This window comes from Trichechus manatus, unplaced genomic scaffold, assembly GCF_000243295.1.
Source record: "Trichechus manatus latirostris isolate Lorelei unplaced genomic scaffold, TriManLat1.0 scaffold00067, whole genome shotgun sequence".
Lineage (NCBI taxonomy): Eukaryota > Metazoa > Chordata > Mammalia > Sirenia > Trichechidae > Trichechus > Trichechus manatus.
This window is the reverse complement of record NW_004444003.1, coordinates 12,966,384-13,032,907: the sequence shown is the minus strand read 5'-3', so window position 1 is coordinate 13,032,907 and position 66,524 is coordinate 12,966,384. Positions and strand designations below refer to the sequence as shown.

Sequence of the window (66,524 nt, the reverse complement as noted above, 5' to 3'; positions counted from 1 at the left end):
TGCTTCTGTAAAGATTACAGCCTTGGAAACCCTATGGGGCAGTTCTACTCTGTCCTATAGGGTTGCTATGAGTCAGAGTTGACTTGACAGCAATAGGTTTAGTAGTTGCAGAGAAGGACCCATGGTGGCACAGTGGTTAAGTGCTCGGTTGCTAACTGAAAAGTTGGCAGTTCAAACCCACCCTCAACTCTGTGGGAGAAAGGCCTGGCAATCTGCTATCATAAAGATTACAACCTAGAAAACCCTATGGGACAGTTTTACATTGTCACGTGGGGTCATTATGAGTTGAAAATCTACTAGACAGCACCTAATAACAACAGCTGCAGATGACACAACCTTGCTTGCTGAAAATGAAGATGACTTGAAGTACTTATTGATGAAGTCAACCTTCAGTATGGATTACACCTCAATGTGAAAAAAGCAAAAACCCTCACAACTGGACCGATGAACGACATCATGATAAACAGGGAAGAAATTAAATCTGCCAGTGATTTCATTGTACTTGGATCAGCAATCAATGTCCATAGAAGCAGCAGGCAAGAAATCAAACAATGTATTACACTGGGAAAATCTGCTGCAAAAGATCTCTTTAAAGTTTTAAAAAGCAAAGATGCCACATTGATGACTAAGGTGCGTCTGACCTAAGCCATGGTCTTTTCAATCTCCTCATATGCATGTAAAACTTGGATAATGAAAAAGGAAGACAGAAGAAGAATTGATGCATTTCAACTGTGGTGTTGGCAAAGAATGTTGAACATAATGTGGACTGCCAAAAGAACAACAAATCAGTCTTGGATGAAGTACAGCCAGAATGCTCCTTAGAAGTGAGGATGGAGAGACTTCAGTACTTACTTTGAACGTGTCATTAGGAAAGACCAATCACTAGAAAAGACATCATGGTTGGTAAAGTGGAGGGTCAGCGAAGGCTAGGGAGGCCCTCAGTGAGATGGACTGACACAATAGCCAAAACAATGGACTCAAACATAGCAATGGTTGTGAAGACAGCACAGGACCAGGCAGCATTGTATTCTGTTGTACATTAGGTTGCCATGAGTTGGAGATGACGTGACAGCAATTAATAACAACTGTTTTAGCTACATTCTATGGGTTCTGATACGCCGTTTTCATTTTCATGCTTTTATAGGTATTGTGCTATTTTGTTTTTGTTTTCCTTTTTGATCCAAATACTACTTAGGCATTTAAAATTTTCCAAGAAGCAGGGGTGTGTCTTATGCTAAGTTCCCTAGAGAAGCAAAACCAGTAAATTGTACAAATACATATATATAGAGAGAGAGAGATTTATATCAAGGAAATGACTCACGCGGTTGAAGAGGCTATAACGTCCAAAGTCCAATCGGTCAGGAAAGAGGCTTCTCTTGATTCATGTAGCCACAGGTGCTGGTAAACTCAAGATCAGCAGGCTGGAGAGCAGGGCTGTTTGCTCATAGGCTGTGAAGATCAACGAATCACAAGACTGGCAGGCAAGCTGCTAGCTCAAGTCCCAAGAACCGGAGGTCAGACCAACAGGAGCCAGCTGCAGGATCCAGAACGAACAAAAGCCCCAGCGCCACGCCTAAATGTCCGCCCATACTTGATGCAGGCCGCACGTGCAAGGAAACTCCCCTTCAACTGATTGGCTACTCACAGCAGATCTCATCATGGAGGTGATTCACGTATTAAATCTCAACAGGGAAGTGATCACAACATTATACAACTGCCAAAACACTGAGAATCATGGCCCGACCAAGTTGACACAAAATCTTAACCATCATAGGCTGTTTTATTTTCTGTTTTGTCATTAATTTCCAGTTTTATTGAATTGTGATCAGATAAAATTATCTATAGAAAGCCCTGGTGGTGCAATGGTTAAATGATTTGACTGCTAACTGAAAGGTCAGCAATTTGAACCCACCAGCTGTTCTGCAGGAGAACAGACCTCACAATCTGTTCCTATAAAGATTTACAGCCTAGGAAACCCTACGGGGCAGTTCTACTCTGTCCTATAGTGTCACTATGAGTTGGGATCAACTCATCGGCACAGTACCACCACAACAACAATAGCAACAACAGTATTATCTATATGGTTCTATTTAATAGAATATATTAAGATTTTCTCTGTGACCTAAAATGTGGCCAACTGTTATGAATATTCCATGGACATTTGGAAGAAGATATAATCTCTGTTTCAGGGTACAGAGTTTGATATATTACATCTACTAATTCATTATATTTTCAAGTCTTCTCTCTCCTCGTTTACTTTTTGTGCTCTTAATCTGTCAAGGACTGCATCAATGGGTTTTGCCTATTCATTCTCTTTATATGTTTGCTATGAATAATGAGATTGTTATTTGATGCATAATTTTTCCTATTGTTTTTCTTCATTGTCAATTGTACCCTTTCTCAGTCTCATTTAATGCTTTTTATCCTGAAATCAACCTTGTGTAATAGAAAGTTGTGATCCCTGATTTCTTTGTTGGCATACTCCTGGTATGTCTATTCCATTCTCGTGTTTTTAAACTTTCAGTTAAAGTAGAAGTTTAGCACTCTTTCTTGCATACAATATAGTATAGAGTTACATTACGGTTTGTACTCCAATTTGAAGTTGTACTTTTTTAATAGGTAAACTTAGCTTATTTACATTTATTAATGTGAGATGTTTGTCTTACTTCTGTCATGTTGTTTTTTTTAATGCTTTCTGTTTTGTAACTTTTTCAAATATTTGCCCATGTGGTTTTGTTTGTTTTGTTGAGTACTTATGCTTATTGATACTTCGAAAGGTTTATATTTTTGTTCTAGGTTACCATTATAACTATAACATTAAGTAATGTCCCTAATCCTCTGCAAGGGCAGCGGAGAGCAGTTTCTCCCCCATCACCTGCATGACTCTTCTACTAAAATTGTACTGAAAGAATGAGCCCTAGGAGAAGCAGACCCCTTCCCCTAGTGCTTTAGCTGTTAAGTTCTCCTAGAGGTATATGATTAACTGTATAATTGCATGCTGGCAAGATCTAATCTTAGATTCCGGAAGGGGAGGTTATATTTTTTTCCTTTGACACCCTCAAAGCTGACCACAAGGCCACCATGCATCTTGAGCCCAGACTGCATAAAGGACCCTCTTTTTCTACTGTTTCCCTTTCCCTCAGCACACATACCCCTCTGGTTTCCTCTTCATCCCAACTATATAAGCCTCAGGGCCCTTTGCCCCTTTTTTCTCCTTGCCCATGACGTATCGAGCGGCTGTATGAACTTGGAAGCGATCTCTGCATGAAGGACCTTTTCTGGGGGGAACCGGTCTGAGATGAAATTTTACACTTTTCTTTGCGTTCCAATTACTACGTAAGTAATAAAGCTATGGAAATGCCACTGGGTAAATATCAATTATTTACTGACAGCTACAACCATGAACAAACTTACTTTTATTTTTCATCTCCAGCTCATCACACCCTCTATTTCTTAGATTGTCTATTGACTACCTACTATATCCCCCCCGCCTTTTCTTAATCATCAAATTTTAGTTGTTCATTTGTACTAAGATGTATACTTAGATCTCTATTATTTGATTTATCAGCTTGAAATATTTTTTTAATAATATTTTATTCTGTTTTCGGTGAAGGTTTACATAGCAGTTCAGGCTCCCATTCAACAACTTCTACACAACTTGTTCAGTGACTTTGGTTACATTCTTCACAATGAGTGAACATTCTCATTTTTCTATTCTAGTTGTTTCATTTCCACTAATCTGGTTTTCCTATTCCCTTACATTCTCATCTTTGTTTTAAAGTAACTGTTGACCATTTGGTCTCATATAGGTGATTTTTTAAAGGAACATAGTACTTTCAGGTGATGTTCATTATTTTTTGAGCCAATTTGTTATTTAGCTACAAGGTGACCTCTGGGGTTAGTTTCCATTCAAGTTTTGAAGAGTATTTTAGGACAGTAATATTGTGGAGTTCTCCAGTTTCAACCAGTCCAGCAGGTGTGGTTTTTTGTTTGTTTGTTTGTAAGGAATTTGAGGTTCTGTTCCACATTTTCCTCCCATTCTATCAGAGTTTATCTATCGTGGCCCTGATCAGAATGGTTGGTAGTAGCAGCCAGGTCTCAGGGTAGATGGGGCCACAGTTCTTGTAGACTATTTGTCCTGTAAACTAGTTTCTTCTTTGAGTCCTGGGTTTCCTTCTTTCTTTTTTGCTCCAGACAAGTAGAGACCAATCTTTGTGTCTTAGATGGCCACTCACAAGCTTTTATGACCCCAGACACTACTCACCAAACTAGAATGAAGAACATAACTTTATGAACTATATTATGCCAATTGACTGAGATGTCCCACAAGACTACAGTCCTAATCATTGAAACCCAGATATCCAATCTTGCGAGGTGTTTGGTTACGTCTAAGAAGTATCTGTAACTGTGCTGTCTATGTGTCTTATTATATATGTGAATATATGTACTTACAGTCACATAGATGCATATACATATACATATGCATACACCTATTGTCTTAGTTATCTAGTGCTGCTGTAACAGAAATACCACAAGTGGATGCCTTTAACAAAGAGAAATTTATTCTTTCACTGTCTAGTAGACTAGAAGTCCAAATTCAGGGCACCAGCTCCAGGGGAAGGCTTTCTCTCTCTGTCAGCTCTGGAGGAAGGTCCTTGTCATCAATCTTCCCTGGTTAAGGAGGTTCTCATTGTAGGGACCCTGCGTCCAAAGGATACGCTATTCTCCTGGCTCTTGTTTCTTGGTGGTATGAGGTCCCCATGTCTCTTTGCTCCCTTCTCTCTTTTATATATCAAAAGACATTGGCTTAAGAGACAATACAATCTTGTAGATTGAGTCCTGCCTCATTAACGTAACTGCCAATAATCCCATCTCATTAACATCATAGAGATAGGATTTACAACCCAGAGGAAAATCACATCAAATGACAAAATGGTGGACAATCACACAATACTGGGAATCATGGCATAGCCAAGTTGACAGAATTTTGGAGGAACACAGTTCAATCCATGATACCTACCCATACACACATGTATACATGCCTACATACAGGTACACCCCTACGTATATTTTTGGTTGTTTTTGCTGTTGTTTCAAAACTACATATGCCATAACAATTACCAACAGATCCTTTTTTCTTGTGTACTTTTTACTGATATCATTTACCTTCATCAAGCTGTGTACACTTCACCCTCATTCGGTGGTGTACCTTTCCCATCACCAAAAATTACAAGTGTCTATTATCTAGAGAGTGAATTCCACTCTTCCCCAACCCTCCATCTCTGGTAACCACTAATGAACATTACTCTCTGTGTATTTACTTGTTCATGTCATTTCATAGAAGTGAGAACATACAACATCTGTTTTTTTGTGGTTGACTCTTTTTGCTCAACATAACATACTCCAGGTTCATCCATGTTCCAAGATGTTTCGGGAGCTAATTTTTTTTTTTTATCACGAGTAGTATTCCATTGTATGTATGTACCACATTTTACTTATCCATAAATCCATCGATGGGCACTTAGATTGTTTCCATCTTTTTACTATTGTGAACAGCACTGTGATGAACATAGGTGTGTATACGTTTGTGTCACTTCTATTAGATTCCTAGGGTATATACCTGGAGTGGAATTGTTAGATAATATCAAAGCGCCAACTCTAGTTTTTTTAGGAACCACCAGATTGTTTTCCACAAGGGCTGCCCCATTTTGCATCCCCACCAGCAATGGATGAGGGCTCCAACTTCTCCACATCCCCTCCAATGCTTATTTTCTGTTGTTGTTGTTTTAATCTTGGCCATCCTAGTGGGAGTGAAATGGTATCTCTATCAGCTTGAAATATTGTTGACCTCCAATTTCAGATGTAAAAACCATCATATTTACACAAAGTCCTACTTTCACTTCCCCTCCTAACTTTTGTTATATCATTTTCAAGTTGTGCGGGTTTATAACATTTACATTCGTTGCTTTGATCCTAATCTCCATACCTATTGTTTTCTTAGACTTACAGTTCAATAAATTCAATGCTCACTGCCATTTCTTTTGCAGCATTCTTCCCATTCATCTCGCTTATAGTGATTTATTTTCAACTTTTTGTATATGAATGAACGGCTTTTAATGAATCAAAATAAAGAGCCAGGAGGAATTCTCTCTCCCTCTTCCCTACCAGAAAACATTTGGCTCCCATTAAGATCTTTGTAACCTTGGACCATTTCTACTTCTTACCATCCGGGGGTCACTGTCACCCTCTCCAAGCATTATGAAATTTCAAAGATTGCGCCACGCCGACACCTTTTGGTGGAAGAAAAAGACGCCGACGGAGGGGAGCGTGCAGTGCGGACCTCCTACCGTCAGGGGGCACTATCGCGAGGCGTCCGCAGCGCAGGCGTCCTCTCTCTCCCGGCAGCACACGCTCCCTGACCCCCGCGCCGCGGTGCCTCCTGCGGATTTGGCGTAGGGGTTGGCGCCAGCTGTGGTCTCCGGTCGTCGGTAGGTTTACGCAGAGTGCGTCCAAACCACCTCTCTCCGCGGCGCTTCCGGGCTAGGTACAGAGCTTGCGCGCCTCGGCTCCCGGCTCCGCGCTGCCGCCGCTCCGGCCCATGGGGAAAGTCGGCCGGGTGGGCCGGGTAAGTAACCCCCTTCGCCGCCACCCCGGCGGCCTGGCAGGGAAGCTGGGGCGGGAGCGCCTTCCCGGGACAGAGCTGAACGTAAGGCCCCAGCTTTAGGCCGCGCCGCGGTGGGAGCGGGAGGTTTTGACCCGGGCCAGCCCAGAGCTGCCGACGGTCTCATACGCCAACTCTTTCGGGTTCCTCTTTTCCTGCGCTTTCTCTTATCGCCCCTTTTTGCTTCGGTCTCCCTTTGCCTCTGGCTCCCGTCCCCAGGCGCTGCCCCCGGGAGTCTGGCTTCCGGCCTCCTCTCTCCCCCACATTTCTCATCCCCTCCCGCCGCCGCGCGCTCGGCTCTCCAGCCCCTCGCAGCGCCTCTGCCACTTTTCCTTTATCGAGCCCCTCTCATTTCTCTTCTCTTCTTCTCTTTCTTGTCTGTCTGTCTCTTTTGGACTAAAGAACGTTTCTCTCTTTCGTTGACCATGTTTTGAAAAAGTTTATCGGTCAGGACCTCCTAGCAGCCAGGACAGTGTGTCACCTGTGGCCCAGCTCACTTGCACCGCTCCAGGGCTCGGGGAATGGAATGGAGAGAAGCCATTTCCATCCATGGCCTCGAACTAGGAATTCCAGGTGTTGGCGTCTTTCAAAGATTGGAGCCTACCTGGGGAAATGAAGGAAGTCATGACTGATATTACATTGGCCCTTGTCCTTCTAAAGCAGTGTTTTAGCTCTGGTGTGTAATCACCAGACATTTTTACAGTAGCGTCTACTCTTGTTCAGACAATGTGTTGTGAACTGTGGGCGCAACGTGAGTAAGATTCTGTCCCTACTCAAGCGTTTGGTCTCTAGGGAAACTGGCATAGGTATGCTTGGGTTGGTAAGAGGGACTAAGATGTGGTCTGGAAAGGCTTCAAAGAGGTGATGCTTATGCTGAATCTTAGAGGGTAAATGATATTTTGTTAGATATACAAGGTGTGGGAAGAGTTCCCTGCAGAGAAAATAAGTGCAAAAGTAGCAGAGAAGTGAAGCACCATAATACATACTGGAAACTGCAGGTAAGGTTCAAGAGAAAGGTTTGAGGAGAATAATTGGAGGGGTGATCAGGTCAGATCATGGAGAGTCTTTGAGAAGAAAGTAAGGGAAAGCATTGAAGGTACTAATTGGGAAAACCAGGCATATGGATGGAAAATGGGATATTCTAGATAAGCGCAAGATTCTGCACGTACTCAAATAGATGGGTGGATGAGTGAGGACTTTTGTGACTCCCCGCAATAGGTGGAGATTTTAAAGGATGTAACTCAGTTTTTACATTTTTTACTGGATAAAGGCTGCAGGCATTTTGAGTAATAATAAGGATTTTTAGGGGATATAGGGCAATTAGTAACTTAAACTGAGACTGTTTTATTGTTAGAGTTTATTAAGCAGTAACTGTGCAACATGCTGAACAGTTCAGAAAGAGTAGCTTGTGCAACAGACAAAAATATAACAAGGTGGAAGTGTTAACAGTGAAGAGTTATTCTGATTGTGGAGTTCAGTGGTTACTAAAGATAGCCTTTATGGAAAAATAAAGAATTTTGAGAGAATTGTTACATACTCCCAGATGTAACTTTGTTAAGTGTATTTCTTTTTAGCTGGCTTGTTTTAAATTACTTTCCTAGTTTTCCCTGCATGTGAATTCTTCAGACCGCCTCTGGCAGGCAACAGGTGATCCAGAGCTAGTAATCCCTCAAGCCTTTCATGGTAGTAAATTGTGAAGAATGTTCTGTTTCGTACCTAAATTCCAGTGGACTTTGTAACACAGTCCAGCATATGGTGTTGTGATAATCGAGTCTATGAGAATGAATGGAAATGTTAAACTGTGACAAGGGTGTCCCTATGCTGAAAAATTCCTAGACGAGGGGAAGATTGATGGCAAGGACCTTCCACCAGAGCTGACAGAGAAGAGAAAGCCTTCCCCTGGAGTTGACACCTTGCATTGGGACTTGTAACCTACTAGACCGTGAGAGAATAAATTTCTCTTTGTTAAAACCATCTACTTGTGGTATTTCTGTAATAGCAGTGCTAGATAACTAAGACTGAATTTGGTACCGAGAGTGGGGTGCTGCTCTAACAGGTACTTAAAATGTGGAAGCAGTTTTGGAACTCTAAATGGATAGAGGACTCAGAAGGAAATGAGGAGAGCTGTTACGTTGGAGACAGTACAGACAGCAGAGGACTGGCAGCAGCAGAGGACGGGCAGCAGTAGAACCAGGAGACCAGCACCACATGGTGCTGGAGCCAACCCACAGAGCAAGAGAGCTGAGTGCCTTTGCACAGGAGGCTTCCTGGCACAGTAGGATGCCTCTGAGCACTTACTGGTGGAGTTGGGCTTGCTAACCTATGGAGCAAGAGAGCTGAGTGCCTTCCAGTGGAAGTTTACTGGTGGAGTGGGGTGCCTCCAGGGACTTATCGGTGGAGCTGCAGAGTTTTGGAACACTGCCCCAGCAGGGCAGACGTGGGTGGTGAGGTCTGAAAGGCCAAGAGGCCAAGGAACCAGGAAGCAGAAGCTGAAGAGACGAAGAACACAAGAAGCAGAGTTTCCTCAATCTCAAAGGGTATAGCCACGACCTCTGGGGTCTCAAAGGGTGGAGCCATAGCCTCTGGATTTTTAAGAGTGGAGTTGCCACTCAGATGGACTAGGAGAATGGTGCACCTAAAGCCAAGGGAGCAGAGTTGCCTTTCCAGTGGGCCTGGAAAGTGGAGCTGAAGCCCAGGGCCAAGGGGCCTCCACTCAGCATCCTGAGAGTATGGCTGATACCTAGAGGCTGGAGGGCAGGGCCATTGTGTAAATAGTCTCAGAGAACAGAGGATTATTTTCAAGCCTTGAGGGTTAATGTAATGTGTTCTGCTGACTCGGTTGGTGCCTGTTACGCCTTTCCCTCCAGTTTCTCCCCTTTGTAATGGAAATGTTTAGCTTGTGCCTGTTCCACCATTGTACTTTGGAAGCAGACGACTTGTATTCTAGATTTCACAGATGAAGAGGAATTTTTGAATTTTGGAGTTGGAGTTAAGACTTTTGCTATGATATCATAGGGTGAATGTGTTTTACATGTGGCAAGGGCATGAATTTTTGGGGGCCAAAAGGTGGAATGTCATGGATTGAATTGTGTCCCCAAAAGTATGTGTATCAGTTTGGCTGGACCATGATTCCCAGTATTATGTGATTGCCCACCATTTTGTCATCTGATGGGATTTTCTTATGTGTCATAAATGCTGTCACTATGATGTTAATGAGATGAATTAGCAGCAGTTACATTGATGAGGTCTACAAGATTAGATTGTGTCTTAAGCCAGTCACTTCTGGGATATATAAGAGAGAAGTGAGCAGAGACAGGGGGACCTCATACCACCAAGAAAGAAGAGCAGGAGTGTGCATCCTTTGGACCCGGGGCCCCTGCACTGAAAAGCTCCTAGACTAGGGGAAGATTGATGACAAGGACCTTCCACCAGAGCTGACAGAGAAGAAAAAGCCTTCCCCTGTAGCTGACACCCTGAATTTGGACCTCTAGCGTACTAGACTGTGAGAGAATAAATTTCTCTTTGTTAAAGCCATCTGCTTGTGGTATTTCTGTTACAGCAGCACTAGATAACCAAGACAGAGATGTAGGAAATTTCTTTTAAAATCCTTTATAAAGTCATTATAAATATTATATCTGAGGTATGCCTTTTATAGTTATGTTTTTTGGTAGACGTCAAAGTGCACCACCCCTCGTATTTCCCTTCTTCCTTTGTATATTTGCCATATTCTTTAGGCTTCATTATCATTATCATTTTATGATAATGAGTATCTGTTTAGTAATAAAAGGTTTCTTCTTACCAAGCCTGATTCTTGTAGGATTATAATAAATAAAAGCAGGCCACATACGCATGCATGGATAATGAGAGTGTGACTTTATTATGATTAATCCAGTTCTGTGAACTTGAAGTTCAGTGAGAAAGAGAAAAACAAAGAAAGCTCTTTTACACTTACTGTGATACAGAGATCTGATTTTATGATGCTCAAACTCAGACCTTGACTCATTTTTGGGTGTATGGTGGTGGTAGTTTTTCCTCCCATTAATTATGTTATGCAGTTTAAAAATTTACCATAGATAGCTGCCATTGAGACCACTGCAGCTCATGGCAGCCTTACATACAACAGAACGAAATGTTCCACAGGTCTGCGTCATCCTCATGATCACCAGTATGTTCATCCTTGCAGCTGTTGTGCTAGTCCATCTCACCGAAAGTGTCCCTCACCTTTGCTGGCCCTGTGCTTCACCAAACATGATGTTCTTCTCCAGCAGCTGATCCTTCCTGATGACATATCCAAAGCAAGCGAGTCAGACAGTGTTCTTTCATGGCCCATAAGGTTTTTATTGGCTGATTTTTGGAAGTAGATTGCAGGCCTTTCTTCCTGGTTTGTCTTAGTCTAAAAGCTCTGTTGAAACCTGTCCACGATGGGTGACCCTGCTGGTATTTGAAATGCCAGTGACATAGCTTCTAGCATCATAGCAACATGCAAGCCACCGTAATACAACAAACTGACCGATGGGTGGTGGAAAATATACCATACTTGTAGAATTCCACTCACTGTAAGTTATATCCTTAAAAAAGTATATCTGCAGATCTTACTGTTTCATAGTAATGTGATTTAAATAAGTGCATTAACATTTTCCATCCGTTTACTGATAAACGTTTGAAAATATTACGTGCTTAAAATGTTCCAAGCATGGTGCTAAGCTAGAGATGCAAAGATGAACACAAAATCAGGCCCTACTTTTAAGGGGCTTGTAGTATATTAGGAGACATTTGTAAACCACTGGGTATAATATGTAAAAGTTGCTATGACTCAGGTATGTTCAGGAGTACAAATTAGGCATAGTCACTAAAAACTTCGAAGATGCACTTGAAAGATGAGTAGGTGGGATGCTTCTGAGAAGATTTCTCTCTTCCATGTTCCTTTTCTGCCACTTGCTCATGTTTTAAAAAATACTTTGCCAGCTTAGGTGGAATTTGGAAAAGTCATCATTCTTCCTTCTGGCAGAATCATGTTTGTTTTCTTATTAAAAATGGAGCACATATGAAAGATGTGTTAAGTGAAGGATGGTATTACCATAAACTGTGAGTCAGAAGTGACTGGATGGCAGTAGGTTTGGTTTGGTTTTGGTTACCGTAAAAAAGTAAATTGTGAGGAAGTATTTCAAGTAAGTTATAAAAACTGCTTCGTATTTACATTTGATTCTGGCTTCTTATGGTATATCCAAATGTTTGAAAGTGCTATTTCTTATTACTTGGGGCCAGACTTATGAAATTTAAATGTTACGTCATCTAAGTAATATCTCAGCGTTAATTAGGATAAGTTTGGACCTCGGTGGAGTCTTGTTAATAGATCTGTTAAATTTCGGTGGTTGCCGTTGGCAGAGTGGATGAATAAATGGTGGTATATTCATAAATGCTTAAAACAGCTAAAATAAAAAATACACACTTTTAAATAGATACAATAAAACTATTTAAATAGAACCGTATAAAAGGAGGAAAGCAAGGACGAGATGAGAACCAGATTCAGATTGATGCTTGCCTTAGGTATAAATCCTGTGGAGGAGATGAAGGGAGCCATATAGTTAAGTTGTGGTTTCTTGTCAAGCTCTTAGCTTTCTGTATGACCTTTTCCTGAAAGACAGAACACAGATCTATGGGAAAATGCTTTCTGAGCACCTGGTAACTGATAGACTTTTGGAATGTTTTCATCATTGGAAACTACCTGTTCCAAGCATTTATTTACAGTTTATTTTGAGAAATGGGTCACGTTCATGGGTTTCAGAACATTGAGCTTTTTAGAAGATGGCCATTTGACTGTGTGGATCATAACAAATTATGGATAACATTGCGAAGAATGGGAATTCTAGAACACTTAATTGTGCTCATGAAGAACCTGTGCGTAGACCAAGAGGCAGTTGTTTAAACAGAACAGGGGGATACTGCTTGGTTTAAAATCAGGAGAGGTGTGTGTCAGGATTGTATCCTTTCACCATACATATTCAATCTGAATGCTGAGCAAATAATCTGAGAAACTGGACTATATGAAGAAGAATGTGGCACCAGGATTGGAGGAAGACTCATTAGCAGCTTGTAACGTGCAGATGACACAACCTCGCTTGCTGAAAGCAAAGAGGGCTTGAAGCACTGATGAAGATCAAAGACTACACCCTTCAGTATGGATTACACTTCAACATAAAGAAGAAACAAAAATCCTCACAACTGCACCAGTAATCACTATCGTGATAAATGGTGAAAAGTTTGACCTTGTTAAGGATTTCGTTTTACTTGGATCCACAGTCAACGCCTATGAAAGCGGCAGTCAGGAAGTCAAACGATGTATTGCATTGGGCAAATCTTTCAAAAGACCGCTTGAAAGTGTTAAGAAGCAAAGATGTCACTTTGAGGACTGACTTGCACCTGACTCAAGCTGTGATATTTTCAATTGCATCACACACGTACAAAAGCTGGACAGTGATTAAGGAAGACTGAAGAAGAATTGATGCCTTTAAATTATGGTGTTGGTGAAGAATATTGAGTAAACCATGGACTACCAGAAGAACGAACAAGTCCGTCTTGGAATAAATGCAGCCATAGTGCTCCTTGGAAGTAAGGATGGCAAGACTTCATCTCATGTACTTTGGACATGTTAGCAGGAGAGACCAGTCCCTGGAAAAGGACAGCATGCTTGGTAAAGTAGGTCAGCGAAAGAGAGGAAGACCCTCAACGAGATGGATTGACACAGTGGCTGCAACAATGGGCTCAAGCATAACAACGATTGTGAGGATGGTGGAGGATGGTGCAGGACCAGACAGCATTTCATTCTATTGTATGTAGAGTCGCTAGGAGTCCGAAGCGACTCGAGGGCACCTAACAACAACCGGGACTTACTAGCAGGGGCTCAGGAATTAGCCTGAGGGTTTGAAAAGGGGCTTCCTACTATAAGCTTGGGCAAATTACTCTATCTAAGCCCCATTTTCCTCATTTGTAAAGTTTGGGATTTAATGGTGCTGACTGCAGGCATTGCGTTTAACACATCTGCATAATAATACCAGTTAAGTATTATTGTTTTTGTTTTTGTTGTCATGTATTTGTCTCTTCTGTGGGGATGTATATTGATCATTTACGTGTAGATTGTTGATTATCTTTTTATTATCAATGTCATTAAAGTTTATAAATTTTCATTTGGTGGGATATGAGGAATTCAGGATATTTAATACCTGCCACCCCTCTTCCCCCCCTCAATAATCATAGTTTTCAAAGATAGAACATTTGTGAGATCATTTCGTCATTTTTTTTCTTAGGCATAGGTGTACATTTAAACTTTTTATAAGAGTGTAGCTAATTGCAGTATATCAACCTGGTAACTGGTATTTTGTAAGCCTTCTACTTTTTGCTATTGAGACAAAGTAGAATTTTTTAAATTTTGGGTATATGTGATTAATAATGCTCTGAATCTAGAACTTTCTTCTTACCTAATCGTATGCTGTAGAACAGAAGGATTCCACTCATGAATCACTTGACAACGTGATCTATAAGAACAGAAAAATTAATTCTAGAGGTTTATTTAAAAAAAAAAAAACAAACCATGGGTATAGCTTCGTGTATTAGAAAAAGCACTACGCTGATGATATCAGGAGTTTTGGCTTCTGTTTCTGAAGGGGCCTGGACTAGAATCTCTCATAATACGTTTTACCTCTAAAATTCCATGATACAAAGTTATTTTAGCATGGAAAGGTTTGAAGTCTTTACTGTATTTTGTATTTTTAATCCCCATTCCCTTTGTATTTCAGCATTAAACTGAAAAAAAGATGTCCCTGTATGATGACCTGGGGGTGGAGACCAGTGATTCAAAAACAGAAGGCTGGTCCAAAAACTTCAAACTTCTGCAGTCCCAGCTTCAGGTGAAGAAGGCAGCTCTCACTCAAGCGAAGGTAAACCCAGAGTGTGAGAGTAGAAGTCTACAGTATGAGTTTCTTGTCAGGACTAAAAGTAATTTGATTTTAGCCTGCCCTTCTGCCTTTTTATTGGGTGTATAGGGTTAAACATTTATAGGGAGAGAGGCTTTGGGTAGAGAGGAATGAAAAGTTTAAGGTCAATTTGCTCTTCCCAGCTACTGGGAATCAAAATCTTCTAGGAAACTTCTAGCAGTGATACTGATTTTCAGACTTCAGTATACTGAAAATTGCCTGAGAACTTGTTTAAAATGCAGACTGTGTAACCATATTCCTGATACTCTGGTACAGTTTGGTTCTGGGCTGAAGCCCCTGGAGTCTGCATTGTTTAAGTAGCATTCCTGTTGGTTTGTTGAGGTGGTTGGCAAGCAGCACTTTGAGAAGTGCAGTTCTATAGTAATAACTAAACTCCTGGCTGTGTATGTGTTGTTGAAGGGTCAGATCGATTGTGAATATATCAGGCACATGTAGTCTGGATAGTAATTGCTTTTGTCCTTATTGTGTACTTGTTGGTCACTGGCGATATACTTGAAATAATTCAACATGTAGAACATTAAAACTTAGTTGACTGGGTATTTAATGATATTAAAATATTATTATCAAATATTTTTAGAATTAAGAATGGTGTTACGGTTTGTTGTTTTAAGGGCCCTTTTGTTTTAGAGCATGCATGCTTAACAGAAGTGATATCCCTCCAAAGGGGGTGAAGAGTCCTCCTTAAGGGGTGAAAAAAAACTTACTCTTTTTATGTATAAAGAACAGATCTACAGTGTATCTGTGGTGTTAAAATTTCATAGGTGGGGTAGTTAGGAGACATTTGTTAAAAGTCTCCTTTGTGGGGGAGGTATAGTGAAAGAAGGTTGAGAAAAGTTGTTATAGAGATGCACATTGAAATATTTACTGATAAAATTATTTAATTTGAGGTTTACACCCACAGTCCAGGGTGGGAGGTGGAGATGTAGATGAAACAGAATTGACAATGAATTAATAATTGTTGAAGCTGGGTGAGAGATACTTCAGAATTCATCAAATTATTCTCTTTAATTTTCTTTATGTTTGAAAGTTTCCATAATAAATTTTTTACATTCTAATTTTTTTTTTCCTTTACTACATCATTATTTTTTCTTGTTCCAGTAGTTCAGTATTGTAGAAGTTTTTTTAGGATTAGGATTCCCCAAAGTAAAACAACACTGTCTGAAATTTGTATTTGTTTTGTCAATTCTGTTGATTAGGGTTTTTTTGTTTTGTTTCTGTTTTCTTTTTTAACACATCATTACCAGATGTAAATTTTTTTTTTTGATATTAGGATTTCTTTTTTAAAGAGACAGAATTATATCTTTTTAAAACAAAGTTTTATCCCAAATGAAAGGAAGATTAGCAAAACAAGGCTTGTTTTTCTTGTTCGTTTTGGTTTTTTAAAATTTTTATTTAATTATTTTACATCCTTTTCAATTTTTTTAATCTTTGCAGATTTTGTGTAACTTTTGCTGTGTACTTAAGTTGCATAAAAAAGTTTTATATTGCAATGCCAATACCGTATCATGTATTTTATTTGTGAAGGCCTAATCTTTTATTTTGTTAAATGACTGGATCCTGGGGGCAGTGATAATGCTTACTAACATAAACTCACTTGGTCTTTTGAATAGACATAATTAGTGGACAGTCATTGTCCAGTGAAAGATAACAAAATAGAAAAGCAGAAGTCATTAAAAACTATGTGGGATAATTCTTAATTTCCAGTTTAAAAATTGTCAGCTTTGTGGCTTACTTGTAGCTAATTTTTAAAAAATCTTAGATAATTTGTTCGTTCCTGCCTAGTGTACCCCTGAACCACTTTCTCTATCAGTCGGTGTTTATTTAGAAACTATAGGTTTAAAACCAGCTTATATGAAATACAAGTGAGAAGATAAATCCTTCTAAAATATAAATGTATTAGAAAGCTGAATGTAAATAATTTATGGATCATATATGGATTGTACTATTACATTAAAAGTAAAGAGTTAGTTGCTAACAGGCAAGGAATTATGTTTTTGTATGAAACCTAGTCTTTTAGATATCTTCTTCAATGTCAGCCTTAATTTATGCTTATCTTTTTACCTATCCAAAAACATTAATTTCAATTATTAGCAAATTCCTTGAGATTCAAACTGATATTTTAAATTGGTCAAAATAAAAAGTTACCCATGAAATCGCTTCTGATAATTTTTTAACATTTTTTTGAGAATGCTATGTAAGGTTAATATTGTTTTTTTGTGAGGAAAGTGAAGATGCATTGATTCTGTTGGGCCTTTAATTAAATTAATGAATTAACTAGTTAATCAGTTACTCAGAGTAATAGGTTGGCCTAACCAAATCTGTAAAGTATTTGGTAGAAAAAAATTCTACCTATAATTGAAAGGTGAAGCTGCGGTTTTATCTGTATCTCCATTTTAAAAATACATATTGATTACAAAAAAATAATAATAGAAAAATATGTGGTTTTGATAGTCCACTCCCAGTCCTGTCCTTTAAACTTGGTATTCACTTTGTGAATTATATATTTGATGTTTGAATTAAATTTTGTGTGCTTAAATTTATAAACATTGTTATAGTTAGAGAGATGAAGATCTATTCTTGAGCCTTTTGTAATGATAACAATCAAAATTTATAACCTTTTAAAGTCCAAAAAAATTATACCTTTATAATGGAAAGATCTAGTGATCACCACTGTAACCATGTGGTCAAACTTGGCATTGCTAGTAGACAACCTAATATGCCTCCTATTGTGATACAAAATGAAGTACACCATCTCATCTATTAAATGTTCTTGCAAAAAAGCTTCACATTGAATCTGATGAAGCCTTTACACCTAACTTCCACTTTTCGGGCATTACAAGGGATAGAGAAACTACACCACCAGGGATTAATGAGATAGATCTAGAATGTGCAGCATTTTATAAAACAACGTCAGAGGAAGAGAAAGGAGAAGGAGATCAAGTGACGATGATGGTGGTGATGATGGCTCGGTCAGGAAGAGGAACTGTTCTAAATCGAGAGACTAAAGAGATTTAAAAACCAAATGCAATATGGAAACTTTGGTAGGATCCTGGTTCAAAAACAATTTTTTTTACTATTTTAAAAACATTTTAGAGGACAGCATGGAAAATCTGAATATGAGATGGATAGGAGATGATACGGGGGAATTGTTGGTTTTATTAGGCATGATAATAATATTATGGTTATGTAGGGGAGTGTCCATAGTTTTTAGGAGATATGTGCTGAAGTATTTAAGGGTGAAGTGTCATGATATCACCGGCTTTTTTTCAGATGGTTCACCAAAAATACATATTTGTAGGATAAAGCAAATATGGTAGAATGTTAATGGCTAAATGGTATGTAAATGAATGATCATTTTTCTCTTTAAAATTATTTTCTATAGGTTCGTAATAAAATGGGGGAAGGTGGCTGGGTTTTATATCTGGTAGGAGAAAAAAAGCCTCTAATCCACATGTATCTTTTGTGCAGGATGTAAAACTATACCTATTCATTGTGAGCAAGCCACGCAAAGTATAATGTGCTATAGATTTTCATGACTGGTCAAAATCCATTGTATACAAATTTAAACAAAAGTAACCAATTTTACTGTAAACCTTTTACAAAAATGGAGGAAGTCTGTGTTTTAAAAGTCTAAAGAAAATACTATATACTTATACTAACAGTTATATTTAAAAGCTGTTTTAAGATTATGATTTTCTCAAGCCTTAAAGGTTTGTTTCAGAGACCAAAATAATCGTTGTTACAAATAGTTTGAATTTGAGTTTTAATTTGAAGCTTCAGTACATTTTTCTTGTGTTTTTTTTAATTTTAGAGCCAAAGGACAAAACAAAGTACAGTCCTTGCCCCAGTAATTGACCTAAAACGAGGCGGCTCTTCAGATGACCGGCAAATTGTGGACACACCACCTCATGTAGCAGCTGGGCTAAAGGTAAGCCCATATAACGTGAAACAACAGTGTACCCCTAACTTTACCTTGTTACTTTCCTCCACTTTGCATAATTTTTATTTTATGCATATGTAGTCTTGCCCTCTTAGTCTCTTTGAAATCTGGTCAGTATCATTTTCAATGTAATTTTTACTTTTATAAATTTTAAAACACCTATTTAAAATAAAATAAGCTCATTAAACAAAAAAAACCAGGAACTGGAGATACACAAAAACAAAAACAAATGACCTTCAGTCTTACCCTCCAGAAATTAAAAACTTTGTATTTTGGGATCTTTCCAGTCTATGCCTACTCTACCTTCTATTCTCTGTCTGGTTTTTCTCACTTAATATATTGTGACTGTCTATGTAAAAAAAATATAGTGCTGTGTGATCATTTTTAATGGCTTCATTTAATTCCGTTGTATGGATGTACTATATTTATTTGGATGTATGGGTGGTTTCCAATTTTTGCTATCATAAGCAATGTTAGTACTTATTGTTTTATTATTGATTAAAATAGAGAAAGGGGTAAAAAAAAAAAATCTACCACCCTAACCTTTATTACCACCCATCTGTAGTTTGTCATACTGTGGTGCCTTGTGCATTGCTATGATCCTGGAAGCTAAGCCACTTGTATTTCAAATACCAGCAGGTCATCCATGGTAGGTTTCAGCAGAGCCTCCAGACTAAGACAGACTAGGAAAAAAGGTCTGCAATCTACTTTCAAAAATTAGCCAGTGAAAACCCTATGGATCACAATAGAACATTGTTTGATTACCAATGATCATGACAGTGGTGCAGGACCAGGTAACCTTTTGTTCTGTTGTACATAGGGCTGTCGTGAGTCAGAGTCAACTTGGTGGTAACTAACAGCAATAAACCTTTATTATAATGATTTTAGGTATGCTTAAAAAACAAACGCACATGGCTAACTCTTTATAAACTGGGGTTAATGAGGATGAGGAGATTCTGGAAAACAGTCAAAATCATGGTTAAAACTAGGCAAAATGAGATACAGTGAAACCTGCGAGAGCTGGAAGTTGATGGGACTGCCTTGTTTTTCTGGGTCTCACAAACTTTCTGCCTTTGGTAGGGTACGGTCTTACCACTCTTGTGTAACTCTCTGTTAGTGGAAAATATTAGTGTTTTCCCTTGATGGCAGGTTTCTGCCTTACATAGGTTCTGGCTTTTGCAGGTTTTACTGTATTTTCTAAGCAAGGTACTCCTCTCCTCCCCCATCTGTTAGAAAGGACCATAATCAGGCTGAGACACGGTCCCATCTGTATGCCCCTCCCTTCTTTTTGTTTCTCTGTCCTCTCAGCTTTGTCTCTTATGGGTTGGAATCAGCTTGCTCTCTACCTTGCCTTCGTTATGAGGCAGGCCACAGCTTAGTTCGCCTGTTCTTAGTGATGCTCCTGCAGGCTAATAGTCTGTCAAGAGGAAAAGACACCCCCCAGTCAGGTGTTTTTTTGCTGATCTCTAGTCATTTAAAAATTTTCCTCTCAAATTCTAAGCCTAATTTTTTCTCACTACATTAATCAAAAGCTGGTTAATCATCTTCTGTAATTATGAATTGACTCTAGTACCTAAAATATTGTTGTTTTTTCTCCCTATTTAATTGATAAGCACTTTTCCTTCTTGGTACTGTAAAAGCAGCATGGGGAAAATGTCTGATCTCTCATTTCACAAGGGAGAAGGAGAATCAAAATCAACAGCCCAAGGCCGATTCTTGTGAGGTGGAGGTCAGATATGCCTCTTCTTTCCACCATCTTTGCCAATTCTGACACCAGCCGTCCCTCCTGTGGCATGCTGCTTCTCTGCTAGTTTCAATAATTCATTGCAACGGCCACACAGAACTCATAGACAGTACTCATGATTATGGGATTTATTAGGGAAATAACAGGTTACAGTTCAGGCTCAGGAATACTCAGGATACAGTTCTTCCATCACAACAGTGTCTTTTCAGCTGTGCTCACGGGCACACCTCTCCCTGGCCCTCGGTCTGTGCCCTGCTCAGGCAAGTGTTAACAAAGCTCTTTAGCCCCTGCCAGTAAGTCCCCAGAGGCACTGGAGGCACTCACCTTTCTCGCTTCATGGACCGGGAAGCCCTCTGTGATCTCCTGCCGCTCTCTCAGTCTCCTGGTTCCAGGAACTTCTCAGCACAGGGATCCTGTGTCCAAAGGACGGGCTCTCCGCTCCTGTTATTCATTGGTAGTGGTGGGAACCTCTCTTTCCTGCCTCTGGGATGGCTCACCTCAAACCCAGGCGGATGGTAAAAACTGACCAATCCCTTTGGTGGGCTATGATTACCCTGTCTGAACAGTCCCTCCCAGTCACCTGGGTGGGAGTCACAAGACCATGGCAAGAAAGGCCACAAAAAAGCGATCCATTGCACTGCAGTTACATACTTTGCATACGTAATTTTTTAATTTCAGAATATTCCCATCAAGTGAATGTGTCATAACTTAAGCATTCCCTAAGTGTAGAACCATCCAGATCAGCTTTTACATTGTCATTATCAGTAACATTCTAACATTCTAAAGAACATCTCTACAGAGAGCTTTTTATACATTAGCTCCTTAGGATGGATTTCCTGAGGTGGCATTAAGAGATCATTTTTATGGCCAACTTGTTTTAGTACCAACTCGTTTCCAGCAGAGTAGTATCAGTATGCAGATATGACCTATAATATATGACTGTTTTAGTTTTATCTCATCTTCCTCAGTATTTAAATTTTTTTTAACTCAAACTGCTTTGTTCTTAACAGCTTTTAGAAAAGCATGGTTTATTACTAAGATTAGCAGGTTTATACAGTAAAAGTTGTTTCAGATGTTGAAATGATGACTTAATCTTCATATTGACAATTTGTTCCTTCTGTTGCACGCTTTGTGATAATAGTATTATATAAATTAATTGGATGATTGTTAGTTTCTCACCAGTCTTAATAAGTGTAAAGAAGCCTTGTTACGTGCCTTTCTGTTTTTAAAATGTCTTTTACATGAGTACAAATTTATAACTACCCTTTGGGAGTCCTTGGTTAGATAGGTGTGTCTAAATTTTCCAGTGACAGAGCCTGGGAGGTGATTATAGTTATTTTTCTAATTGCCTTTATCCATTGGATCATAAGGTTTCCTGGCTTTTAGTCATAAGGAAATGAGTTTGTTTTATAATACCTAATGTCAAACTGAGCAGTGTAATGCAAAAATTGTTAGATTTAGATCCGTTGTTATTGAACATAAGCTGTCTTTATCATATCAGTTATATGTTCACATACAAAACACGTTTTACGAACAACTTTCTTGCCTTTAGTACTGTTTGGCAGTGTACCTCCTGAAAGTGGTATAGACTGGAGACTCGACACTAAATCCTAACCCGTACTTGTTCAGGTATCTGTGTAGACCAATTAAGTCATCTTATTTTTACAGATGATAAGGAAAAGTTACACTAAGAGAACAAACAGAAAAACACGGTGGTTTAGGAATGTTAGATCAAGTATTGGATCAGGGCTTACCAAAACTGTATTTAGATCAAGGCTGCCAATCTAGGGTAAAGCCCCATTTCTAATCACATATTTTCTAGTCAGCTGTACTCTCTCTCCATTTTGTTTTTGTAGATTCTTTGTTAAGGACTTCTTTTCTCTTAAAGAGTAACCCCGGTATCTAAACATATAGAAGAGAAAAATGCAAAACGTTGTCATCTGAACCTGATGTTAGTAGACCTTTAAAAATTAATGATGATGTGGAGGGAATTCTCTCTACTTGTGCCAGACTCAGTGCTGGAGATACAGCCTTCCTTGCAAGGGATATGTGAAACCTTATGATCCAATAAACAAAGGCAATTAGAAAAATAACTGCAATCACCTCCCAGGCTCTGTCACTGGAAAATTTAGACAACCCTATCTAACCAAGGACTCCCAAAGGTAGTTATAAATTTGTACTCATGTAAAAGACATTTTAAAAACAGAAAGGCACGTAACAAGGCTTCTTTTCACTTATTATTAAGACTGGTGAGAAACTAACAATCATCCAGTCAATTTATGTAATATTATTATCACAAAGTGTGCAACAGAAAGAACAAATTGTCAATATGAAGATTAAATCATCATTTCAAAATCTGAAACAACTTTTCCTGTATAAGCCTACTAATCTTAGTAATTTAAAAAGACCAAGAGGATGTTTTTGAAAATCCTTTACTATATTATTATCTCCATATAACCAAAATCTAAAGTAAATCCATTTAATGGTGACTACAAGAATGGTTGTGTTATTCATGGCTTGTTTTGGTTTTTAAATTTTCAGAGATATATAAAAATAAGTATTTAGTGCTTTACTATAAATAATCAAATATATTGCTTAACAGTGTTAGTGTCTTAAATTTAGGTGGTTGTGGCTATTGGCAATTCCAGGAAAATGCCATAGGGTATTACGGAAATAGTGTTAAACCAAGAGAGGTGGGATTCTTTGTCATGGTTCTCTTGTTACCTGCTGGGTGTGTGACTATGTCGAGTCACTGAACCTCCTTTGGCATTTCTTTCTTTATCTATAACCCAAAAGAGGTGGATAGATGATTTTCAAGGCCCCATCTAACCATCATATTCTTTGATCTTAATTCTATGAACGAAATTCTAAGATATGATGATGGTATTTACTTTGACATTTTTTTCTTTCTCAGGATCCTGTTCCCAGTGGATTTTCTGCAGGAGAAGTTTTGATTCCCTTGGCTGATGAATATGATCCTATGTTTCCTAATGATTATGAGAAAGTAGTAAAGCGCCAAAGAGAGGAACGACAAAGACAGCGGGAGCTGGAAAGACAAAAAGAAATAGAAGAAAGAGAAAAGTAAGATATTTGGACTTGGGGATATTTTGCCTTTGAAATATTCATTAGAGTAGTAATGAATGAACTTTAGTGCTGTCTGTAAGGCAAAGTTTAACAAATACTGAAATACTATACAGATACCAAGAAAGTAAAAGAAATATGTCAGTTAAGACAAAGGATTGTCTTTGAAATGTTTTTATGTCGTTATCACAGTGTTGTATTCTGGAGTTCTTTGTTCACTTGGCTTCATATGTTTCATCCATCTTTCCCACACTTGAGACTCTATCATAGCATATGGCAAAAAAATCAGGGGCTTATGGACATAGAGTAGTGCTTTCATTTTTAAAAATAAAATCATCATTTAACCTAAAAACCTCTTGATTTGTGGTAACTTGAAATAAATAATACACCCTTTACTATTCCGTGGAGCCCTGGTGGTGCAGTGGTTAAAGCTGTCAGTGCTAACCAAAAGGCCAGTGGTTCGAACCTACCAGCCACTCCACGGCAGAAGGATGTGGCAGTCTGCTTCTGTAAAGATTTATAGCCTTGGAAACCCTATGGGGGCAGTTCTTCTTTGTCCTGTAGGATTGCTGTGATGCTGAATCGACTCAATGATAGTGAGTTTTTGGTTTGAATCCGTGTAATTCGTCGTCAGTTATAAATATGCTTGTTTATCTGTGGTGGATACTGTACTTGTTTTCTGCTTATCTATGTTGAGCTGATACTGCTTAAACTTTTTCAAATAAGATTCTTGGTCTTGATACTGACATATGTATCTGGGGTTCTGAGTACTTGTGTATTGCACAAACATATGTGAAGTACCTACAACCACAGTCCTAGGAATTACTTCTAGAATGAGCCAGCGTTCCTGTGACATATCCAGCAGGTGTTGGGGTAGAAGAAGGGCAGAGAGCTACTGGCTTGATATTTGGATCGTGCTTCATTCTAACAGTCTTGACCCAAACATGGATTTTTATCCAAAGTTAGTTTTCATGATTGGTCTGAGCAATCAACAGAAGGAATCAGATTATTTTTAAGAATTTTTAGTTGTTATAGCCTAGCATGAAAACAAACTCCAGAGCAAATTTCATGTATAGACTCAGAATACCTAAGCTATAAATTCTGGGTGAGTTCTAGAAAAATAATTTAGAAACCTGATGTTGAATAATAGTTGTTTCTTTTTTTCCCTACACTGTAACTCTACTAGAATCACAACTATTTAAAATACTTAAAATCATGTTCTTAACTTTACTATTTTTGAGGCAGATGGAATTATTTAAAACTTTAGGCATCTTTTTATTTACATTTATGAAAAGTATGGATAGTTTGTATTTCTTTTAAAAACATTTGACATTAATTATTAGTTAATATGTATTAAATATTAATACAGTGTTTCTATTATTTATTGAATCATTTCATGAGTGAAGCATGTTCTAGAGAGTTGAGACTATTAACCTATTACCTTGATTTACTTTAAAATTAAAAGAGGTAAATGTCAAGGAAACATTTTTCTTGCTAGTTATACTCATTTACCTATTTATTCAATTTATCTTCCATATTTTTCTCACTTTTCATACTTTAACCTTTAACTGGTTGTCTCACTTTTCATACTTTAACTGGTTATCTCTCCCTCAACCCCAAATTAATAGTTTAGTCTGAAAGAGTTGTTGTTCGGTGCCATAGAGTCAATTTTAACTCATAGTGACTCCATGCGACAAACAATAACTGCCCCGTAGGGTTTCTAAACTGTAATCTTTATGGGAGCAGATCACCAGATTTTTCTCCCAAGGAACCACTGGGTGGGTTCAAACCACCGACCATTCAGTTAGCAGCCGAGTACTTACCTGTTGTGGCACCCAGGGCTCTTTGTCTGAAAGAGAGAATTTAAGTATTTTCTAGCCAAGAGAAAATTAAGGTAAAGTCCTCAGCTTCACTTCTCTAAATTGGTTCATCTCTGATGAACACTGATTTCTTTATCACAGGAGGCGTAAAGACAGACATGAAGCTAGTGGATTTTCAAGGCGACCGGATCCAGATTCTGATGAAGATGAAGATTATGAGCGAGAGAGGAGGAAAAGAAGTAAGGCGTGAACACAAATCTTGATTTAGACATGGAGTAATTCCACTGTTTTTCATATTCGGTTTGGTGAATAGTACAGTTGGCATTGATTTGAATATCTCAGCAATCCACATTCGCATAGCAGTTTAATTAGTTTACCTTGTGTTTTCACATATGTTCTCCTTTGAGCTTCACAACCCCTTTCTAACATTTACTTATGGGATACCTTGAGAATAGCTTAAAATAGACACACACGCTTTTCTTTACCTGAAGCAGAGTCACATTAACCTCCTCTCTGTGTCCAGCTGCATTTTTGTAAGCAGTGAACTGAGATTTTTTTAAGGGTAAAGAATCTGAGGCACAGAGGGGATGAGTACTTTATATAATACAGGTCCATGGTAAGCATTTTATTATCTCAGTTAATAAAAAGTAATTGGTTTTTATTAACTTGTTTTAGAATCCAGTGTATAGGTTGAGTATTTGCAGTCTCATCTCTCCAGTTTACTGATCTGCTGCCTTATTTTGTAAGGAGGTGGGCCTCTATATTAAGAACATGTTTTTTTCCTTAAACATTAACAGGAATTACAAAGCCTCTAATCAAAATACTGTTGCTATTTGACTGAACTTGTAGCTAATATTAGGGAAGAAGTGGCACTATACCCATTATGTGTACTGCTATTAAAAAAAATCAAAAACCAAACCCATTGCCATCAAGTCGATTCCAACTCACAGCGACCCTATGGGACAGAGTAGAACTGCCCCATAGGGTTTCCAAGGAGCGACTGGTGGATTTGAACTGCCAGCCTTTTTGGTTACTAGCCATAGCTCTTAACCACTATGCCACCAGGGTTTCTGTACTACTCTTAGTGGATTGATAATCATATTTTAACTTGATTAGTAGCAGATTTCTAGTAGTCATGCTGAATTTTTTATACTGAACTTACTAATGCAAGTCTACTTTTCAGAATCAATCAGATCACTCTGGATCTTAAAGACAAGGTTAAGAAAAAATGATCTTAGGAAGTATTTCAAAAATATTTCTCCTTAAGTCTTTTATATAGTTCAGTCCCATTAATCATGATGCATGTACACTGGCTTTAGAGTAACCTGTGAAACATTTTATCCTGAAACAGTATGGTTTTGTAATAAACTGTTTAAAACTCTCATTTCATTATTTTTTATATTATTTCTTTCATTGTTTAGCCATGATGCATATGTTAGGTGTTATACCTAATGAAAAATTCCTATGGTCTTTATGATCTCCACTGTTCGGCTTTCCCTCTGGTTGTTGGATAGCAAGTGGAAGAGACCTCTCTTACCCTTTTTGGTTCATTTGTATTTACTATTCTCCATCAAGGAAACATGAGCAGGAGAAGTGACAGCCGGTAGCAGATTCTTCAGGAACCAGAAATACCCACATTTCCAAATAGATGGTCAGCTCCAGTGGTTTGCACCCCAGAAAAGAAGCGTGCTATATAGTGGGGAAAAGCATGGCATTACAGGAATCTGGATTTTATTCCCATCTCTGCTAATTAGTGCTCCTCTCCTCTGATCATTTTCTCATCTGTAAAATGGAACCTATAATGCCTACTTCAAAGGTTTATTAAACCTAAATGAGACAATGTGTATGAAAGTACCTGGTGGATAATGTGCTCTCAGTAAATAGTTTTGTTATTATTTTTAACTAACTGCTGGTTCTCTGGATTATGTTCTTTGCCTTAAAATTTGTTTATTAACTCTGTTCTCCGCTCTTAACATGCCTTTTAAGAAAAAATTTTTGTCCGTGTGGGTATTGCCAGTTTTCTACATCTTTAATCATAGACTCAGGTAATTCTTTAAATGTTAGCAGGAAGGATATAGTAGCGAGTCTTGTTTCTTTTTTCTTGAGTGAGTAGTGGTGATACAGTGAATTGTATATGTCACAGTCCTTGAGAGTCTGACATCTGAAACAGATTCCATCCTTTAATCAGTGGAATTTATGTGTTTGGCAGGTATGGGCGGAGCTGCTATTGCACCACCAACTTCTCTTGTAGAAAAGGACAAAGAGCGTATGTAGATCTGTTTCTTCTCTTTTATTCTGAAACAATTTATGAAAAATCTTACCTTGGGTCAACCAGGTTTCCTGAGTTTAAGAAGAAATGGCCTGACAGCCAGTCTTTTGGCTCTTACCCCTAAGGCCATGGATTAGCAAGTTTGCTATTCCTTTCACCATTTTAGATGACAGTTTTTTATGCTAGGCTCTAAGACGGGTTTTTATACAGTGAGATCTGTTTTGTTCTGTTTTTTTTTTTTTTTTAAGCAATTCATTTGTTTTCTCCAACATTTCATGTTTGAGGTTTAGGTTCATTTGGAGTCAAGTTAAACAAATAGTATATCAGTTTAAGGTCCCTGGGTAGTGCAGACAGTTGGAGTTAGACTATTAACCTTAAAGATTGGCAGTTTGAACTCACCCAGTGATGCTGCTAAAGAAAGGCCTGGGGATCTGCTTCCATCAAGATTGTTGTTGTTGCTAGGTGCCGTTGAGTCGATTCTGACTCATAGCAACCCTGTGTACAACAGAACGAAACACTGCTTGGTCCTGTACCAGCCAAGAAAACCCTATGGAGCAGTTCTACTCTGTAACACATGGGGTCACCATAAGTCGAATCAACTCAATGGCAATGAGTTTTAGAATTTTTTTACTCAGTGGTTTGAAACCAAAAAAATACCAAACCCGTTGTTGTCGAGTTGATTCCAACTCATAGTGACCCTATAGGACAAAGTAGAACTGCCCCGTAAAGTTTCTAAGGAGCAGCTGGTGGGTTAGAACTGCCGAACTTTTGGTTAGCAGCCGAGCTCTTATAACCGCTGTGCCACCAGGACTCCACTCAGTGGTTTAGAGGCTGTTATATTCATGACCTTCCACAAGGTGGCAGTGCTTTCCCTTATTAAATTTTTTCCGTTATTTATATTTCAGTGCACTTGGGTACCCATTGGAGCACATTGAGGAAACATGCCCTCCACTATTTCTTCTCCTGTTGATCTAGAATATTTGGGTTGAAACTGAACTTTGCTATGTTTTCCAGATCATTTCCCTATGCTTTGGGTTTGACCATACCTAAACTATCCCAAGAAACTATTTGTGTTACCTTTTTTCCAAGAAAGTTACAGTTTTTAAAAATATCTGTTAAACACAATATTGTGTAAAAACATCTATAAATAATGTTGTTGCCTGACCTGGGCTCCAGTCCACACCAGTTGGACTGGAGTGGAATTCAGGCTTTCTTTGTGATTCTGATGTATAGCTAGGGTTCAAAACCACTGTTGTAGTTAGTATATGGTCCCTCACCTTGAAGACTTTTACAGTCTGTTAGGCTGATGAGATAGTAAGGCAAGAGTCTTAAGAGAAGTGTACACAACATGTTGTCTATGGGAGTTGAAAGAGAGCTAGTGTCCACTTGGAACATACAGAAAAAGACTGAATAACATTTTAGTAAGATGTAAAAAGGACATTTGAGGAGATGGGAAGAATACAAGCAAAGTTAGAATGAGAAAAGTAGTGTTCTACCTCAAGTTTTAAAAAAAAATTCATAGAGGCTTTAAAATTGATTTGCTTTTTTTCTCACTGTGGTAAAGCAAAAATGCAAGTGAAAGTAGTTCAAAGTAAGTGACCCGTATGAATGCAAATCAAAATATTTTTTGTATTATTTTGGTAAGCCTGTTTTATTTTTATCCAACAGTACCCCGAGATTTTCCCTATGAAGAGGATTCGCGACCTCGATCACAGTCTTCCAAAGCTGCTATTCCTCCCCCAGTGTATGATGAACAAGATAGGCCGAGATCTCCAACTGGGCCTAGTAACTCCTTCCTTGCTAACATGGGGTAATGATTTTAAGTGTTCATATCTAAGAAAATGTAAAAAGGACTTGAGAAACCGTGTTGTTAAGTGTCAATAGCTCTTTCTAAAGCCATTTTGGTAGCTGTAGTCTTTGTTAGAAAATGCGGACATTCTTAGGTCTATAGGGAGATACTTGATGTTTTCAACTATGCACTGTTCTCGAGATCAGTACTTGAGTCATGTGGAGCATATTCCAGTATAATGATGTTATGTTTTTATACAAAACATAAGCCGTTCTCGTATGTGTTTTGAATGATTTAGATGTCGAGCATTATATTCTCTAGATAGGAACAGTTTGTAATAATTATTTACATTTTTGTAACATTAGCAAGTAAAATGGCTGATATGCATTAGCTATGAATGATATAAATGTTTTTAATTAATTAAAAATTCTTTATTCATTTTAAATATGATTAGGAATTTGCTTGCCTGCATATGAAAAATCATTTTAAGGCTGACATTCATGTAGGGCTTGTGGATTTTCTTTTTTAACCCCCACTGAATTTGGCATGTATTTTTGGCTAAAAGAATGTTTTACGTGACTTGTCCTCTTCCTCTGATGCTACAAGGGCACTGTCAGATGAAGCAGCATAATGCTAATGTCTTTCTGTTTTTTAGGAGAGTGCTGCCCGTAATAAAAATGCTGTGAGACCATTGAGCGTAGTAGATCCACTCTAAGCTATTTGTATATCCTTTGGTTCTTAGAACCCATAGAGAGATGACTACTAGGAGTTGGAGTTGATGTTTGTGGTTCTCACACTTGAGGAGGATTTTGAGTTTCTGACTTTTTGGTATCCATCCCCTAGAACTGTGCTGTTTAATATGGTAGCCACTAGACAAGGTAGTTACTTAAACTAATTAATTATTTAAATTAATGCCCTAGAATATGTGCCCCCCTCACGTATCTGTCAGCTTGTCGTACTGTGGGGTCTTGTGTGTTGCTGTGATGCTGGAAGCTATGCCACTGGTATTCAGATACCAGCAGGGTCACCCGTGGTGGACAGGTTTCAGCTGAGCTTCCAGACTAAGGCAGAGTAGGAAGAAGGATGCAGCAGTCTACTTCTGAAAAGAATTAGCCAGTGAAAACCTTATGAATAGCATCGAAACATTGTCTGATATAGTACCAGAAGACGAGTCCCCCAGGTTGGAAGGCACTCAAAAGATGACTGGGGAAGAGCTGTCTCCTCAAAGTAGAGTCAACCTTAATGACATGGATGGAGTCAAGCTTTCGGGACCTTCATTTGCTGATGTGGCACAACTCAAAATGAGACGAAAACAGCTGCAAACATCCATTAATAATCAGAACGTGAAATATACGAAGTCTGAATCTGGGAAAATTAGAAATCATCAAAAATGAAATAGAACACGTGAAGATCGATATCCTAGGCATTAGTGAGCTGAAACGGACTAGTATTGGCCATTTTGAATCAGACAACCATATGGTCCGCTATTCCGAGAATGACAACTTGAAGAGGATTGGCGTTGCATTCATCATCGAACAGAACGTTTCAAGATCTGTCCTGAAGTACAGTGCTGCCAGTGATAGGATAATATCCATACGCCTACAAGGAAGACCAGTTAATACGACTATTATTCAAATTTACACACCAACCACTGCGGCCAAAGATGAAGAAATTGAAGATTTTTACCAGCGTCTGCAGTCTGAAATTGCAGGATGCGTTGATAATTACTGGTGATTGAAATGCGAGAATTGGAAATGAAGGAGGATCGTTGTATGCCTATTTCAAAGAAAGGTGATCCAACTGAATGTGAGAATTATCGAACAATGTCATTAATATCATACCAAGTAAAATTTTGCTGAAGATCATTTAAAAGCAGCTGCAGCAGTGTGTCGACAGGGAACTACCAGAAATTCAGGCCAGATTCAGAAGAGGACGTGGAACCAGGGATATCATTGCTGATGTCAGATGGATCCTGGCCGAAAGCAGAGAATACCAGTAAGATGTTTATCTGTGTTTTATTGACTGTGCAAAGGCATTCAGCTGTGTGGATCATAACAAATTATGGATAACATTGCGAAGAATGGGAATTCCAGAACACTTAATTGTGCTTATGAGGAACCTGTGCACAGATCAAGAGGCAGTTGTTCAGACAGAACAAGGGGATACCACGTGGTTTAAAGTCAGGAAAGTTGTGCGTCAGGGTTGCATCATTTCACTGTAATTATTCAACCTCTGTATGCTGAGCAAATAATCCAAGAAGCTGGACTATATGAAAAACGGGGCATCAGGATTGAAGGAAGGCTCATTAACAACCTGCATTATACAGATGACACAACCTTGCTTGCTGAAAGTGAAGAGGACTTTAAGCACTTACAATGAATATCAAACACCACAGCCTTCAGTATGGATTACACCTCAATATAAAGAAAACAAAAATCCTCACAACTAGACCAATAGGCAACATCATGGTAAATGGAGAAAAGATTGAAGTTGTCAAGGATTTCATTTTATCTGGATCCACAATCAACACCCATGGAAGCAGCAGTCAGGAAATCAAAAGACGCATTGCATTGGGCAAATCTGCTGCAAAAGACCTCTTTAAAGTGTTGAAATCATTGATGTCACCTTGAAGACTAAGGTGTGCTTGACTCAAGCCATGGTATTTTCAGTCATATATGCATGCGAAAGCTGAACAATGAATAAGGAAGACTGAAGAAGAATTGAAGCCTTTGAATTATGGTGTTGGCAGAGAATATTGAATATACCATAGAGTGCCAAAAGAACAAATCTGTTTTGGAAGAAGTACAGCAAGAATGCTTCTTAGAAGCAAGGATGGCAAGACTAGGTCTTACATACTTTGGGCATGTTATCAGGAGGGATCAGTCCCTGGAGGAGGACATCATGCTTGGTAAAGTAGAGGGCCAGTGAAAAAGAAGAAGACCCTCAGCAAGATGGATTGACACAGTGGCTACAACAATGGCCTCAAGCGTAACAACGATGGTGAGCATGGCGCAGGACCAGGCAGTGTTTCACTCTGTGGTGCATAGGGTCGCTATGAGTTGGAACCAACTCGACGGCACCTAACAACAACAACAACAGAATGTGTGCTGGAGGGTGGTAGATAAGAAACTATATGATTTATCCCGCTAAGGATAAAATTGACTTTTTTGCTGAATCTTCTTTTCAGTAGGAACTCAATCTAACTTCTGCTTAAGAAAGGATGCAGTGTGGCACCGTTCAGCATTTTTCAGTCTTTTCAGCCCTAGAACAGCTTGTTCTGATGAAATTTTAGGAGAACTAAATATGTGAAGTACTTTAGGTTACAGCTGCTCTAGCTGAAGCAGGGTTTGGAGGTTCAAGTCTAAAGCAGCAGTAGTTGCTGTGGGGCACCTTTGAGACCCAGGAGTGCAGTTTGAAAGCTGTGACGGTGTTAGAGAAAGAGTTGTGGACTAAGAATCAGGGATATCTTGCTTTGCTTCCAGTCAGCTTTAAGCTAGTCAGCTAATCTGGACCTGTTTATTTTCTCATCTGTTAAATAGATGGTCTCTAAGGATTCTTTCATTTATAAAGTCTGTTATTGGAAACTCTACTGTACTATATTGAAGATGCATTTTGTTACATGAAACTTCATGCTTATTTTTTGACAAGCACACTTTTTAATAGTAAACCGTGATTACAAGCTATACAGCAATGCACATGCTGGCACACACAGAAAATCTAGTGTTTTCTAACAGTAGTAACTGGGGAAGTTTCGTTAGGGAAACTAGTATTTCCCCTCACAGATAGCTTCAGAATATTTAGGATTTCAGTCAGTAACTTTTTATATTTCTTTCATCCTGAATATCCCCACAGCGTCCATCTAGTGACCCATTGTTAATTACCTTTAAGTTCATCTAAGCCCTCATTGAACTTATACTACCTTTGCAGAAGGAGATTTTGTGGTATAAAATCCAGTTTATGTTATAGTTAATTGCAAGTGCAAGGAATCTTTTTCTTTTTCCTCCTGCTAGTGGCACAGTAGCACATAAAATCATGCAGAAGTATGGCTTCCGAGAAGGCCAGGGTCTTGGAAAGCATGAACAAGGGCTGAGCACTGCATTGTCAGTAGAAAAAACAAGCAAACGAGGAGGCAAGATCATTGTTGGTGATGCTACAGAGAAAGGTAAGTCTCCTCACAAGAGAGGCATTTCCATAGTGAGAACAGGGATGAATATGGTCCATCATGAGAGGACTGCCCTGTCTTTGGTAGAATAGATAATTCTGATATTGATGCACTTCCAGTTCTGTTTTGTGGAAATCAGGAATCCTGAGGCTCATCTTTATTTTTTCAGAACAGAAGTAGAAAGGGATGAAGGCCCATGGGAGGAAAAAAGATGAGAGACTGGCAGAAAATGAACAGTCCTCAGGAAAGTAGTTTCATACCTGTTGAGCATAGAATCTTGTCAAATTGATAATATAATAGTTGTTTTTATAGCATAAAGGGCAGAGCCATATGCAGTGTTTCAGTGATTATGTCGGATATATCTCCATCTTATGTCTTCCCTATTTTTTCCCTTTTTTCTTTCGTTTCATAAAGGTTGATTTCTAATTTTCTTACGGATTTATTGCTTTGTGGAATCTAATGTTATTTTGTAATCTTTTGGTAGGTGATATCTGGTTAGTTGGTGTTTTATGTTCATCAGTTATTACAGTCTGTTCTGTACTAAGGGCATATTGGGATGAGACAAAAAATAGTTCAGCATTTTAAGCAGGAAAATTGAGTTCATTTTTAGTCAGCTTAGCTTAATTCCCTTTCCTAAAGAAAGAAGAAAACTTTTCTGGCAACCCTGTCAATGTACAGTTTTAGAGAGCCAACAGTCAGCCTTACATGTTGGTACCAAAAACTAACAGTTATCGAGATTGGTGACACTAAAATAAGTTAGCCGATGGCTGATGTAATTTAACTGCTTATTACACTGGGATAGTTACCTATACTTCTATCCAAAGCCAAGGCTCTCACCTACAAGGGTTGTGATCGGTATGCTTTGTTAGCCCTTTAGGAATTGAAATAAGCAAAAACTGTTTCCAGGTTGTTGCAGAAGCTAAAAACTTCCAGAAATTACATATTGTAAAATATATACCAGAGTAAAGCTGATGTTTTAATTGTAGATAAGGCTGCATTTCTGCTAAGACTGATTACGTTGATGCTTATAGATGATTCTAAGACATAAATAGCAGAGATTGCTATTGAAATTAAATTAGTCATTGTACTAGGACCCAGTGCTTCTCTTCAGTGCTGTAACACATCTTATATGTTTTGATACAGATGCATCCAAGAAATCTGATTCAAATCCATTAACTGAAATACTTAAGTGTCCTACTAAAGTGGTCCTACTAAGGGTAAGAAGCAAAAAGAAAGAAACCTGTCTGCCTACCTTGCTTTTTGTGCATCACCTACCCTACCCTACCCCATATGCTTTCACCCCCACTGATATCACAAAAGTTAAAGAAAACTGAAAATGATACTTCTGCAGATAATACCTTTGGATGGATCCCATGTAAGACTGATTTTAAATTCCTTTTTCACTATTGTGTATGTTTCTTTGCTAAATGCAGTATTTAAGAGTGCAGTGAGTAATTATTTTAAAATGTTTGTAATTGCTACACATTCAGCTTAGTTTATGCATTTTTTGGTGCTTACATACATATTTTTGTAATATTTTACAAAGTTTAATATGTTTTTGTTTTGTTTTAAGAAATAAATCAATTTTTTAATATTAATGGGATGAAAATTTTTATTACGTCATTTGGGATTAATATCATTTACCCTAATGAAGGAAAATCTTATTTGTATACAGCTGTTATACATCTGGAGCCCTGGTGGCCCAGTGGTTAAGAGCTCGGCTGCTAACCAAAAGGTCAGCAGTTCGAATCCACCAGCTGCTCCTTGAAAACCATGTGAGGCAGTTCTACTCTGTCTTATAGGGTCGCTGTGAGTCGGAGTCAACTCAGTGGCAACAGGTTTGGTTTGTTGTTGTTGTTTGGTTATATATCTGTAAATTATAGTTGAATTTATTTTTCTTTGTTTATAGAACATGGTTGGTGCAGGAGAGGTAGATGAAGACTTGGAAGTTGAAACCAAGGAAGAATGTGAAAAATATGGAAAAGTTGGAAAATGTGTAATATTTGAAGTAAGGAGGTTTTCTTTTGACATTTATAACCTAAGTCGTAATTGGCAAATGACAAAACATTTTCTACAAATAGAGGCAGAGTATGTATACTATAAGTGAATCCCTGGGTAGTGCAAACAGTTAATGGTCTCAGCTGCTAAGGGAAAGGTGGAGAATCAAGTCTATCCAGAGGCACCTGGGAAGAAAGTCCTGGCAATCTACTTCCAGAAAACCAGCCATTGAAAACCTTACGGAGCACAGTTCTCCTCTGACACACATGAGGTCACCATGAGTTGGAATTCACTAGACAGCAATTGCTGGTTGTGGTATACTGCCAAAACCAAAAAACAAACTCATTGCTGTCAAGTCAATTCTGACCCATAGCGACCCTAAAGGACAGAGTAGAACTGCCCTGTAGGATTTTGAAGGAGTGGCTGGTGGATTCGAACTGCCAGCCTTTTTGTTAGCGGCCATAGCTCTTAACCACTATGCTACCAGGGTTTCCAAAATATATGGAATGCTTAAGTGACTTATTATCTTACTGCAGAAAGTGGCAGATGTTGATTAACTATACTTCTTTTCTCAATTATAACAATTTTAAATGTAAAGATAAGAACAACTTCAAATTTTATTTGGTAAAGAAGTAGAAATGTTTCGTTTTACAATTTCAGATTAGTATGATGTTTGAAGACCTTGGTTATAGTATGCTCAGTGGTTTAGTTACTTGGACATGCTTTTGGTATCAGTCATTTGGCAAATATTTATTCAGGGCTTTCTACATACCCAATACTGTACTAAGAGCATTTGCAATACAGGATACATTTTCTGTGCTCTCACTGATGTAATAGTTTAGTTGAAAAAACAACAAAGCAAACATAGTAAAATAATAGAGAATATTCAGTTGAGACTTGGTAGTACTGATTGTAAGTATAGAAGTTGAGAAAATAATTAGATAAACAAAAAATAGAGGAGTCTTTGTAAACATCAGGTGTGAGCTGAGCTTCGAAATGAATGAGTAGGATTTGGATGGGGGATAAAGGATCCTCAGATTAGGGTAACAGTTTCTGGGAGAGAATGAGGAGGATGTCTAAATGGAATGGTTGAACATTTTAGGGATTAACAGGAGACATGCTTACATAGATGGAGTGGAGCCATATTATGGAGGTCTTAGAAAGACAAAAAAATTCAGACTTATACTATAAAAGATAATGAGAGAAGGATTCAAGATGGCAGTCTAGCCAGATGCAAACCTCTACAGCAAAGACCCAAGAAACAAAGTAACAGATACAGATGACAACCCTGGAACTCTGAGTATTAAATGAGAAGGATAAAATTAGATCAGATGCTGACTAGAAAAAGAAACTGAATGACAGCAGCAAACAGGGAGACATACGGAGTGGAGGTACCCTGCCAGCCAGTCTGGCACAGTGGGGCCATTTTGAGACAAAGCCAGCAGTGACCCTGAGTGAGGAGAATGGGAAGACAACATCACGGAACTCCCAGTGGGAGACAGAGAAACTGTGAAGACATACCCAGAGTGAAGCAAGATGAGCAGTACATGAACTGGAGCTAAGGAGAGAAAGTACAGGAAAGAGGACAAGAGCTTCAAGGATCCCAGCGTACACAGAGCAGGGAGAAAATCAGGACCCAGACACAGGGTGACTCTCCAGTGACAGTACGGTGGTACCTGACCAGTAGGGCAGGTGGTAAACATAGAGCAATAGATAAATCCCCACCCCCTTTTCTTCTTTTTTTCCTGTTTCTCCCACCCGCTCCCCGACCAGTTGCCATGCCCTTCCCCCATTACAGAGAGCACCTGTGCCACCCCCAGCCCCCTGCCCCGCCCATCCCGCCCCAGAGAGATCACCTGTACCGCTCCCTGATGCACATCCCACCCCTCCCCAACCATAGAGCGCCTGCTCTATCAAAACAAAATAAAATCATAAATAAAAGCCGAATACCTTGGAGAGAGCAGACAGTATCAAATCATATAAAGAAACAAGACAAGATGGTACAATCAAGTGACCAAAATAAAGGGACAGAAAACCTTTCTGAGGAAGAGATGGTAATGGAACTGTCCTGATAAGGAATTCAAAAGGCTCATATATAGGGTCCTCAAAGAGATCAAGGAAAACATAGACAAAACCGTAGAAGAATTCAGGAAAACAATACAAGAACAAAATGACAGACAATTAGAAATCATACAAAAACAGCAACTAGAAATCCAGAGAATTACAATAAAGTATTAGAAATAGGTAACAGTTGAAGGACATAGAAATAGAATTGAAACAGTGGAAGAAGGAGCAAAATAGAGGACAGACCCCTTGATACCAGTTTGAGGAACAATTAGAAAAAAGAATGAAAGCAAATGAAGAAAGCCTAAGTGTTATGTGGAACACTATGAAGAGAAATATTTATGTGTGATTGGAATCCTAGAAGAGGAGGAGACGAGAAAAAAAAAACAACAGAATTTTTGAAGATCTGCTGGAAGGAAACTTCCCCAATATCATGAAAGATGAGAAGATTTCCATACTGGATAGACCTCAAAAGAAAATCACCAAGATATATCATAGTCAAACTTTCCAAATCCGAAGTTAAAGAGAAAATTCTGAGAGCAGCTCAGGAAAAACAAAATATCACATACAAAGGGACTCCAGTAAGACTAAGCTCTGATTTCTTGGCAGAAGCCATGCAGGAAAGAAGGCAATGGGGTGATATATATAGAACTCTGAAAGAAAAGTATTGCCAACCAAGAATTACATACCCAGCAACATTGTTTCTCAGATATGATGGTGAAATTAAGACATTCTCAGATAAACATAAATTAAGGGAATTTGTAAAAACCAGACCATCCTTACAAGAAATTTTAAAGGGAGTCCTTTGGATAGAGAACCAACGACATCAGACAGCAACCTGAGAGTAAGCCACATGATGACATCACCAAGATGCTGACTTAGAGAAATCTCAAAAGTAAGATAAAGCTACGGAAACAAAAATGGGGAACCAGATGTCAGTCTGTAAGCAATGACAACTTCAAAACACAAGAGGGAATAAATGGTGTGGACAGAACTTCCGTATGGAAGGAAGTTATGACTATAATCAAGAAATAACACACTGTTTTAAACTTAGAAGATAAACATCAGAGTAAGCACAAAGAGAGATAGTAAACCTACTCACCAAAATGAAGAAGAAAACCGTAAAGACTCGGTAAACACAAAGTAAACAACAGTGAAGTGTGGGGACGCTGCTGCGACAGTGAAGGAAATGAAAAAATATATAAAAAGAATTCGGCACAGAAAATTAAATGGAACAGAGACAACAGCAACACCACAACAAATAATATTTGAGAACAGTAAATTCATACCTGTTGATAATCACACTGTAAATGTTTTAAATGCACCGGCCAAGAGACAGAGTGGCAGAATGGATAAGAAAACATGACCCATCAGTATGTTGCATACAAGAGACACACCTTAGACACGACATAAATAGGTTAAAAGTCAAAGGATGGAAAAAAATGTATCATGTAAACAGTAACCAAAAAGCAGGAGTGGCAATATTAATTTCTGATAAAATAGGCTTTAAATCAAAATCCATCATAAGAGACAAGGAGGGGCATCATATAATGATTAAAGGGACAATCCACCAAGATGTAGCTATAATAAATCTCTATGCACCCAATGACAGAGCTCCAGAATGCATAAAACAAACTCTTCACAGCATTGAAAAGAGAGATTGACAGTTCCAGAATAATATTTGGAGACTTTAACACACCCCTTTTGATGAAGGACAGAACAAATAAAAACTAAACAAACATACAGAACATCTAAATAACAATTAACAAACTTAATTTAAAGACATATACAGAACATTCCAACAGTGGCACAATATACATTCTTCTTCATACACGGATCATTCTCCAGACCAGACCGTGTTTTAGGCCACAAAGCAAGCTTCAATAAATTCAACACTGAAGTAATACAAAGCATCTTCTCCGACCACAATACTAAAAATTAAAACTCAGTAACAGAAAGAATGGGAAAAAAAAATCAAACACATAGAAACTGAATAACGACTTGATGAACCACACTAGGTAATAGAAGAAATTAAAAATGAAATTTAAGAATTCCTAGAATCAAATGAGAATGAAAATACAACGTACCCAAAACCTATGGGACACAGCAAAAGCAGTGCTTAGAGGAGAAGTCAAAGCAATAAATGCACATATCAAAAAAGAAGAAAGGGCCAAAATCAATAGATTAACCTGACAACTTGAACAAATAGAAAAAGAGCAGCAAAAGAAGCCCACAGTCACCAGATAAAAGGAAATTGTTAATAAAGATTAGAGCAGAAATAAATGAAATGGAAAACAGAAAATATAAAGAATCAGCAAGACTAGAAATTGGTTCTTTAACAGGGTCAATAAAATAGACAAACCACTGGCCAAATTGACAAAGGAAAGAAATGAGAAGATGCAAATAACCAAAATAACAAATGAGATGAGCAAGATTCCAGCAGAACCAACTGAGATAAAAAGAATCATAACAGAATATTCTGAAAAACTGTATTCCAACAGATTTGAAAACCTAGAAGAAATGGGCAAATTTCTAGAAACACACTGCCTGCCTAAAGTAATACAACACTGAAGTAGAAAATTTAAACAGATCTGTAACAAAAGAAATTGAAGAGATTTAAAAAACAAAAAACAAAAAACTTCCAACAACAACAAAAAAAGCCATGGCCCAGATGGCTTTACTGTAGAATTCTACCAAACATTCAGAGAAAAGATGACATCAATCCTACTCAGACTATTCCAGAACATAGAAAAGAAAGAAATAACTCCCAAATTCATTCTGTAAAGCCAGCATAATCCTGGTACTAAAGCCAGGCAAAGACACCACTAAAAAAGAAAATTATAGACCAGTATACCTCATGAATATAGACACAACAATTCTCAACAAAATCTTAGCCAAAAGAATTCAACAACATATCAAGAAAATAATGCACTACAACCAAGTGGGATTCATGCCAGGTATGCAAGGATGGTTTCACATCAGAAAATCAATCAGTATAATTCACCACATAAATAAAACAAAGGAAAATAATCACATGATCGTCTCTATTGATGTAGAAAAGGCACTTGATAAAATCCAAAACCATTCTGGATAAAAACTCTCAGCAAAATAGGAATAGAAGGGAAATTCCTAAATATTTATTATGAGCATATATACAAAACCAACAACCGATGTTATTCTCAATGGAGAGATACTGAAAGCATTTCTCTTAAGAATGGGAACTAGACAAGGATGTCATTTATCACCACTTTTATTCAGTATTGTACTGGAAGTCCTAAATAGAGCAATAAGGCAAGATAGGGAAATAAAAGAAATCCAAATTGGTAAGGAAGAAGTAAAACTATCCGTATTTGCAGATGGCATGATCCTGTACATAGAAAATTCCAGAGACTATACAAGAAAGCTACCGGAACTAATAGAATGATTTAGCAAAGTGGTAGGGTATAAGATGAACATATAAAAATCAGTCGGATGCCTCTACACTAACCTAAAGCAAACTCTGAAAAGGAAATCGGGAAAATAGTACCATTTACAATAGCCCCCCAAAAGATAAAATACTTGGCAATAAACCTAACTAGGGAGTCCTGGTGGTGCAGTGATTAAGCGTAAAGGCTGCTAACCAAAAAGGTCAGCAGTTCGAATCCACCAGCCACACCTTGGAAACCGTACGAGCCAGTTCTGCTGTGTCCTATAGAGTTGCTATGAGTTGGAGTCAACTTGATGGCAACGAGTTTGGGTTTAGGGACGAAAAGGATTTAAACAAAGAAAACTACAAAAAAACTGCTGCAAGAAACCCAGAGACCTGCATAAATAAAAAACATATTATGCTCATGGATAGAAAGACTTAACATTGTGAAAATGACAATACTACCCAAAGCGATCTAGAGATATAATGCAGTCCCAATCAAAATTTAAAAAATACTCTTTAATGAAGTGGAAAAATTAATCACCAACTTCATATGGAAAGGAGACGGGCCGTGGATAAGTAAAGCATTACTGAAGAAGAACAACAAAGTAGGAGGTCTCACACTCTCGATCTACTATAGCCATGGTAGTCAAAACAGCCTGGTACTGGTACCACAGTAGAGACATAGAACAGAATTGAGAACCTAGAGGTAAAACCATCCACCTATGGACAGCTTGTCTTTGACAAACGGTCGAAATCTATTAAATGGGAAAGAGGTAGTTAGTCTTTATCAAATGGTGCCAGCAAAACTGGATATCCATTTGCAGAAAAATGAAACAGGATCCACACCTCACACCATACACAAAAACTGACTCGAGATGAATTAAAGACCTAAATGTGAAACCCAAAACCATAAAGATCATAGGAAAAAAAAAAAAAGGGGACAAACCTAGGAGCCTTAATTTATGGCATAAATAGACTAGCAACTGTAACTAAAAAAGCACAAACAGCAGAAGATAAACTAGATGATTGGGACCTCCTGAAAATAAAATACTTAGGCTCATCAAGACTTCCAGAAGATGAGGCAGGGCCAAGATGGTGGAGTATTCAGGCGCTCCCGGTGGACCCTCTTACAACAAAGACCCAAAAAAACAAGTGAATCGATTATATATGACAATCTAAGAGCCCTGAACATCAAAGGAAAAGTTGAGGAACCAGACTGAGTGGCAGGGGGAGGTGGTTCGGAAGCAGCAAGGAGTTGCCTGACCTGGCGAGAGCCTGAGCCCTTCAGGCCTGGCAGCTCATGGGTGAGCGGTGAGGCAGGGAAGCAGCGGTGCTCGGGAAGAGAGTCTACTCGGCCATCCAGAACCAGTGAGAAGCAGCCCTCGACTGGCGAAAGATAAGTACTTGCATCCGGCCTAACACACAGATCGAAAACACTCCCCTTAGGGAAAAACCTCTCTCCTATTAACCTCCCCGTTCCCTACTGTGCACTGGGTCCTGGACCAGCTTCAGCAATTGCTGAGACCCCTGGGCTGGAAGTAGGATCCGTCACATGCCCTGAGCCATTCTCCCTGCCTTGGGGGCAGAAAATAAACTGCCGGCTCCCCTAAGCCAGGAACACAGGGTAGGCACAGCTCCTTTGCTTAGGCACAGGCATAAGGGATCCATGGACTTTGAGTACCTTTCCCTTTGCATAGACTCGTGTGGGCCCATTTCAACAGCGTAGACCCTCATTACCACAGTACAACAGGGTATATGTCTGAAGTCTAACTTCAGCTATTTCAGCTGTGAAGTGGCAGGTTAGTGACATTTGACACCACCCATTAAGCAGGATGTTTACCTACCCACATCAGGGGCCTGAGGACTGGTGGCTCCACCTATGCCTGTCTGCGACAGTAGGTGAGAGCCTGCACCGCACAGTTGGTGGCTATCCACCTGAGCACTCGAGCTGAATCCATATAGGAGGAGTGGGTGGACTCCTCAGCTCAAATGCCTAGTAACAAATCTAACCACCTGGTGATAGGACATTACAGCTTCAAAAGTGCCAGTAATCAAAGAAGCTCACACTAGCAACCTATCTGGGCATAGCGAAACAAAACAAGAAGCTAGGACACTGTAAGCAAACATAAAATAAGTAAACATAATAACTTACTGATGGCTTGGAGACAACAGCCAGTATCTAGTCACATAAAGAGACAGTCCGTGGTGGCTTTAGAAAGCTCCCAAAATAAAGAATCTAGAAATTTTCCAGAGGAGGGAAATTTCTTGGAATTAACGGAGGCAGAATACAAAAGATTAATATACAGAACTTTCAGGAGATTAGGAAGTAAATTAAGCAAAACATAGAACAATAAATAGAGGAAATTGAAAAGAGAAGAGCAAAATGACAAATTTGACAGGCTGCTAGAATCCATAGACAGCAATCAGAAATCCAGAAGATTAACAATAAAATGACAGAATTAGACAACTCAGTAGAAAGTCATAGGAACAGAATTGAGGCAATGAAGTCAGAATTAATGAGGTTGAAGATAAAGCACTTGACACCAACTTACTTGAGAAAAATCAGATAAAAGGATTTCAAATAATGAAGAAACCCTAAGAATTATGTGGAATTCTATCAAGAGGAATAACCTACGATTGGAGCACCAGAACAGGGGGGATAACAGAAAATAAAGAGAGAATTGTTGAAGATTTGTTGGCAGAAAACTTCCCTGGTATCGTGAAAGATGAGAAGATATCTATCCAAGATGCTTATCGAACCCCACATAAGGTAGATCCCAGAAGAAAGTCACCAAGACATATTATAATCAAACTTGCCAAAACCAGAGAGAATTTTAAGAGCGGCTAGGGAGAAACGAAAAGTCATCTACAAAGGAGAGTCAATAAGACTGAGCTCAGACTACTCAGCAGAAACCATGCAGGCAAGAAGGCAACGGGATGACATATATAAAGCCTTGAAGGAAAAAAATTGCCAGCCAAGAATTATATATCCAGCAAAACTGTCTCTCAAATATGATGGCGAAGTTAGGGCATTTCCAGATAAACAGAAGTTTAGAGAATTTGCAAAAACCAAACCAAAATTACAAGAAATACTAAAGAGAGCCCTCCAGTTAGAAAATCAGTAACATCAGATAACAACCCACGACTAGAACACAGGACAGACCAACGAGATATCAACCCAGATACGGAAGTCACAAAAATAAACCAAAGCTAAAACACTGAAAATAGGGGAGCAGATGTCAATATGTAAAAGATGACAACATTAAAACAAAAGAGGGACTTAAAAAATGTAGGCCTAGATTTTTCATATGGAGGGGAAGTCAAGGCGATATAAAGAAATAAAAGACTGTTATAAACACAGAAGAATAGGGGTAAATATTAAGGTAACCACAAAGGAAACTAACAATGCTACAAGTCAGAATAAAAAGCTAGAAAAATATGAAGACTCAGCAAACACAAAATCAACAGCAGTGAAAAAGATGAAAAAAAAATACATAAAAATGACTCAGCACAAAAAATTAAGTGCAACAAAGAAACTGGACAACGCACAAAGAAAAGCATCAGAATGACAGCACTAAACTCATATCTATCAATAATTACGCTGAATGTAAATGGACTAAATGCACCAGTAAAGACACAGAGTGGAAGATTGGATAAAAGAACACGGTATGTCTATATGCTGCCTACAAGAGACACACCTTAGACTTAAAGACAGACTCACTCAAAGGATAAAAAAAATATATATCAAGCAAACAACACTCAAAAAAGAGCAGGAGTGGAAATAGTAATCTCGGACAAAGTAGACTTTAAAGTACAGTCCACCACAAAGGAAAAGGAAGGACACTATATAATGATTAAAGGGTCAGTACGCCAGGAGGACATAACTATAATAAATATTTACGCACGCAACGACAGGGCTCCAAAATACATGAAACAAACTCTGACAGCATTGAAAAGAGAGGTAGACAGCTCCGCAATACTAATAGGAGACTTCAGCACACCACTTTTCGGTGAAGGACAGAACATCCAGAAGGAAGCTCAACAAAGACACGTAAGATCTAAATGCTACAGTCAACCAACTTGATCTCATAGACATATACCGAACACTCCACCCAACAGCAGCCAAGTATACTTTCTTTTCCAATGCACACGGAACATTCTCCAGAATAGACCACGTATTAGACCATAAAGTAAGCCTTAAAAAAATCCAAAGCATTGAAATATTACAAAGCAACTTTTCTGACCATAAAGCCATAAAAGTAGAAATCAGTAACAGAAAAAGCAAGGAAAAAAATCAAACACATGGAAACTAAACAACACCTTGGTCAAAGACAACTGGGTTATAGAAGAAATTAAGGATGGAATAAAGAAATTCATAGAATCAAATGAGAATGAAAGTAAATCCTATGAGAACCTTTGAGACACAGCAAAAGCAGTGCTCAGAGGTCAGTTTATAGCAATAAATGCACATATCTGAAAAGAAGAAAGGGCCATAATCGAAACATTAACCCTACAACTGGAAGAAGTAGAAAGAGAGCAACAAATGTAGCCCTCAGGTGCCAGAAGAAAGGAAATAATAAGAATTAGAGCAGAATTAAATGAAATAGAGCATAGAAAAACAGTTGAAAGAGTGAACAAGACCAAAAGCTGTTTCTTTGAAAAGATCAACAAAATTGATAAACCATTGGCCAAACTGACAAAAACAGAAGAGGAAGCAGATAACCCGTATAAGAAATGAGATGGATGGTATCACAACAAACCCAACTGAAATTAAAAGAATCATAACAGAATACTGTGAAAAATTGTACTCTAACAAATTTGAAAACCTAGAGGAAATGGACAAATTTCTAGAAGCTCATTACCTACCTAAACTAACACAAACAGAGGTAGAACAACTAAATAAACCCATAACAAAAGAAGAGATTGAAAAGGTAATTGAAAAACTCCCCCAAAAAAGCCCTTGCCCAGATGGCTTCACTGGAGAATTCTACTAAACTTTTAGAGAAGAGTTAACACCACTACTACTGAAAGTATTTCAGAGCATAGAAAAGGATGGAGTACTCCCAAACTCATTCTGTGAAGCTAGCATAACCATGATAACAAAACCAGGTAAAGATACCACAAAAAAAGAAAATTACAGACCAATATCCCTCATGAACATTGACGCAAAAATCCTCAACAGAATTCAGCAACATATGAAAAAAATAATTCACCACGATCAAGTGGGATTTATACCAGGTATGCAAGGATAGTTCAACATTAGAAAAAGAATCCGTGTAATCCATCACATAAATAAAACAAAAGACAAGAACCACATGATGTTATCAATTGCTGCACAAAAGGCATTTGATAAAGTCCAACACCTATTCATGATAAAAACTCTGAACAAAATAGGAATAGAAGGGAAATTCCTCAGTGTAATTAAGGCCATTTATACAAAGCCAACAGCCAACATCATGCTAAGTGGAGAGACTTTGAAAGCATTCACCTCGAGAATGGGAACCAGACAAAGATTCCCTTTATCACCACTCTTACTCAACATTGTTCTGGAGGTCCTAGCCAGAGCAGTTAGGCTAGAAACAGAAGTAAATCGCATCCAAATTGGTAGGGAAGAAGTAAAAGTACCTCTAGTTGCAGATGATATGATCTATACACAGAAAACTCCAAAGAATCCACAAGAAAACTGCTGGAACTAATTTAGAAGATTTCAGCAAAGTTTCAGGATACAAGATAAACATACAAAAATCAGTTGGATTCCTTTACATCAACAAAGAGAACCTCGAAGAGGAAATCACCGAATCAATACCATTTACAGTAGCCCCCAAGAAGATAAAATACTTAGGAATAAATCCAACCAGAGATGTAAAAGACCTATATAATGAAAACTATAAGACACTACTGCAAGAAACCAAAAGAGACCTGCGTAAGTGGAAAAACATACCTTGCTCATGGATAGGAAGACTCAACATTGTGAAAATGTCTGTAGTACCCAAAGAGATACACAGATACAATGCAATCCTGATCAACTTTCAACAGCATTTTTTAATGAGATGGAGAAACAAATCACCAACTTGATATGGAAAGGGAAGAGGCCCGAATAAGTAAAGCATTACTCAAGAAGAAGAACTAAGTGGGAGGCCTCACACTACCCGATTTTAGAACCTATTATACCGCCACAGTAGTCAAAACAGCCTGGTATTGGTACAACAACAGATACGTAGACGAATGCAACAGAATTGAGAATCCAGACATAAATCCATCATCCACTTATGAGCAGCTGATATTTGATAAAGGCCCAAAGTCCATTAATTCGGAAAAAGACAGTCTCTTTAACAAATGGTGCTGACAGAACTTGATATCCATGTGCAAAAAACTGAAAACAAGACCCATACCTCACACCATGCACAAAAACTAACTAAAAATGGATCAAAGAGTTAAATATAAAATTGAAAACGATAAAGATCATGGAAGAAAAAATAGGGACAATGCTAGGAGCTCTCATACATGGCATAAACACAATACGAACCATAAGTAACAATGCGCAAGCACCAGAAGAGAGACTAGATAACTGGGTGCATGTAAAAGTCAAACACTTATGTTCATCAAAAGACTTCACCAAAAGAGTCAAAAGACAACATACAGACTTGGAAAAAAATTTTGGCTATGACAAATCTGATCAGTGTCTAATCTCTAAAGTCTACAAGATACTGCAAAACCTCAACAACAAAAGGACAAATAACCCAATTAAAAAATGGGCAAAGGATATGAACAGGCACTTCGCCAAAGAAGATAACTTAAGTGGCTAACAGACACATGAAGAAATTCTCAGGATCATTAGCCATTAGAGAAATGCAGATCAAAACTACAATGAGATATCATCTTACCCCAACAAGGGTAGCATTAATCCAGAAAACACAAAATAATAAATGCTGGAGAGGTTGTGGAGAGACTGGAACACTTCTACACTGTTAGTGGGAATGTAAAATGGTACAGCCACTTTGGAAATCGATTTGGTGCTTTCTTAAAAAGCTAGAAATAGAAGTACCATATGATCCAGCTATCCCGCTCCTTGGAATATATCCTAGAGAAATAAGAGCCGTCACACGAATAGATAGATGCACACCCATGTTCATTGTAGCACTGTTCACAATAGCAAAAAGATGGAAACAACCTAGGTGCCCATGAACGGACGAATGGGTAAACAAATTCTGGTATATCCACACAGTGGAATACTATGCAATGATAACAATGATGAAGCCATGAAACAACATGGAAGAATCTGGAAGGCATTATGCTGAGTGAATTTCTCTGTCATAGAAGGACAAATACTGTATAAGACCACTATTACAAGAACACAAGAAAAGGTTTAAACACAGAAGAAAACATTCTTTGATGTTTACGAGAGTGGGGAGGGAGGGTGAGGTTTATTTATTAACTAGATAGTAGATTAGAATTATCTCAGGTGAAGGGAAGGACAGCACACACTACAGGGTCAACACAGCTGGACTAAATGAAAGCTAAGAAGTTTGCTGAATACAAACACTGTGAGGAACAGAGTAGCAGGGGTGGGAGTCTGGGGACCATGCTTTCAGGGGATATCTAGGTCAGTTGGCATAACAAAGCTTATTAAGAAAGTGTTCTGCATCCTACTTCGGTGCGTGGTGTTTGGGGTCTTAAAAGCTTGCAGGCGGCCATCTAAGATGCATCAATTGGTCCGAACCACCTGGAGTAATGGAAAGTGAAGAACACCAGAGACACAAGGAAAGTATTAGTCCAAGAGACAGAAAGGGCCACATAAACCAGAGACTGTCAGCCTGAGACCAGAAGAACTAGATGGTGCCTGGCTACCGCCAGTGACAGCCCTGACAGGGAACACAACAGAGAGAACCTGATTGAGCAGGACAAAGGTGGGGTGCAAAACTCAAATTCTAGTAAGAAGACTAGACTTAGTGGTCTAAATGAGACTGGAGGAATCCCAGATAGCATGTCCCCTGGATTCTGTATCAGCCCAGAACTAAAACAGTTTCCGAAGCCAGCATTTAGACAGGGATTGGACTGGACTTTGGGGTATAAAGTGATACTCGTGAGGAGTGTGCTTCTTAGCTCAAGTAGATACAAGAGACTAAACAGGCAGCTTCTGTCTGGAGGTGAGATAAGAAGGCAGAGAGGGTTAGGAGCTGGTTGAATGGACATGGGAAATCCGGGGTGGAAAGGAGGAGTGTGCTGTCACAGTATAGGGAGAACAGTTAGGGTCACATAATGATGTATGTATAAATTTTTGTATGGGAGACTTAACTTGAAATGTAAACTTCATTTAAACTACATCAATAAACAATAAAATAAAAAGAGAATGAACTACAGATATGTAACATGGATGAATCTCAGAAGTATCATGCTGAATAAAAACAGAAAAAAGTGAGGGAAAAAAAAAGACTTTTCCAGAAGAGTAAAAAGAGAACCCACAGACCAGGAAAAAAATTTTTGGCTATGACATACTTGACAAGGGTCTAATCTCTAAAATTTATAGAAAACTCCCAACAACTCAACACCAAAAAAAGAAACAAACCAATTAAAAAATGGGCAAAGGCACATAAAACAAAATGGGACTAATGAGGCATAGCAGTCTAGGGACAAGGACTAGAAGCCAGAAGGAAACAGTAAAGCTGGTGATAGGGAACCCAAGGTTGAGAAGGGACAGGGTCGACAAGTCGTGGTGTTGTTAACCATTGTCATAGGGCAATATGTGTACTAACTGTTTAATGAGAAACCGTTTTGTTCTGTAAACCTTCATCTAAAGTTAAAAAAAAAAAAAGTATGTGAGATCAAACTGACAACAGCAACTCAAAAGGTTTGATGGAAAGCCGGGGGGACAGTGAGTTGAATACAGTGGTGATGGAATAATTTGGAAAAGGATAGTGAGAATAGCAGCACAACTGGAAGAATATAATTGATGTCACTGAATTGTATGTATAGAAATTTTTCAAATGGTATATCTTTGGCTACCTATATTTTCACCAAAAAAAAAGTCCTCTGAGGTCTAGAAGAGAGTGTGTTGACGTGTCATGGGGTTGTTAATCAATGTCATAAAACAGTATGTGTGCTGATGTTGAATGAGAAACTATTTGCTCTGTAAACCTTCACCTAAGGTACAATAAAAAGAAAAATCTAAGTTTTTGAAAAAAAAACAATGGGCAAAGGAGATGAACAGACATTTCACCAAAGAAGACAAACAGGCAGCCAACAAATACATGAAAGCAAGATTGTAAATCAAAACTACAATGAGATAACATCTTAAACAGGTAATAATGGCACTGATGAAAGTAACACAAAACAACAAATGCTTGTGAGGCTGTAGGGCAGTTGGAACTCTCATACACTGCTGGTGGGATTGCAAAATGGTATAATCACTATGGAAGACAATATGGCGCATCCTCAAAAAGCTAGAAATAGAAATACCATATGATCCAGCAATACCACTCCTAGGTATATATCCTAAAGAAACTAGAGCCATGACATGAATAGACATGCACACCCATGTTCATTGCAGCATTATTTACAGTAGCAAAAAGCTGGAAACAACTTAAGTGCTTTTCAGTGGGTGAATGGATAAACAAACTGTCGTACATACACACAATGGAATATTACACAATGTTAAAGAATAACAGTGAATCCCGGAAACATCTCATAACATAGATGAACCTGGAGGACATTATGCTGAGTGAAGTAAGTCAGTCACAAAAGGACAAAATATGGTGTGAGACTATTATAAAAACTCAAGGAAAGGTTTTCACACAGAAACATTCTTTGATGGTTACCAGGGATGGAGGTGGGAGGACCACTAACTAGATGGTAGACATGTATTTACTTTTGTGAAGGGAGAGATAATACACAATATGGGGGAAGTCAGCACAACATAAAGTAAAGGAAGACACTGAAAGGCAAGAGTAAAAGGCAACAATGGTAAATACTAATACAGTCCTGTCCTGCAACAGCAGTAACAAGAATTGACTGCTGCTTGGCCATATATGATGATAATTGGAATACTTACTCTGACAGAAATCATTTAAGGTAGAAAACTTACATTCGGTGGTATCTCAAATGATAGCTACCCCATTATACTTGCAATTCTTTTCCAGATTCCTGGTGCCCCTGATGATGAAGCAGTACGAATATTTTTGGAATTTGAGAGGGTTGAATCAGCAATTAAAGGTAAATTGTACAGCTAAATATTAAGAATAAAAAAGTTGAATTTTTATCTTAACCTTTATAATTAAAATATGTTCCTGTAATGTCTAATAGGATACCTGTATTAACTAACTGTCTTTTTGTTTGCCTTTTAGCTGTTGTTGATCTGAATGGGAGGTATTTTGGTGGACGGGTGGTGAAAGCATGTTTCTACAATTTGGATAAATTCAGGGTCTTGGATTTGGCGGAACAAGTTTGATCTTAAAAACCTAGAACACGAGTCACCTCTGATGATCCTTAAATGAGCTACAGGCTGAGCAAAGAAGAAAAAGGCGGCAGCCTCTGTGGCTGTTGGGTTCTGAGACCCTTGGAAGGACTTCTAAGATACACGTTGATTGATTCCTTTTTTATTTTGTGGTTTTTTAATATAGTATAAAAATCCTTTAAAAAAAAAAAAAATCTGTGTGCCTCTCTGGTTGTTTCTCTTTTTTTATTACCGTTTCTGAGTTGATTATATTTTTTTCCTAGGCTTTCATGGTTAATTCTCAAGTGTTTCATTGATACAGCATTTCTTGCACTAAAAACTAGAAAGTTCTGGGACATGGGGTTGCATTAAGTTATCCTTTGCTTTTTTTCCTTTCATTCTTCTTTTTTTTTTTTTTTTTAAATCTGCAAGTTACTAAACTGTAGCTTCGTAAATTCCATAATAAAGCATCTTGGCAGTCTGCCAAAGGTGAAAATGTCTGCTTTCTCTAACAGAGAAATTCTTACTGACTCCAGTTGTAGAAAAACTTTACCACCTGAACTAAGATTGAAGAATTGTGAGCCTACCACAGCCTGTTTGGATGAATCATTTGCCATTAAACTAAGTCAGACTAGGGTTTGTGATGAATTTAGGGGTTAAATGGGTGTAGAAATCATGAATCTAGCATTTTGCTTTCAGCAATTCAAGCATAGTCTTTAGTGTAGATCAGAAATGACATTAATTCAGTACCTAGCAGGTGCATTGTAAATGTGTGCCCAATTATGTTTTGGAAATGGCAGTTCCTTGGGGTCATATTTCTGCTGGCAAAATTTTGCAATAGTGTTACGCATATGTAATTTTAAATTTTATAAAATTCAGCTACTTAAACAGTACTGCCAGTTAATATAATTCTGCAGTTGTGCAAAAATTGTACCATTGAAATGCGGTGGTATGTATAGTTTAAAAATTTAGCAGGACCACAAAAAAGAAAAATATTTGGTACTGAGGTTCATTGCCAGAACAGGAGGTATTTCCAGAATATACTTGTGCCTGTGTTCTGTTCCTTGCTTGCCCAGATATCAGACTGCACGAGTTCCCTGAAATGACAACTGAAGGACATGTATCTGTGTTGTCTCTAGTTTATAACAATATGAAAGCATATTGTGATCCTTAAGGGGAGGGAAAGAACTCAGCATTTCTTTGCATCCCTGGACTTGGTTTGGAGACATAAGGAATATTCTGACCCTTTTTAAAAAAGGATTTTCTCATGTTTTTATTTAACATAAATAAAAGAATAACGTTTTATCTTTTGTGGTATTATTTACTGAATCGAATTAATACCCAAGTTTTGTGATAAAAGGTGTGAATATTCTATAAAATAAGTTTGGGTTAAAGAGTATACGGCGAAAGAATTACATAGTTGAACTTTCGCAGGATGTAAGAATCAAAAGCAGCCCTAGAACTTGGACTGTTTAACCTGTGGAATTAAGTGTATGAATGTTAATATGGATACCACATTTGGGCTTATAAATGTCTAAATGTGGTACGCTGAATATTATGATGTGTCAGTTTCATTTGTATAAACTTTAATGTTCTTAAGGTATAAATTGCACACTGCCCTTAGTACTTGTGTTATTTTTATGCTTCATAATATTGTTTATGTGCATTTAGATGGTTTTTTTCCTGACATTCTCATGATCAACAGGAGAAATGCAAGTGACTTACACTACTGTGGTGTTTACTGGCATGGGCACAACTTAGTGACTTTCTCCTCAATTTCTTTGTTATTTGTCAAATTATACATAGGTGCATTAATCATTTAGTACATTATTTGAATTAATTTTTAATAACTGGAATAATTCCTAAAAATCTTCGTGCTTGAGAAATTTGACATTTTCAATATTAACCTAAAATAGAAATATTTGGTGTAGTAGACTTCATTCTTGGTGCTCCCTTCCTCCCCACCCACCACCGAAGGATCTTCTGAAAATCCTTTCTGGGAATTTCTCATATCAGCTCCACCTCCCTAAGATAGAGACTCTTGCAGCTGAGGCAGGAGCATGTACTTCAGGTTGGAATAGAACTTGGTGAAGAGTCTGTTTTTGCAGTTTGTGGCAAGAATAGGCACAGTGTTGTCTAGCATTTGGGTGGCAGTGGCAGACACCTTGGCATCCAGTAGTGGGATTTATCTTTGGTGTGTGTTTGGTGTCTGTGGCAGGGCAGTCTTTGTGGAGCAGTTTCTAGAATGGTTTGGGATTGTTTAAAACCCCTAAGCTTGACCCTGGCCTGTCTGGAGATGCTGTTTGCTATCTAATGTTTTATAAATTCCTTTTCTGCTTGAACAAGCTACCGTGAGTTCTCCCATTTGCAGCTAAGAACCCTGATGAACAAACAATTTGATGTCTGGAATTGCAAATGACATATACCAAAGGATGAAGGAGTTAGGACAGGATTAGCAAGGACCCAAGTATCCTATGCTGTAAAATTGGTGAACGTAGTTATTTGCTGGTGAAACATTTGCCTGTTGTCCTTTGGAATTCGGACCAGACTGGCGTTAAGGGAAATAATAGAGAAACTAGAGAATGTTGGCATGGGTTGGTGACTTCTTAGGCAGTTGTAGTGGCACAGGTTTTGGTGCCAGCCTGCCTGGGTTCAAATCCTTGGTTCCACCACCTATTCATTGTGTGACCATGTAGCTCGGGTACCTCATCTGAAAATGGAAATAATAATCATAACTACCTCTTAGGATTGTTAGGGGAATTCAATAAATTGTACATGGAAGGCAGTGACACATGCTAAGTGTTAAGTGCAAACTGCAAAGCCATGCAAAGAGGGATAAAATCAGATTAGATGACACTGATTTGAAAGCAGAGTGAAGAAGAAAATAGAGCCTTGCCTAAGATACCCTTCTACAACCTGTCTGTTGTATTGTGGTGGCTTGCATGTTGCTATGATACTCAGTATTTCAACTACCAGCAGGGTCACCCATGATGAACAGATTTCAACAAGATGGAGTCCCTGGGTAGTGCAAACTGTTCACTTATTTGCTAACCAAAAGGTTGGAGGTTCAAGTCCACTCAGAGGCGCCTTGGAAGAATGACCTGGCAATCTGCTTCTGAAAAATCAATTGAAAATCCTATTGAGTATAGTTCTCCTCTGACACACATGTGGTCATTACGAGTCAGAATCTCAATAGCAACTAGTAACTGGCCCAGGCTAAGACTAGGAAGGAAGGCCTGGCAGTCTACTTCCAAAACTTAGCTGATGAAAACCTATGGATCAAAACAGAATATTGCCCAATATAGTGCTGGAAGATGAGCTCCCTAGGGTGGAAGGCGTTCAAAATTAACAGTTGCTGCAACACTGGTCTCAGACACCAGCTATAGTGAGGATGATGTGGGACCGGGCAGCATTTTGTTCTGTTGAGCATGAAGTCACCATGAGCTGGAGCAGACTTGATGGCAACTAACAACAAAGAGAAGCTTGCAATTTGTAACCTAAGCTGATGGAGAGTCCCAAGATTTACAGTCTTGGTTTGGGAAAACCAACCATAACTGAAACTAAACCAAAGGGCCCAGCAGCAGCCTTAGCAGGGGTGAAGATTGGAGCCTTGCAAAAATGGAATTAAAGGTATTACGTTTCCACTTCAAATTATGGTTTTTAATTGCCATAGGGCAACAGCCATTAAGGTAAGTGAGAAGGAACTGGGCAGAGCACCAGGAACCAGGTGTTAACAAGGACATTTCTAAGCTTAAAGGCGATGTAAGTGTAAGATCTTTTTGTTTACTTAAGCATGGAATGTGTGGTTATCCTGATCCCATCTGCCTTTGTGTGTTAGGTCGTGTGTTGAGGGTAGATAACTTGTCTTTTTTAGCTGTAGGTTAGTGAACCACGTAGGGGCCCATATGAACCTGATGGGGAAAACTGCATTTCACCCAGAGATTTCAGACTGGAATCAATAACTGGAAGAGACTTGTAGAGTTGTCTCCTATAGAGACGAGACAAGTGCTCTTTAGTGTATGTGTAGGAAGGATGATTTATATTTGGGGGATGGGGGTGGGGGCAGGGAGCCAAAGAGGTAGACTGGCAGGCACGCATATCCCAACCCCTGTTCCCAAAGTCCTTTATTTTATACCTCTGTTTTAAAGGCTGGAAAAACTAAATTCTTACCTGGAGCCAGGGGTGGCCATGGGGAATTTTCTCAGCCAATGAACTGTAAGTAGCAACATGTGGGTAGTTTCTAGAAATGTTTTTTTGCTTTCCTGATTACAGGGAGCAGATGCACTACCCTTTCTCTTTTCCCTGCCTGCAACATGGATGTGATACTAGAGCCACGGCAACCATTTAGTGAAATAACTTGAGGTGATTAACCAACATGCCCAGGATGGTGGAGGGGAAAGGCTTTTGTCAGTTCAGTGGGCTGCTATAACGGACCTGGGCTGAACCACTGTAAGGTGGTTCCACTTTTGCTTGAAGCTGAATTCATTCTTTGCTGATGCAGTCTGTCTGCTGTCCAAAATGTGTGTAATATAGTCCAACACTGGGGAAAAAATTCTGCAGATAATTAAAAATCACTATTAGTATAAAATCTTACAGACTATTTTCTCATGGTTTGGTTTGCCTGTAAGTAGTCCTTGTTTAAACTGAGATAATTGAGTTCTTGATTGCAGTTGTCAATTACTACATATAGTAATGTCTTCAGTACTGGGAATGTAAACGTGAATAAGATAATAGAACTTGCTCTCTAAAGAATTCATCGTCTATTCAGAGAGAAAAGCAAAAACAATGCAAGATGAAAGGTGCTAAAATAGGTATGTCATTAGACTGAGCTCTCTGGGGTTAGAGACATTGCTATCATCTCTAGCCCCAGAATCTAGCATTTGTCTGGTACACAATAAATTCTCAATAAATTTAATGAATGAGACACCATAGATGACTGAGCAGGTGTTTTTGGGGTGGGGAGTCTGAGATGGCAATTAAGAAGAGGTGTTTTATGGTAGGTCTTGGAGGATGAGTAGGGATTTGCCAGCTGGAAAGGCAGGAGGAGGGCTTTCCAGACAATTGCAAGGCAAAGACAGGAGTGATGGCACGACCTCTTGTCCTTAAGGACAGAATGCATAAATTATTTGGAATTCTTCTGCAGAGAAGATTTGTCTATGTACCCCCATTTATTTATGTAATCATTTATTTCTATCAGTACGGACTCATGAATATTTTATACTCTGAATTATAAGCCAGTACTGCTTTATTTTGTTGCTCAAATTTTTTCAGCTTTGGCTACTGGAAACTTTTCAGTTGGCTCCTGTATCCTTTTGACATTCCTCATCGTGTGTGCGTGTGTGTGCGCGCACGCGCGCGCGCGTGCGTGCATGCATGCATGCGTCCGTGTTTTGACTGCTTTCTTAGTAATTTCTGGCACTTCAAGATACTCCAGGCTCATCTTGTATATTTCCTGTCCCAGTCCTAGAATCAGCCATTTTTCCACGTAGCCCTGGTTCCTTTTATTGGAGAATGGTATTAGAAACCAAGATCTGGGCACTAGTTGTGCCCGTTGCTACTGGGTGTTGTTGCTTCTAAGCGCTCTCAGCTGACAGAGCAAGGATGTATATGTTTGTATACTAACCTGTGTATTTACACATGTTGTTATCTTGTTAGTTGCCATCAAGTTGATTCCAACCCATGCGTTTACACATATCTACAAATATTTCTGTATGAGTCCTATTAAACTAAACATGAGTTTATACTGATGTCTCCATCTCTATTCCATTGCTACATGCATCATTCTAGTCACCTCCCCATGCTTATTAGTAATCTCCCACTCCAAGTGAAAAACCTGGCTCGCATTTGCCATCCATTTACTTAATTGTTAATTTCCAGTATATATGTGTAGGAGTATCAGAATTGTTAACCCATACCCCTATGGGAACCAAGTTTATCAACTAGAGTACAATACTTATGTATATATAGTTCCTTTTTCCTTTAGTGTTACAGACTCTACTCGTTTGCAAAGTTACTTAGGTCAACACCGTGTTGTCCTACCCCAATCTTCAATGAGGTTGTTTTACACGTTTGTAATTCATTTGGATTCTTTTGTCATATTCTGTGTTCCATCCTGGGATCTTCTACGTCCTAAATGATTTTTTAAATAATTTTTAAATTCATGTTTACTCTGTGGTAAAGTTTTATGGGTTGACAAATGCTTAATGTCTTGCATTCACCATTATGGCATCATACAAAATAGTTTCACAGCTCTAAAAATCCCACTGCACCCCCCAACCCTTAGTAACCATTGATTTGTTCACTGTCTCTGTAGCTTTACCATTTCCAGAATGTCATATAATTGGGATCATATAGTATGTAGCTTTTTCAGACTCTCTTCTTTCACTTAGCAGTATGCATTTAAGATTTATCCATGTCTTTTTGTGGCTTGATAGCTCATTTCTTTTTTATCATCAAATAATATTCCATGAGTACATGTATTATCATCAAATAATATCCATTCATCTATTGAAAGACATCATGATTTCTTCCAGTTTTTGATGATTATGAATCAAGCTGCTATATTCACATGCAGGTTTTTGTGCAGACATAAGTTTTCAAATTAGTTGGGTAAAAGCCTAGGAGTGTTAATGAACTATAATACACCACAAGCCTTACAATGAAAAACAACAGCCCTGTGCTCTACACCTCCCTAGAAAGAACTACTTTCAACTGTTTTTAGCTATATTGCTTCTGGTCTCTGCCTCCATATTTCTAAATACATCCTTATAAGGCTACTTCCCCACTCTTCTTCCTTCCCTTCCTAAACAGATGTTACAGAAGAATAATCTATACTCAGTGTTCACAACCTTAACTTCTGTTCACTCTTCGACCCACTACAGTTCAAGAATAAATCAAGAGAAAGGTGACACTCAAGAAAATTGGGGTTCCAGTACGGGTTGTTGTTGTTAGGCCTGTCGAGTCAGTTCCGACTCATAGAAACCCTGTGTACAACAGAATGAAACACTGCCCCGTCCTGCGCCATCCTCACAATCGTTGTTATGCTTGAGGCCATTGTTGCAGCCACTGTGTCAATCCATCTTGTTCAGCGTCTTCCTCTTTTTTGCTGACCCTCTACCAAGCATATTGTTCTTCTCCAGGAGCTGGTCCCTCCTGATAACATGTCCAAAGTACGTGAGACAAGTCTGGCCATCCTTGCTTCTAATGAGCATTCTGGCTGTACTTCTTCCAAGATAGACTTGTTCATTCTTCTGGCAGTCCATGATATTCATGATATTCTTCACCAACACCATAATTCACAGGCTTCAATTCTTCAGTCTTCCTTATGCATTGTCCAGCTTTCAAAAGCATATGAGGCGATTGAAAACACCATGGCTTGAGTCAAGCACACCGTCATCTTTAAAGTGACATCTTTGCTTTTTAACATTTTAAAGAGATCTTTTGCAGTAGATTTGCCCAATGCAATGTGTCATTTGATTTCTTGACTGCTGCTTCCGTGGGCGTTGATTGTGGATCCAAGTAAAATGAAATCCTTGACAACTTCATTCTTTTCTCCATTTATCATTATGTTGCTTATTGGTCCAGTTGTGAGTATTTTTGCTTTCTTTATGGTGAGATGTAATCCATACTGAAGGCTATAGTCTTTGATCTTCATCAGTAAGTGCTTCAAGTTCTCTTCACTTTCAGGAAGCAAGATTATGTCATCTGCATATTGCAGGTTGTTAATGAGCCTTTCTCCAATCCTAATGCCACATTCTTCTTCATATAGTCCACCTTCTCGGATTACTTGCTCAGCATATAGATTCAGTAAGTATGGTGAAAGGATACATCCCTGACGCACACCTTTCTTGACTTTAAACCACGCAGTATATCCCCGTTCTATTCGAATGACTGCCTCTTAGTCTATGTACAGGTTCCTCATGAGCATGATTAAGTGTTCTGGAATTCCAGTTCTTCACAATGTTGTCCATAATTTGTTATGATCCACACAGTCGAATGCATTTGCAGAGTCAATAAAACACAGCTAAACATCTTTCTGGTATTCTCTGCTTTCAGCCAGGATCCATCTGACATCAGCAGTGATATCCCTCATTCCATGTCCTCTTCTGAATTCGGCTTGAATTTCTGGCAGCTCCTTGTTGATGTACTGCTGCAACTGCTTTTGAATGATCTTCAGCAAAATTTAACGTTTGTGAGATATTAATGATATTGCTCGATAATTTCCACATTCTGTTGGATCACCTTTCTTTGGAATGGGTACAAATGTGCATCTCTTCCAGTAGGTTGGCCAGGTAGCTGTCTTCCAAATTTCTTGGCATAGACGAGTGAGCACTTCCAGCGCTGCATCCGTTTGTTGAAACATCTCAATTGGTATTCTGTCAATTCCTGGAGCCTTGTTTTTCATCAATGCCTTTGGTGCAGTTTGGATCTCTTCCTTCAGTACCATCGGTTCTTAATCATATGCTACCTCCTGAAATGGTTGAACATCAACCAATTCTTTTTGGTATAGTGACTCTCTGTATTCCTTCCATCTTCCTTTGATTCTTCCTGTGTCGTTTAATATTTTCCCAGTAGAATCTCTCACTATAGCAACTCAATATGGGAGAGAGGGAAAACTAATTCCCAAGACGATAGTGAAAGAAAGTCTTGGACTGATAGCTGCGCAGAAGGCAAAGACAGCAATCAATCTATATTGGAGCAGGAAGATGGAGAGTTCCCAGAAGGATATCTCCAAGGGAGAAAATGGAATTGATTTATTACATACCAGAAGTCCCTGGGTGGTGCAAACGGTTAACACACACAGCTACTAATCAAGAAGTTGGAGGCTTGAGTCCACCCAGAGGTGCCTTGGAAGAATGGCCTGGCATTCTACTTCCAAAAAATCAGCCATCGAAAACCCGATGGAGCACAGTTCTACTTTGACACATGAGGTCTCCATAAGACGGAATCACCTTGACAGCAACTGGTTAACTGGTTATGTTTGACTGAATTAACACCATGAAAATGTTATATAATAAAGAAAATCATATGACTGGCTCAGTTAATAATATGCAAAAGGTCATAAGAATATAAATTCACTTTACTGATTTTAATTTTTAACAATTTTAATAATTCACTAACTTTGTGGACTATATGAAGAAGAATGCAGCAACAGGATTGGAGGAAGACTCATTAACGACCTGTGATAATGTAGATGACACAACCTTGCTTGCTGAAAGCGAAGAGGACCTGAAGCACTTACTGATGAAGATCAAAGGCTATAGCCTTCAGTAGGGATTACACCTCGCATAAAGAAAATAAAAATCTTGACAACTGGATCAATAAGCAACATCATGATAAAGGGAGAAAAAAAATTGAAGTTGTCAAGGATTTCAGTTTACTTGGATTTATATTCAATGCCCATGGAAGCAGCAGTCAGGAAATCAAATGATGTATTGCACTGGGTAAATCTGCTGCGAAAGACCTCTTTAAAGTGTTAAAAAGCAAAGATGTCACTTTGAGGACTAAGGTATGCCCTGACCCAAGCCATGGTGTTTTCCACCACCTCACCAAGCCATGGTGTTTTCCATTACCTCATATGCATGTGAATGCTGGGCAATGAATAAGGAAGACTGAAGAAGAATTGATGTCTGTGAATTATGGTATTGATGAAGAATCTTGAATATACCACGGACTGCCAGAAGAATGAACAAGTCTGTCTTGGAAGAAGTACAGCCAGAGTGCTCCTTGAAAGTGAGGATGGTGAGACTTTGTCTCACATACTTTGGACATGTTATCAGGAGGGACCAGTCCCTGGAAGAGGACACCATGCTTGGTAAAGTAGAAGGTCAGCAAAAAAGAGGACCCTCAATGAGATGGATTGATACAGTGGCTGCAACAATGAACTCAAACATAGCAATGATTCTGAGGATGGCACAGGACCGTGCAGTGTTTCGTTCTGTTGTGCATAGAGTTGCTATAAATCGGAACTGACTCAACAGCACCTAACAACAATAACAATTACAGTTGTTCATATAAACAGCACCTAACAACAAAAATCCTCTAACTCTTCTATTGAGTGTTTATTTCTGCTATCATGTTTTTCATACATAAAAGCTCTTTTTTGATGTAGTGGTTTATTTTTGATAGCACTCTTTTCTTGTCTCATAGATGTATCATTTTCTTTTACCCTCTTGAGGATAATTATAATTTGATGATTAAAAAAGTAATAATTTCTTTATTCCTTGAATATTCTCTCTTCTCCAGGTTCCTTTTTTCCCATTTGATTTGGTTTCTATCTTTCATATTAGAGGTTTCCTCAAGTCTCTGGAAATTTTTTGACACCCTTTCACATTTCAAAGTGAGACACCAAAAGCTAATTGGAAATTTTGGTGTAGTATGGATCTAGTCAACAGTACAGTGATCATATGAGGATCCACTCATTTTCTTGAGTGACCCTCCATTATATTAGTGTCTTCTCGGGGTTTTCAGTTTCTTCAGAAAGAGATCCTCCAATCTCCTGCTGAGGGGCCGAAAGTTTGATTGGCAGACGTTTGGAAACCAACTAGAGGAAGAAGGTTGGAACTGCGGGTGGTGCAGACTTTCATATAGATGGTTTAGCTCTGGCCTTAGCTGTGCCTGGTGTCGCTTAGTTCTGAACTTCTGTTTCAACCTCCTTTGTTCTGCTAAGATGAGAGAATACATCTAACACATTTTTTACAGACTTGAAACCAGTTCTCTCATTTTCAGCTCCCCCATATACCCCTGCCTTCAGAAGAAGTTGGTGTTCCAATTCCTGAGCCTTTTGAGTTCTGCAGTGAGGATAGATACTTTTGTTGTGATGCTGTCCATCCCTGGCAGGGAGTAGGATTTCTGCTTTCTCTGTTCTGCTAAATTAGTTATCACTCATCTACCTACTTTCCACATTCCAAAATTTTCTTGACACCTCTTGCTTATCATTCTCCTATTTTCACTCTTACCCACTGCCGTTGAGTCGATTCCAACTCATAATGACCCTATAGGACAGAGTAGAACTGCCCCACAGGGTTTCCAAGGAGCGGCTGGTGGATTTGAACTGCCGACCTTTTGGTTAGCAGCTGTAGCTCTTAACCAATGTGCCACCAGGGTGAGGGTAAATACTTTTTCCCCCTTTTGCCATCACATAGTAGAATTTGAAACAGAACTGGAGATAAATATGTGTGTGTTCAACAACTCAATTTTAACTGAAAGAGTCTTTGTATATGCAGTGCCTAAGCTCAGCGTCTTGTGCATGTTAGGCTCTCGATGTTGAATGAATGTATGAAAATGCTTAATATGGACCAGAGTTACTGGCCTGACAGAGACCGGAGAAACCCCGAGAGTATGGCCCCCGGACACCCTTTTAGCTTAGTAATGAAGTCACTCTTGAGGTTCACCATTCAGCCAAAGATTAGACAGCCCCATAAAACAAAACGAGACTAATGGGGCCCAACAGTCCAGGGACAAGGACTAGAAGGCAGGAGGGGAGAGGAAACCTGGTAATAGGGAACCCAAGGTTGAGAAGGGACAGTGTTGACATATCGTGGGGTTGTTAACCATTGTCATAAAACAATACGTGTACTGTTTAATGAGAAACTATTTGTTCTGTAAACCTTCATCTAAAGTACAATTTAAAAAAAGAAAATGCTTAATATGTTCAGGAAACTTAAAGTCCACTTGCAATGAAGCTAGAGCTCCAAATTAAGGGGACAAGAAGAGTTGTTATCCAAAATGGATTGGGAAGGTAAGCAGAGATCAGATTGCATTAGGAGATAAAAATGTATTTTGTAAGCATTTAGGATCCATTAAAGATTTTTAAGCAATATGATGAGTGTTTCAAGAATTTAACTAGAGGCAATGCAGAGAGTAGATTGGAAGAGTAAGATTAGAAGAAGAAAGCAATTAAGAATCTAAGGCAGGTGTTGGCAAACTTTCTCTGTGGAGGGCCTGATAGTACATATGTTAGCTTTTGTGGGCCACACAGTCTCTGTCACAACTATTCAACTCTGCTATTGTAGCGTGAAAGCAGCCACAGACAATACACAAAATAGCATGGCTGTATTCCAATAAATTTTATTTTAAAAGCATAGGCTGGATTTGGCCTGTGGGCCATAGCTTGCTGACCCTTGATCTAAGGCAATAGATACAGCGGTAGTTGAGTCATGGACCAGAACATTATGAGTATGGATGTATCTAAATTATGGAACTGCGTGTGTTGTTCTATTTTTTTTTAAGTGGCCTATATTAAAGTTATAAGATCTTTTGAAGGACAATGATTTTAATAATATTGACCTTTTATATAAAAGCACCTATATAGACAGTGGAGCCCTGGTGGCACAGTGGTTAAGAGCTACGGCTGCTAACCAAAGGGTCAGCAGTTCAAATCTACCAGCCGCTCCTTGGAAACTCTATAGGGCAGTTCTAATCTGTCCTATAGGGTCACTATAAGTCAGAATCGACTCAACAGCAATGGGTTTGGTTTTTTTTTTTTTATATATAGGCAATATGGGGAAATTAGCAATTCCCTCCTAAAATTCCTCTTAAGGAGTGTTCACTGAGATATAGATGTTATTAGCTAAATGAAGAGCAACACACATAGACCCCACTCTATGCAATGCTATTTGTTAAATTTCCTTTGTTTTGGTTATCTGCTAGAAATTCAGAAAATAGATTTAATTTTTTTAAAAGTAACCTAAAACTATTTTTTAAAAAATGAGACAAAGGGAAATATTTGACATATAGAATGCTCTGATTTCATACGACTATGATAACAGAGAAAGTCAGTGTTGTTATATCATTGTTCTTTAAAAGTTATATTGTCTGCTGATGTTTTAAAATACACTTTTAGGGTACCAGCGACTTCCAGGTTTGGGAATGCCTACATCTTTATCTTTAACAACCGCCTTTTTTCCCTCCTCTACACTCTTACACAGTATTAAAAATACCTCTTATTAAATCTTTTCTATTATCCTCTTCTCTTCCCATGGCATTTTTTCTCCTACAGCTTAAAAATCTGCTGTCTAAGCCTGGAACACATTTAAGTTTTCAAAATTTCTGATAAGCTAAGCTACTTTCCACCCACCCTTCTCTTTGCCTCTGGGTGTGTTTGTGACAAAGCCTGTGAGGTGTGTCCTTGGCTTGCTGAAACTGGAGCTTACCTGAGGGGAGGAAATAGGTGGAAATAATGGCAATTTCAAATTTTTCCCATAAGGGAAAAACTAGTGTATTTATTACTGAATTATCTTGGAAAAATAGGAGCAAATATAGTAAAAGTCTGTTAATTTGGCAAAAAAAAAAAAAGTAAACTAGCAAAGGCACACTTTGCAGTTACAATACTGTACTTAGGGTCATAATTAAGAACTAAGAAAATTATACTGACACTGAGTCACTTCAGAAGTAAACTAATGGCAAGTCAGCAAACTATCCTAGATGAATACTTGCATGGGTATTCTATGACGGTCCGACTGTATTAAATGGTTCCACACTGAATTCTGCATAATTATTATCAAAGTTTGGGGTGACAAGTAAGTTCAGGATTGTTGTTACTCCTATTTTCAATTTTTAATATTAATTTTTGTCCAAATAATATATTCACATAATTATAAAATCAAATAAGTACTAAAAGAACAAATTAGAGCAGTCCCCTGCCCTGTCAGTTCTGTTTCCCAAAGGAAAACACATTCAACTTTTGTCTTTTTCTAGCATTTATTTTCCTTTTTCTAAATTATTTGCTTACAGTGTTATTTCTTCATTTTTTCTAATGATTTTACGGTATTGGAGATGAAGATTTCACTCTTTTAACCCACTTCACATTCCTTATTTCCTCTCCCCTCATTCTTTCAATATAATTACATCAAGAATTTTTGCCAAAGCTATAGTCATGCTAACTTACTTTTGACTTATGGTGACCCCATGTGTGTCAGAGTATGTCTTAGTTATCTAGTGCTGCTACAACAGAAATACCACAAGTGGATGGCTTCAACAAACGGAAATTTATTCTTTCACAGTCCAGTAGGCTAGAAGTCCAAACTCAGGGCATCAGCTCCAGGGGAAGGCTTTTTCTCTGTCAGCTCTGGAGGAAGGTCCTTGTCATCAATCTTCATCTAGTCTATGAGCTTCTCAGGTGCAGGGACCCCAGGTCCAAAGGACACTCTGTGCTCCCGGTGCTGCTTTCTTGGTGGTATAAGTCCCCAAGTCTCTCTGCTCGCTTCTCTCTTTTATATCTCAAAAGAGATTGGCTCAAGACACAATCCAATCTTGTGGATTGAGTCCTGCCTCATTAACATAACTGCCAATAATCCCATCTCATCAACATTATAGAGATAGGATTTACAACACATAGGGAAGTCACATCAGATGACAAAATGATAGACAATCACACAATACTGGGAATCATTGCCTAGCCAAATTGATATACATATTTTTGTAGAACATAATTCAATCCATGACAGAGTAGAACTGCGCTCCATAGGTTTTCAATGGCTGATATTTTGAAAGTAGATCACCAGGCCTTTCTTCCGAGGCACTTCTGGGTGGACTCGAACTTCCAACCTTTGGATTAGCAGATGGGTGCATTAAATGTTTCTACTACCAAGGGACTCCAACTTACTGTTACATAAATATTATTCACTTATAATCCAAGTAGTATATTATGATTATTTTATCATACAACTTTTTGGTTTTCGTAGAGTTAATAATTGCCTTGTTTTAAAAAATTGCTTAGCTTATTACTTATCTTAATTTCTTTCCCATTTCTTCCATTGGTTTTAATCTACTAGTCAATATTTTTTCCCAGAAGATCAAGTATAACAATTAACTTATTTTCTATTTTTCCTGGAGAACTTCCTCCAGAGTTTCCTGGTCTTCTGTTCCAATATTTACTGGTCACTTTCTAGGTCTGCTGCATGTTGCCATCTTGAGGCTTTACTTGCGATTCTGTGTTGGATCTTTTATTTTTAGTCTCGTATCTTCCACATTCTTGACTTACTTTCGTGCTTTAATGGAGTACATCCCCTTGGGAACATCATTAGATTTTTTTTTTTAATTTTTGCATATCCAAATATGTCTTTATTCTACCTTACTCTTGATTTTTAAAAATAATTTATTTTTGTTGTTGTTATTGAGAATATGCACAGCAAAAACATACACCAATTCAAGTTTCTACATGTACC

General features: G+C 38.5%; 1 protein-coding gene across 3 annotated transcripts; it reads left to right on the top strand.

Moving 5' to 3' along the window:
• Positions 1–6,427: 6,427 nt before the first annotated feature.
• On the top strand, positions 6,428–54,271 carry RBM17 (RNA binding motif protein 17). Of its 3 annotated transcripts, none has more exons than XM_023734406.1 (12): positions 6,428–6,488; positions 14,455–14,595; positions 18,464–18,580; positions 23,251–23,417; positions 25,379–25,476; positions 27,447–27,503; positions 29,175–29,316; positions 33,306–33,457; positions 34,601–34,674; positions 35,367–35,465; positions 51,065–51,137; positions 51,269–51,558. In XM_023734406.1, the coding sequence occupies exons 2-12, from the start codon at positions 14,473–14,475 to the stop codon at positions 51,370–51,372; spliced, it is 1,206 nt and encodes a 401-aa protein (XP_023590174.1). In that variant the 5' UTR covers positions 6,428–6,488; positions 14,455–14,472; the 3' UTR covers positions 51,373–51,558. The 3 variants fall into 3 exon arrangements, with proteins under 3 accessions (XP_023590174.1, XP_004379770.1, XP_023590175.1); XM_004379713.2 differs by lacking the exon at positions 6,428–6,488 and adding an exon at positions 6,496–6,625 and having other exon boundaries at positions 51,269–52,716; XM_023734407.1 differs by lacking the exons at positions 6,428–6,488; positions 27,447–27,503 and adding an exon at positions 6,496–6,625 and having other exon boundaries at positions 51,269–54,271.
• Positions 54,272–66,524: the final 12,253 nt, after the last annotated feature.

What these genes read in the sequence shown, in the direction of transcription:
- RBM17 (XM_004379713.2), top strand. Translation starts at nt 14,473, where the DNA reads ATGTCCCTGTATGATGACCTGGGGGTGGAGACCAGTGATTCAAAAACA. An exon ending in ATGTAGCAGCTGGGCTAAAG is followed by an intron (nt 18,581 to 23,250) that starts GTAAGCCCATAT and finishes TTTCTTTCTCAG; the next exon opens with GATCCTGTTCCCAGTGGATT. An exon ending in GAAAATGTGTAATATTTGAA is followed by an intron (nt 35,466 to 51,064) that starts GTAAGGAGGTTT and finishes ATTCTTTTCCAG; the next exon opens with ATTCCTGGTGCCCCTGATGA.